The sequence below is a fragment of the Astatotilapia calliptera genome, chromosome 7, assembly GCF_900246225.1.
Source record: "Astatotilapia calliptera chromosome 7, fAstCal1.2, whole genome shotgun sequence".
Classification (NCBI taxonomy): Eukaryota; Metazoa; Chordata; class Actinopteri; order Cichliformes; family Cichlidae; genus Astatotilapia; species Astatotilapia calliptera.
Window position 1 is genome coordinate 49,967,900 of NC_039308.1, and position 60,948 is coordinate 50,028,847.

General features: G+C 40.7%; 2 protein-coding genes across 2 annotated transcripts; one reads left to right on the forward strand and one right to left on the reverse strand.

Moving 5' to 3' along the window:
- Positions 1-20,166: 20,166 nt before the first annotated feature.
- On the reverse strand, positions 20,167-35,194 carry nuak1b (NUAK family, SNF1-like kinase, 1b). The gene is made up of 7 exons (XM_026175364.1): positions 33,846-35,194; positions 28,847-28,967; positions 25,188-25,339; positions 23,818-23,883; positions 23,575-23,694; positions 22,394-22,526; positions 20,167-21,798 (listed from the first exon to the last, which is right to left on the reverse strand). Exons 1-7 carry the CDS (start codon positions 34,128-34,130, stop codon positions 20,705-20,707), a joined length of 1,971 nt encoding a protein of 656 aa, XP_026031149.1. The 5' UTR covers positions 34,131-35,194; the 3' UTR covers positions 20,167-20,704.
- Positions 35,195-49,783: 14,589 nt separating this feature from the next.
- mov10l1 (Mov10 like RNA helicase 1) lies at positions 49,784-59,944 on the forward strand. The gene is made up of 27 exons (XM_026175365.1): positions 49,784-49,874; positions 50,235-50,366; positions 50,497-50,684; positions 50,825-50,984; positions 51,171-51,283; positions 51,432-51,619; positions 51,967-52,107; positions 52,642-52,932; positions 53,155-53,352; positions 53,490-53,604; positions 53,878-54,055; positions 54,145-54,215; positions 54,298-54,389; positions 54,536-54,591; positions 54,991-55,067; positions 55,172-55,244; positions 55,338-55,519; positions 56,138-56,284; positions 56,377-56,498; positions 56,584-56,683; positions 57,024-57,170; positions 57,384-57,557; positions 57,671-57,820; positions 57,993-58,100; positions 59,224-59,364; positions 59,462-59,553; positions 59,716-59,944. The coding sequence occupies exons 2-27, from the start codon at positions 50,273-50,275 to the stop codon at positions 59,741-59,743; spliced, it is 3,426 nt and encodes a 1,141-aa protein (XP_026031150.1). The 5' UTR covers positions 49,784-49,874; positions 50,235-50,272; the 3' UTR covers positions 59,744-59,944.
- The last annotated feature ends 1,004 nt before the right edge of the window (positions 59,945-60,948 follow it).

Here is a 60,948-nt window from a genome sequence, read left to right on the forward strand (position 1 = left end):
TAAATACGGGAGAAGCTGAATGTAGCTGAATAGTAGGTTTACTGATGTGTAATGTGTTTCTTTGTGTTTTGCCATCACTCTCTCGTGGGATTCAATGCTGATTTAATGCTTGAGCAGAGCAAAAAAAATACCCCGGAGGACAGCGCAAGTTTAATAGACCTGTTTTTAAATGTTTGGAAATAACTCTCCCCCCCTCACATCTCACCCATTTTGTTCTTATCACAGACATCCCAGAAGCTTCCCCAAAACAAGCCAACATGCAGACACACCTTGTGCCCTCCACTACCCACAATTCTTATCTGCAATGTAAATAAAGGTCCTCGTCCTGTCTGGATGGATTTTTTTTTCTCGCTTTGTGAACAAGGCTGGCCAGAGATAAGGAAAGGTCAGAAGAAAAGGGCAGTGCATCTTACACAGGGTAAACAAAGAGTAAATGTCCACATCCAGGATCATGACCCCAATTTGGGATGACAGAGGCTATAGCAGATTTTTGTATTTTACTGATTCTGCATTTTAAGGCTTTTTTGTATTATATTTCTAATTTATTCCTCTATGTTTATTGTTTTCTAATATCTCTCGAATTCACGTATTCTTTCTGACCCGTGTGCTGTTGTAACAAATGAATTTCCCCGGTGTGGGATTAATAGTCTAAATCTATCTGTTTTAAGAAAATGCTGTGTCGTGTTGTTTTTTCAAAAAGAAAAAAAAAGCACGAGTCATTATTGCCTGGTTTACATTTAGGTCAAAAGGGAAGAACATGCCTTTTGTAACAGAAACCTACATTGCATATTAAGCTGCTGACCAAGCTGCTGATTCTGAATTACTCTTCATTCTTCTCATGTCAGTGTAAAAAGTTTCAGGGATGTTTTAAAATTAAAAAATTAATAAAATTGTGCAGACCTATTCACAAACGACCCATATTTATCTGTGCAGAAGTCCAACACAAACCCACTGCGTAGCGTAAGGAAATTGTTTTATTTCCCTACACTACACTCCCACTCCCTTATTTTCTTTCTAGGGATCGTGAAGGCAAAGCAAAACATGAACTTTTCGGTTTCAGCTGCCAACTGGAGAAATCAAGTGTAAACACTTGCGCGCCTGTCATTTATTCACATCGTGAGTGGAGAAGCCAGAAAACAATCCAATTAATCTTTGGCAGAGGACAGGGAAGACTGAGTATCATACAGGATAAACACATTAACACACACGCAGGGAGAGAGGAGATATAAACAGTGATTGTGAAGGAAAATGTGCCGTAGAAGCCACCCCTGCACGGTCATGGGACTGGCTGAAATGTTGGCAGGACAGGAATCACTGATCAACTTTGGGAATTCACTTGTAAACACTCGTTATCAGCAGGAGGACAGGAAGGATCAGCTAGAGGTGCCAGACACATGCGAGTGGATGAATGGGCGTGGAGCCTTAGGTCTTTTTAAAGATTACAACCCTGAATGTTTATTTCTACTCTCCATAAAAGTCCCTATAAGAATAATTGGTAACAGTGCAGAAGTTTGTTTTATACACCCTCAGAACCCGCAATCATAAAGTTGTAAGCAGACCTTCAGACAAAGATAAACCATAATTAATTAATGCACAGTGATCCTTGTTTTACTTGTGCTTGTAATATCTTTCTTACTCTATATTTATACTGTCATTACTTTACGTTATGGTACCACATCTTAGTAAGCTGCAGGGGCCACAAACCAAATGAACACCGCTCATAATTGAGATTTCAGTATCCACCACATCTAATGTACACATAACATAGATGCAAAGTGCAAGAGAAGAACCAGCGCCTCCAGAAACTTTACTGGTCCCACTTTTATGTTTCCAAACAAAATGTTATTACTTGGCGCCATGGAAATAAGTGGAGGTAAAAATAGTCACGGTAAAAATAACACATTCCTGCCGAGTGACAGATCGACATTTGCCCATTTAGTCCAAATGTTGCTGGGCTCCCGCGGCTGCGAGGAGAAATATCAGTGGGAGGCACGTTCCCAGAAAAAGGGCCCTTTCTTGTCTGCGTGCTGAAAAGGATAATTGCTCATCTGAGCTCACACAAGATGCCTCTCTCTCGCTCCCTTTCCAATGGCAACATAAACTTCTTCTGCATTCTTGAGGGAAGAGTTATCTTGACCTCGTCTCCCTCTCGCAGGGTGTTTGTGTGTGTAAAGGAAACACTGAGTGTGAGCCTGCATGCAAGTGTGTATAACATATATGCACAAAACGTGCGGTGCATAATACTACGTGTATGAAGTGTGTGTGATATGAATACTGGGGTTGTTTTCAAATAAGAAAACACAATTTGAGCTTTTCTGGAGCGGGTGAGTTGTGTGGGAGAAGAAGAAGAAGAGTTTGGTAGTGGTGATGGAGTTTAAAAGAGTAATGGGTGGGGGGATTGGGGTGGTTGTGGTGGTGGTGGACTTCACTAGTGTTTGGATATTTGTGAGTCAGACTTAAGCAATGAGGGAGTAACAGAGGCCATGAATGAGAGAGCTTATTTATGCGGGTCGGCGGCCTCCCGTTTAACCCCTTCAGCCTTCTCCGCTTTGCACAGGAAGTAGCCGTTCCACCCGTGGCCGAGGCTGACTGAAAGACAAATGACGTGTGCGGGAAAGGAAGTTTAACACGCCGCCAGTGGGATGAAAACCTTTCATAGTTTAGCGATGCAGAAGGCTCAGTGCAAAAAGGCCCTCCAATGATTCTTATGTTTACAATGGGGATGCAAAGCCTTCGTTTTGTCACACTAGCTGCACAACACGTTTATCTTCACCCACACAAGGTAGAGGTTAATTAGAGTAAGATTGTCTTCCTATAACGAAACGCTATGCTTTGCGGGAGGGAAACTAGATCAGGACTGAAACTCTAAACTGTCTTTGACATTTCACCGAGAGCCAACTGTGCCGAAGGAAGCCTTGGCCCTTGCAGCGTTGCATGCACACAAATTGCTTTTTCCTGTTTTTGCAGCTGCTTTATTGAGATAAAATTCCAGATAAAAGAGCCGTTTGAGGATGTGAATTAGATGAAGGAAAATACCATGTCTAAATACCGTATGCACACCTGGTGTACCTTAGTCACAACTTTCTCAGTGTTGAAGCTTTGAGTAAAAATTCAAAAGGTAATTGAATTGTCAGATTTGCAATGATGCGCAGAGATTGTGTTGTAATGAGAAGATGAAAGTTTACAAACAAACCATTACTGTTACTAATTTTAACGCTACTATTTTAAGCCAGAAAACACCCTGTTAAAAGCTTTTGGTATTAAAAACAACAAAAATAACATGGAAAAAATATTCCAAATGGACAATGTTGATAAGTCTTTTATTGAATTTATTTTTGAATATATCTACCTCCAATCGATGGAGGTTAATTTAATTCAGTTTAATTGATGGAGAGACGAAACGAGATCTGTAATGCTTGGATGAGTCTGCATTATTGCCAGAAAAAGGAATCTGTTGGTATGTTAATCTTCAGACCACATTGGCTATCTAATTGAGTGGTTTTTAATGTAGAAATTCAGTATTGGGTACATTTATGTGAGAAATTGTTACTGAGAATGCATTAACACTACTGTCATTTTCATGGATATGGAAAGCTAACACAGCTTTGGCTCTTTGCAAGCATCTGCACAGACAGCACGCTAATGCAAAGCTTGCAAAGAACCCAGGGGGACGTTAAAGCTACATGAATGCTGACCCCGGCCCAGCAGCCACAGCCCGATCTTCAACAGCTAACAAAAGCAGTGATGAGCAGTCAGGCTTGAAGACTGTGTTTCTACCTCATCATATTTTACAGGAAATTCAGTGTGAAGTCTTTGGGCTGGTTTTCAACTTTGTTGTGTGTTGTTCTGTGTTCATACCTAAAAAATAAAGAATCAATAATGAGTCCTCATTAGAATACAGCTTTGTGTCGATGTGTGGGACTGTAGCCTAAGGTTTATTTTGATAAATGGTAATTATGTGACAATGCATAATGCATTACATTTAAGAAAAGTAATGAGCAAACAGCCCCAACACTGAGTCATCTATTTTCAAAAGGTTATATTTAAGTACTGACGCGGTTGCTACTTACCAGCAACCACGTGAAGCTCCAGAATGCCCTCTTTCTAACAGTTCATGTTTCAGTCATTACCGGTGAACGGCTGCAAAATGAAAACACTTTAAATAAGGTGATTCTTTCTGATACACCCAGCAGACATATATCATTTGTAAGAAGACAATTAAAAGATGCGTGGAAATGTATACATAATGTTGCTATTTGTTTTCAGATCAGGTACTACACAGAATATATATAATTTGTAAAAATGATTCCATGATCCTTGAACCCTACGCAGTTTGTATGCCAAGTTCCATCCAGATTGATTGGAATGTCTAGGAGGACTTAACATACGTTATAACCATTATAGTAAGGAAATACAACACCACTGTTCATATAATTATTAATACTGCTTTGCTTGCAAACTACAGACACTAGTTGTAATTTGGTTCTACAGATTCTTGGTCTGATTCTTGTTACCCATGGGCCTTTTTTTTTCCTGACGTGTCAATTTGAGCTCTGTTCTATGTTCAGATGACCTGACCTTGAAACTACAAGCTGCTATGCCTGCAGGGTTTAGGGTTATTCGGAGTCTGAATAAACTTCTGACAGAGTTTAGACGGATGAGCTTTACATTGACTCACAGAGTGATTCAACAGAGTCCAAACCACACAAAGTCTGGAAGTGGGATAAAAACAATGATATCAAAAGATTGTCTGCTCGCTCTCTGACACCCCCTCCTGCCACACAGATTGTAAGGAGGCCATCTGCCCTCTGTAAACACACCAGGACTTCACTGTCTGAGGGCAGAATGTCTGGAATGCGCCTTTGTGGTCAGCAGGCCCGGGAACCAGTCATTTGGCTAGAATTGCTTCCGAAGTCTAGCAACAAAGGCATCCTGGTTCGCCTCTCACCTTTGTAACGTTCTCCTTGAACCAAGCCTGAGGAATTTCCACCTCAGAAGTTTTGATTCTGACCTCTGGGTCAGCCAGTTGGGGACCACCATCGTACAAACATATCAGCTCTCATATTGTCCAAAGGGTTCATATTTTGGTTCTCAACATTGCGAGGAGCATATTTTGCGATAGCGCCTCAACATCACCTCAGAGGAATGTCTGTCAGTTCACTAATCTTTCCCACCCTGCTCGGTGCATAGTTCACCACTATAGCGTGTCATTAGCGTATGAAAGATTTCTGTTTTGAAAAGAGGTGCGGGAAGCATGTGTGCGTTACTTTCTTTGATCTTGTCAGGTACTGAGTTTCTCAGTAAATGGTTTGAGTGGTCAGAGGTACCAGTTATGGCAGCTGCCTGGTAATCACAGAGTAATTGTTTTCTTAGGAATAGTAGAAGTTTGAGTAAAAAAAAAAAAAGTGAAAATCACTTTGAATAAAGCAAAACATACATATTTCCATGAATGTCTAACAATTTTTTAAAGAAACACCCTCTCCTTCTCTAACCACCACACTGCAAACCACAACCGTGTCCTCTAAAGCTCCTCCACCCATTTACCCTTGTTTACCCATTTTAAACCTTTTCATATTCCTCATCTACAAAAAAGCAAGAAACGTAACATTTTTCTTTTGCCACCCTCTTCTCCAGTTTATATATATTGTGTCTCAGTTGATTTTAGCGTACCGATGACAAGCTTTTCTATCTTTTTTCATCAACAGCCTCCACAAATGGATATTCTTTAACATCACTTTCTTATTTTCTCTTGCTTCCATCATTCCTTTCTCCTTCCTCACAACATTTTTTTTTCTTTTTGTAAATTTCACCTCAACCCTCCCACCCTCCGTTGCGTGCGATGAAGAAAAGTATACTCTTTCATCAAGCCTGCACAAGTGGGTGGAGGAGGGGGTCAGAATTAAGGCGGGAGGTGGCGGCGGGCTGCTGGGATAGATCCATTTTCAAAGCACTATCTTTTCATTTGTTTTCATTCTGCATTTCATTGCTGTTTAGGTGGAAGGGAAAAGGAGAGAGGGGGGGGGGGAAGGGAAACCATACACGTGCTCAAGCATACTGAAGAACGGCCCGGATGGCCGTCACTCATAAAGGGGATCTTTCAGGGACGACTCACCAGCCTGTCTACCATGTTAAGACAAGACAGCCCGACTGCCAACTCCCCCCCCCCCCCCCCCCCCTCCCCCCTCCCAACTCTAACAAACTGCAGCTGCCAGAGGGAGATTTTTATCTTTGCCTGGGAGAAAAAAGTTCAAACTCCCATCCCAAATGTCACCATAAATGAGAATCAAGTGGGACTCACCTGTGGTCACAAAGTAGTTGCTTTTATTTGAAATTCAACCCCACCAAAAGAACTCCCCTACCCCTCATCTCAGGAGGAAATATAGCCCCTAATGTCTGAGTATGCTGTTCCTCTTTTCTCATATCAATTCAAGAGGCACGTATTTATCCAGTGGCTACTTTTAATCCCCTTCATCATGTGAAGAACTCACAGTTGTCTTCAACCCCACAAGCATGCCTGAGACATGCTTTTTACTTATCTGGTGGAATCTCTTGTCAGTCACATACTGTTGTAAAAGCATGTGAGGAAAGGAGGGATGAGATAGAAGAGTGGCGGGCGTAAGGATGAGAAGGGAAGGGGAAAGGGTCAGTGCTCCGAGAGCGATTACCTCAGTGGTTAGCACTTCATTACCTCGTGTCTCATGTTGTTTTATGTGCAAGGTTGTGTCTTAGGTGGGCTGTAATGGGATAGTGAATGTCAGGCCACACATACTCCTGGGAAGTTTTTTCCCCTTCCTCCTTTTAAAGGGAGACAACAGTAGATGGACCACCCTGACAAGGATTAATGTAGACAGGCAGATAGGTTTTGCTGCCAAGTTACCTGAATGTGCTGAAGGTTCAGCGAGGTCATATAAACATGGTAATTCTGCTGATATATGGTCATATGTGCTGTAGATGTGCTGAGCCAAATAGCCATAATGCACTGTGTGTGCAGGTCCATGCAGCCAAAACATGACGCTGGGTGAATTTCTTACTGTCTGAAAAGCTAAATGAGAGTAAAAGCTTTTTTTTAGAAAAACAAAAAAACTTAAATAGAGTGCTTTTGGTCATGCATGTCAACTCTGTTTGGCTGCAAATGTTAAGTACTAAGGTACATTTAGTAAGATGTTAAGGCACATATTCTACCTGGTGATTGTCAGTCATGTGATGTCTTTAAACAAAGACCAAATCTTCAAAATGTGGAGTTTTATCAAGCACCACACTCCCCCCACCTCCGTGTGAAAAGGGCACTTCTGGAGAGCAGTGGAGGAAGAGGAAGCAGGACACAGAGTCCACACCCATGCTCCTATCAGTCACTGTAAAGTTAGTTTGAGGATAGACAGTCAGCTGGCACAGGTGATAAAGCTCTGTGAAGAGCTAACAGAGAGGCAATGGTGAGAAAGTGTACATTTGCTATACGGGGCTTTCAAACTGGTGTATTTGTAGAATACAATACTGCTTTTGCTGGTGAAGCAGCAGTAGAACAAAATAGCCTGGGAGTTTCCTTGGTAGATTTTTGGGGGCATTCAAATTCACATGAAAGAAAAAACTGGATAGGTCGAAAACGACAGAGGGGAAACAGCTATGAATGGAAAGAGACGAAAAACTGAAGGAGAGGAAAGAGAAAGTTTAATCACAGAAACACTGACCCATAAAGAAGGAGAAGCAGACACAAGTGGAAACCAGAGGAATGTAAGCCAGCTGGGGGATACATCCATCCGTCCAGCTCTTTCTGCTGTATTTCTACTTAAAGCTATGGGTGAATTTGATTCGGGTGGGGGTTGGTAGAAGAAAGTCTCTGAAACAAAAGCCAAATTGAAGGATGGGCTAAAACCAGCAGCGCTAAAACCCTGCGGCCAGGGTATTCAATCCCCGAGTAGCCAGGCGGGACTTGGCTTCTCAGCCATTGCCTTGGCCTTTCACACCCTAGAGAGACACAGCTCTCATACAGAGTCCTTTAATTACCTGACTGGCCAGTTAGTTGGACGGCTTGGCCACGGCGCCTCACAGGCTTCCCTCTCAGTCTCATTTCTTTCCTCTGCGCAGCCTAGATCCAGCCTGACCGTACTGGAGCTAAACCCACATCCCCTTATTAGGAGCCAGGACCAATTAGCTACATCCATGCTTACATTGCTGACTGTTCACTTTTCATACTTGATTATGTACATCCTAATACTAATAAGAGCAAGATGTTTTGTGATGGGAATTTTTTATCAGCAGCTTCAGGACTGGCACTATGTGGAGTTCACTGATTTACAATCAAAGCATTACATCCCATAGAGGCATTTCCTCATCCGGGCTTCTAAAGAAGCAAAGAGTGCATTAAGATGTTTAAGATTTGGATGCATCCCATTGTGTTATTTTCACACCCATTCATGCCCTAATCTTTTGGCCTGAAAACCATTCACTAAGTGGAAGAAATTGTGCTGCTATTTCAAAGGACAGGGTTTATTTTTATTAAAGATGATGCATGTGAAATGCACCCGTCAGACTGTGGCCTGGGGGACTGCATCTACAGAGCAATGATTTACTGGAATGGAAGTAGCAGCATTGCTCTAAATAACCTCTGTAATTTTTGAATGTTTGGGTGATAAAGCCCCCACCCAAAACTTCTGCAGTACAGTCGAGTGAATCTCTTCCAGAGCTCAGCAGTTCAGGAATGCATATAATGAACATATTATATTATATTTTATCATAGTTTATTGTCTCTGCTTGGGCTATGCTTTCAAGTAAATTGTTTAGCCCAGTTCATTTATGTCACTGAGTGGCATGCTGCAGTATGCCTCTCGGAAAGGCCCAGCTCAAGCGGATCTCTGCAATCATGAGCAACAGGTGGGCTTGGACGGCATTCTTTTGACTGCAAACAATTTTGCCTTGAAACCCCTTAAGCCTGATCCAAGACAGGAAAAACTTCCCATTAGTGCTGCTTATTTTCTTTTCACAGACCACACGCACAAGCAAGCACACACAAACACACAGAAATTGTAAGCAAGGCAGCATTGCATTGATTTTTATTCATTTCCTGGAGACTCAACAAACTTTGAATACAATCGTGACACGCCTACGTTTAACCCTAACCTTTACTTTAAAGAGTTGGTTCAGCATTTTGGAAGATATGCTGAACTCTGAATTTATTAAGAAAACTGATATAACTTTCATGGCCATCCCTGTGGTACTGATATCAGATCTAGTTTGTTTCTATTATCTAAGTTCAGTATGTAGCCTATATAAATTGTGTTAAATAAACTACTTTTTGGAAATGAAAAGCACGCCTCAAATATGCACTATGAAAAATGTCTGAACCTTTTTCTGGTGACTGTGCCATAGCAGACTTAAACAACAGACGGACGCAAAGTCCTACAGAGACAGGCATGTTTACATTCCAGGTCTCCCTTAAAAAGCACTTTCAAAATACACAAAATGCTGAGAGGTGTGCTTTGTTGTATTAACTTATTATTGTCTAAAGTAAAAATCACAGTGACTTTGTGTCAGATTAGTGAGGATTCATCTCATACTTCATGAGACACTACTCTCACACTGCTAAACATTATATTTTTAAAGCATCGGTACTGGTATCGGCAACGCTGGCTCATTACCGAGTAAATAAGTAAAGCACAGCACTAACCACCAGCAGCCATTCAGCTAAGCCCATAAGTAAAAAAGGGGGAAAAGGCCAGGTAGGATCAAATCTGCTCACCAGCACCTTAATATAATGAGTAAATTTAAACAGTTTTCTAAATTAAAACAGGGGGTATATTGTAAGATGAAAGGCTTTCAGGGCCAACAAAACAGTATTTACATGTATATGAATATTAAATTAATTATGAGGTGAAAAAATATTATTGGATGAAAACTGTTGGCTAAGTTAAGTCATGGGTCATCACCCGCTAAAACTAGTGTGAGCAACTTTCTAGGACATTACAAGGGTTAAATCTCACATTTATACTTCAGATTTTATACAAAGTTACAGCTACACTGAGTTAACTGGTCTCCCTCGTGTTTCCAGTCTTTGTGTTAAGCTAAGATTAAACATGAAAGTGGTGTCAAACTTCTCATCCAGCACGAGACCAGATGGGGAAAGTTCTCTATCCTTCAAAGCTTGTTTTATTACATGATTTCAAAGTCAAAGTCAAAGTCAAAGTCAGCTTTATTGTCAATTCTGCCACATGTACAGGACATACAGAGAATAGAAACTACGTTACTCTCAATCCCTAGATAAAATAGCAAATGAACATTTAAATATAAGAGTGATTAAAAATGCAAGTAAAATAATTAAAAAGTAAAATTTAAATAAATAAATACAATACAATTTTTACATATAACAAGAAAGCTATACAATATACAATATAATGAGTAAATGACATTGAGTGCAAACCAGGCAGAGTAGTGCAAATGGGCAAATAGTGCAAATGGAGATTTGGTAATGTACGGTAAGAGATAGTATAACAACAAAGTCTTATGAGGTAGTGGCAGTCCAATGCTCCACAAAGTGACTGGTAACTGGTGCAGGCCAGTGAGTGAGTTAGAGAGTGTGTGTGTGTGTGTGTGTGTGACAGAGTTCAGTAGGACCGTGGAGGATTATGGACCGTGGATTATGCATCATGAGCACTAGGGCACATGTATAGATAAACACAAAAAAACGCCTTTGTGTTAAAAGACTGAGAAAATTGCTCTTCTTGCTGGAGCTTTGAGTTCCTGCTGGAGAAAGAATGAGCTCCAGCTACAGTGGGCTTAAAGTTGTAATCAGAGCCCTGAGCCATCCACCCTGTGCTGGGACTCTGGAGTGGTTTGAGAGTGGGCCAGACATTCCTGAAGAGAACGCCGCCCAGACACCCAGCAGCAGCCAGTCAGCAACAAATTCCAGAATAGAACTGCCGCTAAAAATAGCCATCTGGACAGGAGAGGGATGAAGAACGGGGTTAGCGGAGGGGGCCGCTGGATGGAGGATGAGCGATAGAGGAGTGGAAGCTGAACAGGAAAGGAGGGTGGTTTATTCCATTCCATATCCAGTCACAATGTTATCTCAGCAGAGCAGAGGAAAAGGAGTCCTGCGGAGATTTGAGTTAGAAACCTTTCAGAAAGACTGAGAAAGAATGAACCTTCGCCTATAAAAATGTGCACATGCGAGTGCGCTCAGGCATTTGTGTGTATGAGGTCGCGATAAAGCGTGGAAAGTGGCCTGTCAGACTGTTATTTCTAAAACAATGTGTCAGCTAACCCAGGGAACACATGGTCCACTGTACTCAGGACTTTCTTCAGGCCTGGCCCTCTGTTTATTTTTCCTGCAATGAAAGGGCAGCTCAGTTTACAACAGCCACCTTAGACCTTCACTGGTGAACATCCTGCCTGCAACAGCCGTCAGATGCGCCAATACAATGCTGTTTTGGTTTTTTTTGGCCACCATTCCCCCCCCCAAAAACTTCATATGAAGCCATTTATTCCAGAGACAAAAGGAGTTGTAAAATGATTTGGAGTGCATGTAAATTCTCCAGCTTTCATGTCTCAAATCCCTCTGCGTGTGACGGCTTTTATCAGTTGCAGCTCGAGGGGGCTGCAGAGGGAGAGGAATCTTTTCAAATCAGCGCCTCAAGCTAGGGGTAGAGAAAAGCTTATATCCTTCAACATTATGCAGACGTCCATAATTGCTGGGCAAAAAGTTGGGGTCTTGCTAAAAGACCAAATGGATGGGGGATTGGGGAGGGGTCTGTGGGGTGCTTTGGAAAGTGTAGTTGTAGGTCTCCACCGATAAACCCTCACACCCCGCCCTCCAGGGGCAAACATGCTCACCTTCTAGAGATGAAGGGAGGAGGGTAAAGGAGGGAATAGTTCAGAGGGCCTAGCAGCTGGACTTTATTTAGGGGTCGAAAAGTGAACCAGAAATTGTTCTGAAGACATAAAAAAAAATCCTTTTGAAACTCAGATCATATCAATATCAGAGGCACAGCTGTTGAGGTTTCAAAGGTTTTCTTTCTTTTTTTTCATTCCACCGTCTGTATTGGTTTTTGTATATGACTGACACTTAATTACTGTAAGGATTCAAATTGTTGCATAATTACGCCATCATTGTTTTCCCTATTGTATTGCATAGTCTTTAACTTAGACAACTGGAATTTGCATTCAAACAAAAAAACAAAAAACAGGCCTGTGGTTGTTCCAGAAACAATTAGCTTCCTCCTTCTGAGAAAGCTTCCCAAAAGAAACAATGACCTTAGACAATGATTGATGCAATTTTCTGAAGTTTACTGTCAGCATGAAAAAAATGCGTATTGATGTAGGAGGGATTTATAAATAGAAGGTTTAACTCCTGCTTTTATAGCTCAGACTTGCTTACAAAGAAAATTTCAGACTTAGAACAACAGTTTCAGTGTGTGTGTGTCTGTGTGTGAGGATCCTGCTCTGTACTGTAGAAGTATGTATGTATTTTTTTTTCATCTTCCAGTGCCTGCAGCTTGTGTCTGGCCAGCACGAGCGAGGGGTAAAGTCCTACTCATCAATACCAAAGCCATGAAAGGCTTGCAGAGTTTCCAACTACCCACCCACTCCCGCTTGCAAAATGTGGATCAAATTAACCCAGCAGCAGCAATGTTCTCCCTTGACAATCAACTGAGTCTCCAAGTCCTAAAAACAGACACTCTTGTTTCTTCCCTGAGCCAGACATGAACTGTGTACTCCATGTTGTCTGGTGTTATTGTGACTCTGTCAATTTTCAACTGCCCCCCACCCCCCACCCCTCCAAAAGGCTACTACACAGATAGTGACATTAATGCATCCAGAGCATTTCAGACTTTAGTGTTCTTGTGCAATTTGGGAAACTGGGTTTTGCACCTCTACCTGCTCCCATGCCTGTGTTCATAATGCTGAAACTAACTATAGTAAGTTCATTTCATTGGTGTTGTTTGTTTAGGTTTTCTAGAAATGAGTGAAATCTTGGCATATAAAATGGTGACACCATGCACCTACAGGGAGTGCAGAATTATTAGGCAAGTGAGTATTTTGTCCACTTCATCCTCTTCATGCATGTTGTCTTACTCCAAGCTGTATAGGCTCGAAAGCCTACTACCAATTAAGCATATTAGGTGATGTGCATCTCTGTAATGAGAAGGGGTGTGGTCTAATGACATCAACACCCTATATCAGGTGTGCAAAATTATTAGGCAACTTCCTTTCCTTTGGCAAAATGGGTCAAAAGAAGGACTTGACAGGCTCAGAAAAGTCAAAAATAGTGAGATATCTTGCAGAGGGATGCAGCAGTCTCAAAATTGCAAAGCTTCTGAAGCGTGATCATCGAACAATCAAGCGTTTCATTCAAAATAGTCAACAGGGTCGCAAGAAGCGTGTGGAAAAACCAAGGCGCAAAATAACTGCCCATGAACTGAGAAAAGTCAAGCGTGCAGCTGCCAAGATGCCACTTGCCACCAGTTTGGCCATATTTCAGAGCTGCAACATCACTGGAGTGCCCAAAAGCACAAGGTGTGCAATACTCAGAGACATGGCCAAGGTAAGAAAGGCTGAAAGACGACCACCACTGAACAAGACACACAAGCTGAAACGTCAAGACTGGGCCAAGAAATATCTCAAGACTGGTTTTTCTAAGGTTTTATGGACTGATGAAATGAGAGTGAGTCTTGATGGGCCAGATGGTAAAGGGCAGAGAGCTCCAGTCCAACTCAGACGCCAGCAAGGTGGAGGTGGAGTACTGGTTTGGGCTGGTATCATCAAAGATGAGCTTGTGGGGCCTTTTCGGGTTGAGGATGGAGTCAAGCTCAACTCCCAGTCCTACTGCCAGTTTCTGGAAGACACCTTCTTCAAGCAGTGGTACAGGAAGAAGTCTGCATCCTTCAAGCAAAACATGATTTTCATGCAGGACAATGCTCCATCACACGCGTCCAAGTACTCCACAGCGTGGCTGGCAAGAAAGGGTATAAAAGAAGGAAAAACTAATGACATGGCCACCTTGTTCACCTGATCTGAACCCCATTGAGAACCTGTGGTCCATCATCAAATGTGAGATTTACAAGGAGGGAAAACAGTACACCTCTCTGAACAGTGTCTGGGAGGCTGTGGTTGCTGCTGCACGCAATGTTGATGGTGAACAGATCAAAACACTGACAGAATCCATGGATGGCAGGCTTTTGAGTGTCCTTGCAAAGAAAGGTGGCTATATTGGTCGCTGATTTGTTTTTGTTTTGTTTTTGAATGTCAGAAATGTATATTTGTGAATGTGGAGATGTTATATTGGTTTCACTGGTAAAAATAAATAATTGAAATGGGTTTATATTTGTTTTTTGTTAAGTTGCCTAATAATTATGCACAGTAATAGTCACCTGCACACACAGATATCCCCCTAAAATAGCTAAAACTAAAAACAAACTAAAAACTACTTCCAAAAACATTCAGCTTTGATATTAATGAGTTTTTTGGGTTCATTGAGAACGTGGTTGTTGTTCAATAAAAACATTATTCCTCAAAAATACAACTTGCCTAATAATTCTGCACTGCCTGTAATACTAGTGTAACTGATGCTAAGTCCCTGGTGTGTCTAGTGAGTCACACTTAGGATATGTTTTATACAAATAACATAGATCAGTGGTATTCAGTAGTGCACTGTGCTCCTATAGATGGAGCACAAACATGCAAAAGACGCTCCATTGGACGCTTGCATAACATTACATTATAATCCTGTAAGAAAATAAAGATTTATAGAACATATAGATGTGATTTTGGTCATTTTTAAAAAATTGATATTGGTGTTTATTTTTAATGTGAGTCTAATTACCTCTATATATCGCATGTTTTATAAGTGGCACCACCAGTACTTCTTATGCTATTTTTTCCACTTCCTATGACATATTTACAATTTATATTTCAATGTCTTTTGTTTTCAGTGGATCTACGCTTCACTGCTATTGCTGTTTTCTTTCACAAATAACTCTAAGTGGTACCCAGACAGTTGATTGTGATGTTTCTGTTGATCGACAGTTCATTTGGCTGTATTTTTTTCCAGCAAGAGAAATATTTCTTCACACATTCACGGATTTACTTGGATGAGTGATGAAATGTTTCTCCTGCTGAAAACTAGGATTTCCTTACCTCGGTTATTGAGCAAGCATCAGAAACCCAAAGTGAGCTTGATATTCACCTAAAAACTGTCTGTCTTTCTGTGAATCAGTTTCTCAAGTCCTTTGATGTATGTATTATAGTTGTGACGAGTATGTCTGTGTCTTGTATCTTTATATATATATACAGACTTTTTGGATTTTTTTTCCAAGTCTGCTGGATTAAAAAAAGACAATACTATTCGCTAAGCATGTAATGTCAACACTTTTGTCACACAGTTACCCAGAGGATTTGTTTTATATGCATTTCCTCCACATTTTCAGGTAAGCCAGCCCTGCATTTGGCATGATTTGCCTTATTGGTGTACAAAGATCGTCAACATGTGGCGAGTCCTCGTTCACTGTTAAAGATTCACAGATCTGGGACATCAGGTAACAGATTTTACTGTCATGGTTTTATATTTGTTCTACTGCTTGCTTGTCAAAGGTGAAGCAGATGGTCTCATCTAATACGGGTTTTTGTGGCATAAAGAGACAAAAGAGCAGAGAAAGTCAAGAAAAAAAGGCATGCAAGAAACTCATTTTGGTTGTGACCATGATGGACAGCAAATGATAACCTTCATACCACAAGTATGTCTGTTTCTGTCTGCGCGTCAACCCAAATCAGCTGGAAACAAAAGCTATCAGTGTCTAGTTGGCAAAACAAGAGGCCGCATAGCTTGAGCTCACACTTGCGTTTCCGCAGTTATCACTTGCCTTGTTCTTTCATAAATCAATCAGTCATACAAGACTAGATGTATTATCTCTTTTACAATAGGAAATCATAATGGAAACCAGAGACCTGAGAGACTTGATGACAATAAAGGAGAACTACCTCTAATAGAGTGAAAGACACAAAAAAGTGCCTTGGTTAAAGAAGAAAGATAGTACAAGTGAGAAATATATCAGGGATCACTTATTAGTTATGAGACGATCATCAGTATCTAACCAATAATTTCTGATCCAGGTGGTGTGGATGGTAGATAAAGAATATTTGCTACAGGACCAACTAGGAGATCCTATATTAGTGAACAAATATGTAATGAATTGGTTTATAACTGTCAGTCTAATTAACTCTTCACTACTCAGTCTGCAGCACAAAACAGTAAACACTGTTCACTGAAGCAGAATACTTAATAGTTACTTCAAGATTACTTCACCAGTACTGACTAGAAAGTAAAACAGCATCCCAGTACTTGAATCTGTCTCATTTTAGAGATGCTGTGGAACTTGATTTCTTGAGAAACTAAACAGCATCTAGACAGTGAGCTCTTCTGAACAATGTAAAAGCAGGATGTGGTGCTGTACTGCGGATAAATCAATGTCTACAACCACTAATGGGCCAGACAGCCTTATTTAGTGTGTGATCTTCCTATTGGTCATGTGATTTCCGTTTCCACTGTAAAAAAAAAAAAAAAAAAAAAGGTTAGTATTGGAATTCATTGTAAATTCAGGCTGACTAGAACCACAGTTCTATTTTACAACCACAGCTGAAGCCCACTGGGAGTGTCTTTTAAATGCCTGAAAAACAGATTTTGGGTGGGGTATCACTTTAACAACCATCAAGTTAATTTCACTACAGCAGCCAAGGCTGTGTGGAAACACTGGCTGAATTCAGTGCCCTGAATGGCCCATTTTCATCGGTAGCTCGACTTTTGACAGGCTGGCGACCTACTCTGAAAAGCTCTCGAAGCTTTGGCAAAAACTTTCAAAATGTGTCCAAAAAAAGTATACTTTAGCCATTCTGACCCCAATGATTTGACCCCACAAATTCAGACTGATTAACTTGAAGCTAATGATGAAAACAGGACACCGCCGCTGACATCTTAAATCCACTGGTGAAAGTTTTTGGGTCACACATTCTTAATAAGGAAACAGAAATGAGGCCATCTCACTAGTTTAATTAACATGTGTCCTACTGAAAGAAAGAAAAAAGACTCAGGATATCCAGTTCAACCACTGGATAAACCAGAAATAATTTGCCAAAAAAAGGTATATTTGAAGACATTCATGTGTTAAAGGGAGCTTTTGGAACTCTATAGATGGCGACTATATAGATTACTGTTTAACTTTAAATGCAAAGCCATCTTTTCTATACCTAGATGTATTTAAGGTTCTCCTTGCATGAATCCTGTATAATCTTGATGTTAAATGACTGAAGCCACTTGACTTGACAAAGCTCTAGAATAAAAAGACTATGCATAGCAAAAAGCACACAAAACACATATTACCTTCAAGATCCATTTATTTGAGTTGATACAGTACTACAGGGGCATCGTGTTGACCCGAGTTGACAGATTAAGACATTCTACAGGATTTCAGGAACTTTTATTGATTTGTCTCTCCTCAGATACTTGACCACCTCCTTCACAATGAGATGACACAACTCTATTTTAAAGAAGCAACAATATTTCTGTGTGCAGTGCGTCATGAACACAAAACACTAAAGTCCTAAGCAGGTCAAAGCATGAACATGAAGTACTTTGACATCAACTTTAAATGGCTTGATCAATAAATACAAGTATAAAAAAACCACATTGATAATAATTTTCATTATCAAATTTAAAAAAAGAAGAAAAAAAATCATGAAAGATACCAAAGGCACGCAACTTACAATACCTTGGCAGTCCAGGATCACCCACAGATTAAAAACAAATAAAACCAATAAAAGAAATTTTGGCAATATCCCGCAATAGTAAAAAGCTGTAACCAAAATAATGCTTAAATAACATAAAATACTAATTTATTATTATTGTCATAACAATATCCAGTCAAGTTTTCCTATGATTAGAATTTCTGCTAACTAACAGATATGCACCAGTTATTTCCAGTTTGGCAGAGTTAATGTTTTATCATCAGATTCTTTCCATTGATTTATTTCCTTTTTTTTTTCCTCCTGGTGTTGTTCCAGCATATTTAGCCTCCCCTGCTTTGGTAGATGTGAAAATAAAAATTTCTTGCAGTCAGCTATTAGTAAAAATGTCAGTCTTTTGCTCTTTTTTCCAGCTAACACTTTCACCTGTGGGTATTCCAAAAACAGGGGGAAATGTGTGCGAGTTCACCAATTTCACACCAGATTTGGCTGTTTTTGTTTGTTTTTTGTTGTTGTTTTTTTCCTTTGGAGAGAAATTGTGACACTTCAAGGAAGGAAGTATTTTTTTTCTGCCATAACATAAAGCAATAAAAACATTTCTTATATTTTGGAAAATCAAAAACAGAAGCATAATAAAACAAAATACTAACATAGTATAATTTTTTCACTGTAAATCCAGTTGACAATATAATGCAATACAAAAGGCAATAAAATGCAATATAATACGCAGTGGGTCTTTCATTTGAGTCAGAACCCAGGACCTTTTCTTCGCACATGCCACCGCTGAAAACATTCAACACTTGATCTTTTTCCCTTGGGGTCCCCCCACGACATGCTTTTCCACTCACATCATTTAACGTATCGGATGATGTCAGTCATCGTTCTCCAATTTTTGACATTTCTTTTGCTGCTGTTGAAAAGTGTATCACAATTTCTAAGGCCATACAGAAGACTGGGATCACACAATGACCCTCAAGACAAGCTATATCAACAGCCTCCAGCATCTCTGTTAGGGAATAACAGAAGAAAAATAAAGCAGGTCAAGCCAATGTGGGGATGATTTCATACACCGTGGGGGGGTGACAAGCCCCTGACTCACCCATTCCCCTGAATCATTGTCAGTTTCATTACTTCTTTGGTATAAAACAAAAACTTTTCCTCTGCTCCTTCTATTCACTTTCTTTACTTTCACTAGTCTACGTTACAAAGCCTTCAAAAACTAAAACTATTCTAACACCTCGACCTTTTCTGCGTTTTACAGGAAAGACTGCTCTAATCTCACCACTGCTCCATGCATCACTCTTTCTCACACCTTTCTTCTCCCTCTAGCTATAAGTCTCTACGCGCCGCCTCTCTCTCACGCTCAAATGAAAACAATGGCTGGCTAATTGTGCTTGGTTGACATAATGAACTAGTATACACAGCTGGAGGGGCCGAGCACTGACCGCAGATCCCACCTGTGCTGACTCGGGCTGGGGCCAGTACAGATCTCTAGCACCAGCACGTCTCCTGCCTCCCTCTGAGGAATTTGCTGCGTCATCAGCGAGCTAAAACAAACCACCTTACTTAGCTCCTTTGAAGAGCTTGGGGTAAAATATTAACCAGCCCAGCAATGGAAAGCACCTAATCTTCTTTAGTGAAAAAAACCCCAAAATATAAATAAATAAAAGAAAGAAAGAAACACCTCTTACTTTTTTCAGGTAGGCCCAAAAAATGTGAAAGAACTAGGGCTATAGCCAGACACATTCCAGGACTGTGAGATGTTGTCTGTGCTATCTCCCTTCACTAGATGTCCCACTAGGTGAGCCCCTCCAGACCTCTTGTCCTGCCAACAAAAGTATGTTCAACCAGGCCTTAACTGCCGACAAACCAAACTACAAACTTTAACACTGACAAAGACCACGGAGGAAGGATTTTTGTTTTCTTGGCCTGTAGATGCTGGTGTATCTGTGTGTAATTTCACCTGTGTAGAAGGAATGGGCTTTGATGGGGGGAAGGGAGTAAGTAGTTAGTCAGCTGTGCTATGAAGGCCCTGGGTCTCTCTACATTCACAAACAACATGATACAAAAAAGCACAACTGGTGACAGGTTGGCCTGGCTTTTCCCTCCACATTAAGGAAATGACATACATAATTTGTATTATGAATCAAAAAAAGGCACTTCCTACATATTTCCTAGTATCATAAACATATATAGGACATATGCTTTTATGAAGGTATACTTGCCTGCGTGTTGTACATACACAGACACAGTTATATATTGGGGTATATAGATGTTTCTCGTCACCGAGTAACATAATTATATATGTCAGTTCCACAAACACAGTTGGAGACAAGGAGCTTTGGACTCTTCCAGTAATAGCCAGCGCCCACCAGTTTTGCACTTAAAACTAAAGCTACAAAATATTAATAAATAATCAGCAATGCTATTTTTTTTTTTTGGAACAAGACCCTGGTTTGTTTCATTTCTTTCTTTCTTTTTTTTTTAAAGGAAGTAAAGATCACAAAAGCATATGCTCCGTTTTGAGTTCTAAGGTGCTGTTGTAAACTCATACATGGAAATGGGTGATGTCTAAGCAGAGCCAACCAGTTTCTGATCGCTGCATTTGTGATTCTAACTTGCCTTCTTGCTGAATATGTAAACATGTTGAACACAGCAAAGTCTATGGGCGGGCCAAGAGAGCTGACTGGGTGGCATTCTCTCATGCCAGCTCTGTCTCTCTCCTGCACAGAAAACCTTAACTAAATGTTTTCTAGCCAGAGAAGTGTGCCTGCGTGTGTGTGAGTGCGTGTGTGCGAGTGTAGCGACGCATCTTTTCCATCGAGATTTCAACCCCATTTGAAAAAGCCACAAGCTACGAAAGGCCGATCCCAGTAACGCACTGGTCGTTAGTGTCACGCATACACATCTGTACACATACGCACACACAAACACACACTCGTGTTAAAATCCCTCTTCTTCTCTGTCTTCCACCCATCTATTAGTTGAGGTTGCTGCTGATGTCCAGGGCTTGCTGGTACACCTGAGTCATGTCCTCCAGGTCCCCCAACAAGGAGAAGCTGCCATTGTCCCCTGGGGAGCCTTTTGTTTTGGGGCCGCGGCTGAATTTGTGTCCCTGGATTGGCGGGGCTGCCTGGAAGCCTTTAAAGTTGGCGAGCTGCAGCAGGTTTTCAGCCGAGACACAAGCCCTGATGTTTGGGCGGAGGTGGGGTGTGGAAGGATGCCACTCGGCCCCGCTGAGGGAGCTGGGTGACAGGGACAGGACGGAGCTGTCCTCCCCCACTATGCTGGAGGGACGACTCTGACTGCGGGACAAACCAGAGTCGGTCGATGGAGGAGGCTCACCGAGGACTCCGGCCACCGTCGCTGATGAGGGAGGCCCGCTGTAGGTGGAGTACTTGCCATTTCGCTTCAAGATACCCTTTCTCCCCATGGCTCTCTTGGGTGGGGAGGTGGCTAGCAGAGACATGCTGGCGCCCCCTAAAAGCTCGGAGGACTCACTGCGCTCTGGGGAAGAGTAGTACCCTGATTCCCGTTGTTGGTTGTTCTTCAAGATGCCTTTTTTGGGCAGAGACGGCACGATCTTGGCTGGGGAGACTCCTCCCAGCGTCGGCTCCTCTTCCTCTCGGTCTGGGCTGGACGCCTCCTCTCCACCTTCAGCTTGCTGAGGCAGCGCTACCTGACCCAGCTCCACCTCTTCAGGACTTACAGATTGGTGCTCTTCGGTAACCCTGGTCTTCAGGATGCCTTTGGGTCTCTTTAGACCTGGCTTGTCCTCGCCTCCACTGTGCGTCTGTCCTGCCTCAACATTCTCCTTCTTGGACTTCTTGGGCCTCTGGCGCAGCAGCTGGGGCATGGCCGCAGCTTTGGCTCCAGAACCACGTGGCTCAGTGCGGTTCTGCCAGTCGATGAAACGGGCCAGCATGGGCGAGCCTCCGTGGTCGCGTTGGGTCTCGCAGTCACACACGCTGTTCTTCCAGCCCCAGTTCACCCACCAGTGATTGGCAATGTCCTCCACTGTAGCTCGACGCTCAGGATTCACCATCAGCATCCAGCGGATCAGTCCACGGGCATCTGGGAGTAAACAGAGATCTGTTGAGTGCTTCACGCTGCACATTATTTGACATACAAATACTAAAATCATATGCTATTGCTTTTTCATTTCAAAGACTGTTACACCTATACCAAAAACATGAATCACTGAGTATTTTTCAAGAGTATTTTTTTTCCACAAAAAGTTGCTCTTTTTAGCACAAAAAGTTATATTTTGTTTCCATTGTAGTTTATTCAAAAATCATGTTACCAGCAAATGAATAAGAAGTATAATGTCTTGTTGCTCAGCTAAGATGTGCTTCTTTATGCTGTCTGTATAAAAGCGTCACTGTTTATCATGTGTAATGCAATTTGCATCCACTACATGTGAACATCCAGAGCGCTCTGATCCATGCTTCCCCAAACAGCGTATGAACAAACATCTTAAAGGCTTTCATATTCTTCTGGAATTTATGAGAAAAAGAGTCCTCGTGGTTTCTATCTGCAGCACAGCTGAATTAGATTTGCCAATTACAGTTTATGCTATTGTTTTACACAGCGCACTGAAATCAGGTGTGTTTCCTAACATGACCCAAACCAAAAGGAATGCAAGCTGAGCCAAAAGTTCCAGCAGTACCTGAGGACTGAGTGGGCTCTTTGTACTCGCCGTTGCTAATCTGGCGAATGAGGTTCTTGTGGTCTCCCCCATCAAACGGCATAGTTCCATAGACCAGGGTATACAGCAGCACCCCAAGGGCCCAGCTGTCCACCTGGAGGAAACAGTGATTAGTGATTCATGGCATTAAAAAAATGGATGCTGTGAAATGAGCTGAGTAGACTGGGCTTTGAGTTACTCTACACACCAATAAGCAATATGATATGATGAGGTGCAGAGTGGTGGGAGCGGAAGAGGGTAATGAGACCAGCAGAGATAGCAACTGTGATATGCTGAGCTCCTGACAGTCGCTAAAGACATGCAGTTGACGTGTGTGTGTGTGTTTGTGTGACTGAGAGAGAGAGAGAAACAAAGAGCATGGCACAGAATAAGTGTACAGACTGTAGTTGGGGGCAGATACAGTGGGCTGTGATTTTAATGAGGGCAGCTAAAGTTTTGAGACGTAATCAATGACCAGCATCGTGAATGTTTCACTCTTTGTGTCATCGTCGGTCCATTCCTGAGTATGCGACAGGCCACTCACTATTGTCATGCTCTATTTTTGTTGTCTTTGCTCGCTGTAATTTGTGGCCTCATCCCAGCTGTGGTTCTATAATTTTGTTTTTAGCACTCTCGAGTAAATTACAGTGAATCGCACTAAATTGAACGGTTTGACTACGAAATCTAAAAATTCAACATCCCCCCCCTCCTCCTTGTTGCTTTGTTTTATCCATCTGATGTAATTGTAGTGACAACGCCCTTCGGAGTGACTCTGCACTTGCAGAATGAGTGGTTTTGGGGAGACATTTTCACTGTTTCTTTCACCAAAAGTATTTGTTTAGACAGCGCTTGCGCTTTGAGGCTGGGGAGCTCATTCCAATCCAGTTAATCTGAAGACAGAGTGAGAAAAACGATCCCCTGGTTCCTCACTTCAAAGACCCCTGAATATTGTAGGAAAGGGAGGACAGGGGAGGGATGCTGACCCAAAAGAGAGAGACCTCCCTTGGACTATGGACTAATCCCATCAAAGGGCCTGAGAAGAAAGTCTACCCACCAGTTTGTATATTGACTACATGATGATTGTAATCACTAGCGGTTCATCCCAAAATGAATTTTCAGGGAGGGCAATAAATGATTAAATTTCTATTTCCGCTGAGACTCACCTCCGGGCCACGGTATGGTCTCCCATTGACGATCTCCGGTGAAGCATATAGGGGGCTACCGCAGAAGGTTTGCAGTAGCTTGTCTTTATGGTAGAGGTTGGACAGCCCAAAATCAGCAATCTGTGAACACAAGGCCAAGTTAGAATTTCAGGTCATATTATTTCTTTTCCCTCACGCAAAGATCATTTGAGACAAGGCTTTGGCTGCCAACACATCCCAGACCATCACAAGAGGCAAGGTTACCTTAATATTACAGTTTTCATCCAGTAGCACATTTTCCAGTTTCAGATCCCTGTGCACTACTCCATTCTGCAGTGAGAAAAAAGAAAAAGATTGATGCATGCATCAGCTCATTTTTCATTAAAGAGGGTTCCAAGCAATAAACAGTCCATTGCATTTGTATGTATGTGTGATTTACTTTGACAAAGATAGCTTGAGGAAATCAAGACAGCCTGTTGGCTTAGTACTCTTTAATTGGTCCTGTCCCCTCGAAGATCTTCAAGCTGACATCTGCTGGGACTTTCTTTTAAATCAGCTCAAATGTGTGACATAAACATGAGCCTGTAATTATCTCCCAGTATGAATTATGTTCTCAGAGCATCATGGGATAAAACAGCGACTATGCTGTTAATGCACGGGTTGGGGAAAAAAAATCCAGGAATTAACATATGGTACGCAGACAGACAGAACCCAGCTCAGATGCAGAGGAGTGACTTCATCCGTCACCCCCCGCCTGTTTGCGCAGCTCAGCATTGCATCTCCTGTCGGTGACTGTCTAACACGGTGCTCATTTTCACATGACTCTGATTGGTGAACACAAGGAAGAAGTGGTTGGTTGCTTGTTGTGCCTGTGACTCACACCACCCCACCCAGCAAGGGGTTGCGCTTGGTGGTAATGACTCATCATTCATGGCTGTCTGGGACCAATCTGTGAACCAATCGTCTATCATCTGATAACTTAGCCTCTGGGGGCAAAGGCTGGCGTTTTGGGGAAGATATACAGGTAATGGACAATTGACATTCAGGCCAGGACGTCCTGTTTAGCGCCGCGGCCATGACTTAGAGTCTGATAATGAAAGCAAATTCTTTTTTTAAAAAAAGAAAAGGGGAGCATTTATAGAGATTAGTCTGGGAGTCCCCTAGCTGAAGACTATGACATCATCCCTATCTACAGCTGGGAAAAGTGTGACAAGAGGGGAGCCAATGGGATCTTTGGGTTTTAAGCAGAGTAAGTGAGGTGTGGATGTGGGTGTGAACCAAACTTAATCTCTGGAGAATGACTCTGGGGGTAGCTCAGGACATCAGTCCGTGTGTGTGCGGCAAGATTTGAGCACAGATTTAAAGACAGGGCCTGTTTGTTGCCCTGCTCTGTAATGGGAGGGTAAGCCTGAATTAAACTGGCCTGCATTCTATCTTCACTCAGAAACAGATGACTCTCTACAACCAGTGCGCCAAGAACAGCACACCGTGCAGGGCTGGCAGATTATACTAGCTATGCGTCTGAATGTGTGAGGGGAATGGTGAAGGATAAATTAAGGACTTAAAGTCTTTATGTGTGTAAGAGACACAGAGCACAGCGTGCACAAGCTGAAGGCACGGATGAGTTTTCTCACCTTGTGACAGTGGTGCACGGCGGAGACTATCTGTCTGAAGAAGCGCCGCGTCTCCCGCTCGCTCAGGCGCCGACGCTCGCTAATGTAGTCATACAGCTCGCCCTTGCTGGCATACTCCATCACAATCACGATCTTGTCCTTGTTCTCAAACACTGAGAAATGATAAGAAAATAGCAACACATTATTACCGACTTTCCAAAAACATAGAGGTATGGGAGGACAGCTTCTTAAGTCTGCCCAGGTTCATTTTGCCTTCTTAATAAAAATATTAATGAGCATTATTAAGTAAAAAAGCAGGAAAAAAAAAACGTTTACTCCGCCCTTTGTTTTTTTTGGAGGGAATTGGGAATCCAAATTCCAAAGCAACACATTACATCTCTACATTTCTCCCAGGGTTACATCACCCAGACCCCACCTCATGTGCCTGGCTCCTTCACAACACTACAGCAGGGAGGGGCTGTTAACTCAATCAGGCCTTGCTCAGAGAGCAGAGCAAGTGGAGAGCAGTGAAAACAGACCACAAAAAAAAAAAAGAAAAGGAGAAAGAGTTACCTTCACAGGCTCAAGTGGAGGTTCTGCTACAGCTTGAGCTTTGCATCATGTTGCCACTTTTCACAACACAGTCCGATATTTCTAACAACCAACCTATATTCTTCTATCTTCTGTACCTACTCTTACAAAGCAGGCTTTTTCTCTTTTGGACCTTGAACTTTTATTACGACCGAAGCAAAATGAATAAACCTGGTGACACGTGTGCTGATTTTTAGAGGAATGCTGTTTCATTTTTATCGCCATTGAAATACAGCTCACCAGACATATCATTGTGTGTCAGTTTTTAGCCATCCGCTATATAATTTCAGTTTGGCAACATGCTTCTTGGCATGAAGAGTATGACAGCGGTTAGGGAGAGAGAGGAGAAGAAGAGAGAGGGGAAAAAAGGCTAGAAAAACACAGTCAGCCATGTTGCTACATATTGTCCGTGTTGATTTTCCCACACAGCAGGGTCACTGAGGTGGGGGCCTCCGCTTTCTGTACTCTTGAGTGAGCACCTTCACAGTCTGTCACACTACTTTCCTCAGCACCCCACCCCTCCTCTCCTGGGGTTCTTTTAAAGATATAATCCTCTACAAAAACACACAGTTGCTGAGTGATGGTAATGCTCCCTGATTGTGACTGTCTGGCAGCTCGGGAAATAACAGACGGGATGTAAGCCAAGCACTTGGGAGGGCAAAAGCAGACTCAGCTCTCTGATTGGTGGACAGAGGAGTGACCTGGGGTGACATTCACGGCGAACCTTGATGGGGTTAGGCTGGGGGAGCCAATTCTCAGCTTGCACTCCCATTTACCTTTGAGCACTTGCGGTGAGGTAATTACCTGGCTTACATAACTCGGGTTTGTTACAGCCCACTGGGCACGCCAGCCACCACTAAAGCCTCGCTGTCACTCACTGGGCTTTGTTCACAGGTCATGCCCTCACATCTGACTAATTAGCGCCTATTGTCCTAGTGTCTGCACTGATGATAGACTGTTGTTGAAAACTTGCACAAGGGCCAAAGAGTCACACAGAGGAGTGGAGGGATAATTCTAAAGTAGGCCATAAACAAGCACATTTTAATTAATCTGTAGGGTATTTTTCCCTTTGTTTATCATGTTTACTTAAGATATTTGGAGATATAGGCTGATTTTTGCCTAGATTTAGCTGACAAATTTAACACCATTGCAAATATAGTCAGCGACTTAGCTTAGCTTAGCACAAAATCTGGAAGCAGCACTGAGAAAGTGAACTCCTGCCAAGGTAACAGAATTGGCAAGATCTTAGCTTTAGCTTTGTATTTTCTGTGGGGACACAAGAAGAGTGATCATTTTTTATTTTGTTGTAAGAAGGTAAATTTCTAAAGATTCCCCTCACGCTGAAGGGTTTGGGTTTTTTTCCCCCCTGGCTGAATCAGTTCATGCTGCTTGAGCATTTTGTAGGGTTGACTATTTCTCTTAAAAGGAGGGCACTGCATAGCTTCGCCTGAGGAGCAAAGAGCAAAAAAAAAAAAAAAAAAAACAAACTTTAAATGTCCCCACGCAGCATGCTGATGGATGCAGAATGTGAGGGAGTGGTAAAAATCAATCTTCACGCACACATCTGGTTCAGCTTTGCTTCACACAAGGCAGTTAGCAGGGGCTGTTGAAGAGGGTGTTGCCGGATACACAAATCTTTAGGCCTCCTATACATCTCTAAAGCAAGGCTGGGCGGAGGCCAGGCCACAACAGTAAACGCTGGGTTTGAGGAGAAACACCAAAGAGCGAGAGCAATGAGTCTGGTTAGGTTTGTTGGTAGAATTGACTGCTTTTAAAGGAAGGCAGCACACATAGAAACACCATGCAGGCTCGCCTGAGTTTATAAAGCTGGCTGTTCTTTAATCATTCTCTTGCAAAACACATAAAATTCATCGGTAATTCAGCCCTCTGACCGACTACTGGCACGTTCCCATGACAAATAGTTATGTTTGTTACATATACACATTGCTGATAATGACCTAAGGACTTTGAAACTGAACAAAGGACAGTGGCTAAGCCAGTTAGGGAAGTACCACACAGCCTGCAGCCGCTATGCCAGGGCAGCTAACCTGAAAATGGCATTGAAACTGTTGCTATGTTGACACAATAGTCACGAGTCACAAATCACATGACAAAAAAACAAACAAACAAAAAAACACACTGCAGTGCGTTGTGAATGTAGGAGACGGAAAACAGACCCATACTACATATTATCAGATGATTAATTGCAAGCACTATGTTGAAAAAAATCAATGGGAACTGTTCAACCTTTAGAGTCGCCATCAATTCTAATCTAATGTTTTCTTCCGGTGATGTAAAGGTCATTCATGAGGACTCATCAAAAAAAGGAGGCCCAAAACAATAATATGTTGTCAATGTCTGACTTGAAGTCTTTGATATTTAGTGAACTGCTTCCTGGGGTAGACATATGTTGATATTGCTCCAAGGGAAGGCTTATGGTCTTTCCTCCTGCTGCATAGCACTGGATTGGAGTCAGACGGGGAGCAAGCCCGGGTGACTGAGGCCAATCCAGAGTCTCCTGAGCTACACACACAAAGGTTCATACACTGAGATAAATATACTGGGATTTATACAGACACATATGTGCAGACACACACACATGCACGAGTATAGTCTGGTTCCCAGCTGCTGTTGTCTCTAAGTATCAGCAGATGTCTGGCCCTGAGATCAAGACCAGAGAAGACAAGGGGATGTGACCTCTTAGATGTGGGAGAGGCAATCCCTTAGAATATCACCCCTCTTATAAACACAAACTTTCACAAATGTGAATGCAATACACACACACACACACACACACACACACACGCACACACACACAAAGAGAAGAATCCAGATGCAAATTGTCAAAGTCATCCAGACTTTTACTAGACCAGGCAGCCAGACGGGAAGAAGATTAATAACATCCCAGAGCTGTAGTCCAGGACTTATTATGACATCTGCATGTCATAACATGACAGTCCTACAGCTCGGCCACGAGTGCTAAATGAGCTGATGGAGGGAAGAATTCTGGACATGTGTGATTTTGTTTGCATGTTCAAATTAAATAAGTGTCCATGATTTGTCACAGGTAGACATTCAAAGACCCTCACCTTCATATATAGAGATGATGTGGGGGTGGCGGAGGGACGACATGATCTCAATCTCTCGGCGAATGTGTACCATGTCCTGCTCATCCTTAATCTTCTCCTTCCGAATGGACTTGATAGCCACCTGGAAAGAGAGGACAAACACTTTTCACTCATGTGACTTCAGCAGCAAAGGAAAAAAAGCAAAAAACAAACAAGCAAACAAAAATCCCCCGCCTAGATATACAGTATCTTGAATGTGTCACATTTAACAGTTTAAAGTAAAAGCAGATTTGTCTTTTTTTCCAAGAAAATTGATTTGAAAAATAGGCTGATTTAATCTGGGAAGAGACGTGACTGCAGAAAGTCACTGAAATGAGATTAAGCTGCAACAGATTTATCTGTCACATGCGATTTGTTATCAGTGAACTTTAAATTGTACACTTCATCCACAGTACACGTCATGAGATGTCAGTCTGCACACAATGCTTGATTTCATTATCAAAGAAAAACAAACCTCCCCTGTCCACCTACAGAGACTTTTAATAACCTTTGACCTTACGAAGCCTTGCTGAGGTCAAACTATTGCAAACTGAAACACAAGTACCAACATTGTGGCCTGTTTTGATATTCAATCATCATGATTACAGAAGCATCAGAGGACAGATTCACACAGTGCAACATGGCAGTTTCCATAGTAAAGACTTCTCTGGGAGCAGCTGTTGTTAACTAATCGCCTGTGTCCAAAATCACTCCCCTGACTCAGTCATTCCCTCATCAGTATATAATGGTCACTCAATAGTTCACTCAATACGGCGCGCTATCTTGGAAACAGGGAGCGTTTTCGGAGCCAGTCTGGGACTCTGCAGCCATACTAGCACATAGTAGCGCTTTGTGTGAAATGCTAAAGTCTTCATGCTAATAAAACTATGCTGATATAATTATAAGGTTTAATTTAAGCAGTCATGGTCACTATTCTGCTTTGCTGTGTTAGCAAGCTAACATCTGTGCATTAGCACAACACACAGTGCAGCTTAGGCTGATGGAAATGCCATTAGGTTTGCAGGAATTTGGCAATAAGGTAATGGTTAGGCAAATAGCCTCTAAAGTACTGCCGTTCATCCAAATTGGTGCATGGATGTCTGCACTAACTGCCACTCCAACAACTGTGGAGAAATTTCTTTCGAAATCCCAACCACGTACAGCAGGCGCGGGGTAGAAAAGCCTATAAAGTCTGCACCATGTATCCCTAAAAAGCAGTGAGAAAGGTGTTAAGTGTTCACCGATTTTAAGAAGAGGAAAGAGAGAGCTGAAGGTTAGAGTGATCCTCCATCAATCGGTCAGTATTAACTTACAAAGCAAATTTCCTCCCTTGTCAAAAGTCCCCGAGAAGACCCTAACCACTACCCCCGCCTTGTATGTTTAGTTATTCTGATTAAACACAGCTAATGGCCCGTATTCGAAAAAGCCTGAAAAGATGGCCTGCTGAGAGTTTTATGGAGGTATCAGGAGAACGGGCAGGGGATGAGGAAGTGATTCACTCCTTGCCGTGCCAAATGGGCCTGTTAAAAGGAGCTTAACAGTCAACAATGACACTTGATTTGATGATTCTTCAGTGTCATGGCAAAGCCAATTCAGTTAAGAGTCAGCCGCAACAGGATGCATTCAAACCACTAACCTATGTACTCCATAAATGAGAGGTTAGCATCCTTCTTCAAATAAACCAGTGGAGAGCCCACGGTCTAGCACATCATTCTTGTAGCCTAAACAATCTGGATTGAGCCCCGAGTTGTTCTTTGATCAGGTCTGTAAAGCATCTTTTCACTCTGAATTATGTTAGTTTAAACTTTTGTCCTCCTGACTAAACTGCAGTATTCTGTGGAGCCCAGCTTTATTCCATTCAGCGAAAAACCACAGGCAGTAGCGAGTGCCAAGCTAATTACCGTGTACATCAATAAAAATAACCCCAAACCGGAATAGCTGCCTTCCAGAGCATGCCTTGATTACATAGAATTTAAAGAAATGATACCATAATAAACAAGCCAGGGTCCAGGGGGTTCACATGCTGTGTTCATAATTGGGAAAAGTTGTTTGTGTCTTAACACTGATGTTTTCCTTTACCTCATCAAAATCATCAGGATTTTATCACTGATCCCCAAAACGTGACTGACACTTGACTTTGCAAAGCTGAATGCAGCTTGCCTTTTTCAGTTGTTGTGGGATGGATGGATGCATGCATGCAAAAAATACCTGATTTTTTTTAAATTAGGGAATGAACTAAGAAATTGCCTACAAAAGTTACACACAAAGACAAGTAAAATGTGTAGAGAAGTTAATTCTACACTGCATGATAAATCAGTGAATGAGACAGTTCCCCAATATTGGGCTAGAAAGCCAGATATCTTTTGTGTATCTCCTCATGTTGCTTTGCCCTGACCTTGATGCGGATCATTACACAGGACCGCAGATCAGCTACTTGCCAGCTGGCGGAGCTGGCTGACGCAGCTACGCTTGTTCTTAAGTGGACCCCCCTATTACTGTCACTCACAGTAAACGGGCGCTGCACTGCTGCCCACGTCGGTCCCTGCCAGGTATGGGGCGGCCTCGTCTGCCCCTCCCGTCGTCCAGACTTTGTTCTCAAAAGAGCTCGTTTGAAGTGAAAGTCCATGTTTCGCTTCAGCGGAGCCTGACATCGTTCTGGGCTTTCTCAGGCCATTAAAATAGATGAAGTATTCATCACAAACTCACTCGTCCCTGCATTGTCTAAAGATCATGATCATCTGTCGTATTGACTGTGTGTCTGAGTCAGACTTAGGAGGAGGCAGAGAGAGGGAGAGTGAGTGGGAGAAAGAGGCCCGTCACTTTTCCAGAGAAGTGTATTCTCAAACATAATGCCTCATCAGCTGTACAACATAGAAAATAACAGAGGAATGCCAATGTTTTTCCCTCTTGCGTACCTCCCTATTGAGTCCATTGTTGGGGAATGATGTAATCTGGTGCTTTAAGCACATATTAATATGACTCTTTACCCCTTTTAACTGAGCCGGTTTCTCTCTTGTTATGGTGGTGAGCTTCCCTGTATCTCTGTGCTAACTCCCCAGCCCCTGTCTGTGATGGATCCTCCATACAGGATATTAACATTACCTTCTAAATCTAATTTCCTGCTGTGGATGGCCTTTCATGTGTCAGTGTCCATTATAGGCCTGACTGTCACCATAACCTTTTCACTATAGTCCTCTCTAGATGGCATGTAATACTTAATGCAGCTATTTGAAACATAGCCACAGGTCTCCTTTTACCTTTCACACACATGCACAGAAACACGGGTTGTGCACATCCCACAAAGCCACACCAAGTTCTCTGTGATCTGCTGCACTTCACTTAATGTTAGGTGTTTGTGTTTTTTACTGAGCGTGCAAATTGTACAACAAACGGGCTTCCAGGTGAAACCAGCTCTACTTTCACTGACATGCTGAATATGCTTGCATCTAATCTGTCGTTCGTTATTCCCATGTGTGTGCATGCACACACAGAGAGCTTCATCAGTTTATCTCTCCACTTTGTTCTTCTCACTGGGTCTGTGGAACAAGCCAGGAAAAGGTTCAGGGCAGCTGAGATGATTAAATAACGTTCTCACCACACTGGTTTACATGCCAAATGGACACAAGGGACTCCCTCTGGATCAGAGGTCAAGTAAACTCTAGCAGCGTAGTGCCATATGCATAAGCTGCGAGATGGTGAGTACTCTATGTGCACAGACTTGGGTCCCATATTAATAGTTCTCTATTTTAAGTTTTAATGCTAAGCTCAGCTCAGTGCTGTAGATAATAGGAGAACTGGAGCCACTGGGCTATAGTTTTTTGACTTACACATAAGTATGTTGGGTTTATTTATATATTTAGTGACTGGCAAGTAGTGCTTTATGGCTTAGTAACAAAAATATAATAAACTTGCCAACTATTTGACAAACATTGTCAATTATTTAACAAAAGATTTCCAAGATATCCAAAGCCAACAATCATGCAATACACTTTGACCTGTCCAGTTAGTACAATTGCACAGTTTTATGATGCTAGTGAAATTACATTAATTCATATTACACTTGCTACCATGGCAATAATGCCGAAAAACAAACGGAAGAAAGGAGAAGCTGGCAAGTGGGACAGGTCAAACAGGAATGTCGTACCAGGGGGTTTGCTGCCCCCCTTCCCCTATTAAACATGCATTTGCCAGGAGCTATGAATCCGCTGGGGGACATTGTTGGCCTGTACTAAGTTTCAGTGGAAATTTCCTCATGCCCTGCCAGAATGGGCACTGGGGTCATATTTTGCCACATGTGGAAATAGTTGGTAGAGATCTGCCGGTCTGCAAGGACATCACAGCGGATGGTGGGTTTACTGCCACAAATATACAGTTCATCACTTTCAAATAAAAGAAACGCAAAGTGCCAGACTGAGCCATGCAGGGAAAAAAAAACTTGGCACTTTAAAAATAGAAACAAAACGGGAAGGGAAAAACTGTACGGCACTGTGCAGAGTGATGAAACAGTACAAGTAACCTACTACTTTAAAGACTGAGACTATGTCAAATGCTGGTCATTCGCATAAGAGTGAATTTGGGGTTGATCTGAACTTTGCAATGCATGTCTTAAAAACTTTACAAATTATGAATGAGCGTGGACGCAGGACACTTCTGGGGAACTTTTGTGAAGCTTGTGAGGGTCCGACAAGTCCCCATAAGTCTGTCAGTAGCCGGAATTGCACTCCGGCATCCGGTCGTGAGGCCCTGCATGTGTGCAGCGTAACTCCCTGGCCCCACTGGCCTTTTTGGAGCATGGTGGGGGAATTCCCAGCGGGGGTAGGCCGTGCACACGCGTCTGGGAGCAACAAACCACTTAATTTGGGACCAGTGCTGTTTGTAGTGGCTGCTAAAGGGCGTTACAGAAGTATTGTGAATTACAAGCGTCTGGGTTTACTAAAAGCATCGTGACAGATGTTTGCAGCTGCTTGTGTAAATGGCTCACCTCTCTGCCAGAGTGCCGCTCAATGGCCTTCTTGACTTTGCCATAGGTGCCTCTTCCCAGCGTCTCCAGCAGCTCGTAGCGATGCTTCAGGTTGTGCTTGTGATGGTGTTTCTTCACGCCCGAGTTTCTCCGTCCATCACCACTCGTCGGGGTCTCCTCAGGTGAGCTGCCGGCAGGTGGAGTTGAAGGTGGTGGTGCAGCGGAGGGCTCACCCGCCGAGCTTTGGCCCTTCTGGGCCTCGGGACGGGTGCCCCCCCGGTGCGACGATAAATAAGCGGTTTCCATCTCACTATAAGGAAGGGTTTAAAACAGCCTTCCCACTGTTAAATATATCACTACCTACCTAAAAAATAAATCGATAATATAATACTTATAGGCCTAATAATAGTAATAATAAATAAATAAATTACAAGGAACGACGCCAGTCATGTTATCACACGTGGAAACTGACATTTCCAGATTGTCTCAGTTGATCAATAGGCTTTGATCATAGTGGCCAGAGATCTCTCCTTCTACCTATTCATATTAATAATTGCTATATACTAAAGGATTACTACATGAGCGCGGAAGTCTAAAAGGATCGGACCTTAATAACCTGGTACATACTCTATCATTGGTTAAAAATACATTCTAGTGCCAATATAGTTAAAAAATATAGTGTATTATTCAGATTTCGACAGCAGGCTGCATGCCGGAAGCTCAGCACACTTTCGATTCAGAGATGCTATACTGGCTATAAATATGTGCAAGCTCTCTATCCCATTAAAATAAAATAAAATAAAATAAAATAAGACAGCCTAAATAAATTGCTACGATCCCCTTACTCCTCAATTTACTCGCATGATCTGGCTGTGGTTAGCTCTGGCTCGTTCACATCATCTGTCGTCCCAAACACTGCCAACATCACGAGAAAGGCGAGAAAGCTGCGACGAAACCGGCGTTTTGGATGAAGATGACCCTCATTTTGTCCACGGCCCAGGTAAAGCTCCTCATTCATCAGGACTCTGTCTATTGTGCGACTGCATGCTCCGAGCCGGGGTCGACGGTGGTGAAAGTGCGCTGGGATCGGACTCTATCTCAAGCTGAGACGTTTTGGATATTGCCATGGTCGTTTCACTGCTCCCCCTCTTTTTCTTCGTGGCCTTCTTGTTTCTCCTTCCCTTTCTTTCTCTATCTCCAGCGTGAGGGGCTGTGAAGAAGGAATGCGAGAGGATCCGAGACCGGAGGCGGAGTTTAGGCAGATCTCCTCCTTCCCTGTCCTTTCGCTTCCCTTCTGTCTTTGTGCTCCCCTCATCATTCCCTCTCACATCTTTTATGATATGCCGAGTCTCACGGGCGTAGCCAGCGATCATGTGCACGGGAGGTGACACCTCCCTCCCCCCACCCTCAATGCCCTTTGTGTCTTATTGCCACTGTCACCCCTTCTACCAGACAGATCTGCAGTTCACCTCCACATATTTTATGTAGTACCACTAATAGCACTTATATATATATATATATATATATATATATATATATATATATATATATATATATAGATAGATAGATAGATAGATAGATAGATAGATAGATAGATAGATAGATAGATAGATAGAAGCTGTGGCCTTTGGCCAGTGTGCTTTAGCTAGCATTTAGACTAAAAACACAAAGCCAGAAGGCAACAAATGTATATGTACGACAAAAAAACAAAAACAAATGATGTGCTTTAATGGGAGTTATTTACAGAATTATTTCTTGGCTAACAGGTTGTCATACACTGTGATGAGCGAAAGAAAGAAAGAAAGAAAGAAAGAAAGAAAGAAAGAAAGAAAGAAAGAAAGAAAGAAAGAAAGAAAGAAAGAAAGAAAGAAAGAAAGAAAGAAAGAAAGAAAGAAAGAAAGAAAGAAAGAAAGAAAGAAAGAAAGACAATGGTGCATTCCTTAGTTTTATAAATTGAATGCATATGCTGCCTGGAGGGAGCCTAGTCTGCTGAAAAAAATCAAGTTTAAACATAAACAATCTGTCAGATTTGTTAAGTATTACATTATTGTCAATTTAGATAGGTGTGGTTTTGCTCAGTTTTGGTCACAAAAAAAGGAGGAAGTTACATTTGTCAGGGCTCGTGTGCGGAGGCGAGGAAGGGATGACCCACATGCAGGACTCGTGGTGCAGAACGAGGTTTATTGAATATGTAGACAACAGATGATAGGATGGATGGCTGGCTGGCTGGCTGGACTTAGCGGACTGGTAGACTGGCTGGCTAACTGACTGACTGGACGGAACACACGACAGAAACAACATCATCAATGACCCGACACTGAATGGGTAGAACAGAGGGCTTAAATACACAGACTGGTGATAATGATGATAATGAGGGACCGGTGAGTACACAGCTGAACATAATGAACTAATGATAATGGGAAGAGGATTGAACATAATACACACAGACCAAGGCTAACACAATAAAACAGGAAGTGGAACAGGCAGTAGATAAACAGTGAGTGTGAACTGAAAACACTGGGTCACCGACCCAGGAACCCTGACAACATTTTAAAGTGTGCATTGTTTCTGGAGTCGTAATAATCGTCACAACAACATATAATGCATGGGACATGGTGTTTTACACATTTACCCACTTTTCCACGGGAATTGTGTGATTATTCTTAAATGTTTTAAAAAGCCATTTCAGTCTGTTTTAAATATATGCAAAAAGTTGAGTGAATTTTACTGTTGGTAACACTAAACAAAGACTGATGGACAGGTAGGGACTAAAACTGCAATTAATGGTGTTTAATAATCTTTATGAACAACTTCACTTGCTAGAATGAAGAAAACAATCTCATACAAATATTATTATTAATCATTGTTGATGTGTGTTTTTGGAGTCACGAACACAATGTATTTCCATCCAACAACCACACCAGGCTTGACTATGCTGGTATTTGCTAAGATGCACATGTATTTTAGCTTCTCATGACAGAAAGAAAAGGAAAAAGTTGTTTGGGCTCATGTAATCTGTTTTTTTCCTTTGGTTCTCACGTAGTTGGCATAATTTCGCATGGCATTTTGTTGTCACTAAACAAAGTTTAGTAGTGTCCACTTATAACAACACATACTCTGAGATTATCTGATGTGATACTTCCCTTGGCCTCATTTGCACTCTGTTGTGCAGCCTGTGGGACGTCTTGTGTACAAAAAACACCACCGCTGCCCTCTTGTGGTAAAAGCTGGGACCAAGAATTTCAAATTCAAATTAAATCAAATTCAAATTTTATTTGTCACGTACACAGTCATACACAGTACGATATGCAGTGAAATGCTTAGACAACTGCTCGTGACCTAAAGAAAAAAAGAAAAGGCTATGAATAAGATAGGAAATAAATATGAAAATTAAAAAGGGTAAATTTAACTAGGAAGGAATAAAATAAAATATAAAAATTAAAGTTAAAAATGAAATAACTGTACAACACAAATTAGAATGAAAGGTAAATTTAACTGGGAAAGAATAAGATAAAATATATAAATTAAAGTTAAAAAAATAAAATAACTACAACAAAATACACAATACACAGTATAGAACTATATAAGAATATATGAAGAAATATAAATATATATATACACAATAACAGCAGCTGTACAAGTATTAACTGGAAATGAAGAATATAATGTCCAGTGTTGTGCAATCCACATTATGTCTTGTGCAGTGCAAATATGCTTAAAGTGATTTAAGTGATGAAGTGAAAACAATGTCCAGAATGTCCCCTGTGTGTGTAAGAACTGTATGTGTGGGTCAGTACTGTGTGGTGGTGTGATTGAGAGACCGTATCGCCTGCGGGAAGAAGCTCCTCCTCAGTCTCTCTGTGTTGGTCTTCAGGGAGCGGAATCGCTTTCCAGACCTCAACAGACAGAACAGTCCGTTGTTGGGATGGCTGAGGTCCTTCACGATCTTCCTGGCCTTGGTCCAGCACCGCCTGCTGTAGATTGAGTGCAGGTCAGGGAGCTCGGAGCGGATGGTGTGCTCGAAACTTCGAGAAAATAACTCGGAATTTCGAGAAAATAACTCGGAATTTTGAGAAAATAACTCGAAATTTTGAGTTATGGATCCTTTTTTTTTAGTGGCTTCCATACCCTTCAACCATGTTATGAGAGTCGATTTTTGATACTTTGACCGCCAGAGGGCACTATGCAATTTCCCTTTTGACAGCAGGTGTTTCTGAACCAAGGAGTTAGGCAGAGTAAGCAGTAACTAAATAACTACTCATTACAAATCTTAGAGGCATCTGTTCATGGTTCACGAGTCTGAAAGAAACAAGTATTGGATTTCGAAATCAGTAAATATCGGCTGTGTCCCAATTCAGGGTCTGCACGCTTGAAGTACGCATTTTGAGTGCGATTACGTCACCGCCACGCGACGACGGCTGTCCCAATTCGAAGTGTACTTCAAACGCGTATGGCTGTGTCCCAATTCAGGGTCTGCACGCTTGAAGTACGCGCACTACGCATACTACGTAGTGCGGAAGTGAGAGGCTTGTGAAATGGGACGGTCTAGCCTTCGTAGCGCTGTTCAGGTTGCCTAGGAACCATGATACTAACCGCGAGAAACGTCTCATACAGCTTTGTGTGACAGAAATGAAGGAGAAAAAATGTTTTGTTGGTCATTCATTTTTGTCATGACATCACTTTGATTAGTTGAGTATCTGAGGCTGAGACCACTGGACTGGAAAACATGATAGTTGGGCTTCATTTCTGTACTGAACAGTCATTTCAAGAGTAGTTAGTAAATAACAATTAGCTCTTGTTGTTCATGTTCACTAAAGCCATCTCACTGTGGTAATGTAAATATAATATGGCCAATATCATAGTATTGTCAGATTATTATGATATGATATGATATCTATCTATCTATCTATCTATCTATCTATCTATCTATCTATCTATCTATCTATATATATATATATATATATATGTGTGTGTGTGTGTGTGTGTGTGTGTGTGTGTGTGTGTGTGTGTGTAGAGGCTTTAAACCCAAGTTAAACAAGTTACAAACATCACTAATGTCACATAACTTTGCTGATATGTGGCCAACAGCAATGTTTTAATGTTCTTCGTTATTAAACATTCGCACATAAATAGGTGACATCATATTCAATACTTACTTTTGACAGTTCACTCTTCGGGGGCTCCCTTCTGCCGTATTTTGCGGCAAAATTATCCACACCCACCGCCGTGCTATCAATTGTGGGATATATGGGAAGCGTGCACCGGACCACGCTTGATATTTGGGGAAATCGACGGCGCATTTGGAGTATGCATTTGAAGTACACTTCGAATTGGGACAGCCGTCGTCGCGTGGCGGTGACGTAATCGCACTTAAAATGCGTAGTTCATGCGTGCAGACCCTGAATTGGGACACAGCCCCTGAATTGGGACACAGCCATTGACTGTAGAAAACATGGACGACGCGACCCCGCCTCCTACCATTGTGCAAAAATGAAGCCAAAATACCCCGCTTGTGGAGGCTGCCATCTTGCAAATTTGGAGACAGAGGCTGTATCCCAATTCAGGGTCTGCAGCCTTAAAGTACGCAGCCTCAACGGTCCTCAAGGGCCGCGTACTCAAAGACCGCTAAGGCCGGAAGTGTGAGGCTTGTGAAATGGGACGGTCTAGCCTCAGTCGCGCTGCCCAGGTTGCCTAGCAACCATGATAGCTGGAAACCTGTGGTTGACAGAAATGAAGGAGAACATATTTTGTTCATTTGTTTGTTTCTACACGAGCTTTGTGTGATTTAATAAGTATCTGAGGCTGAGACCACAGGACTGTAAAACATGATTGTTGGGCTTCATATCTTTACTGAACAGTCATTTAAGATTAGCTAGTAAATAACAAATAGTTAATGTTGTTCATGAGACTAAAGTCAGTGTAAATATGAGATGGCCAATATTATAGTTATTATATTAATCATTATTAGTTATTACAGCAGTGAGTTTGAACTCACAAATCAAATCACTTCTATTGTTACATCACATGTGCAGGTACACTGGTACAGCACATGTGAGTGAAATTCATGTGAGTGAACTCTGTGTCAAATACTGAGCTTCAGTAAAGATCCAAGTTGCAGCTATTCATATGTCCTATCACCTTAAATCTTCACTCAAAGATACTCAAGTATCTTTGACAGTGTATATATAGATGTATTATATATAAGAGACAAATGTTGTTTCTTCAGTATGTTGACATTACTAAATTTGGCTCAATACTTACATATATGTGTAAAAAGCAAATGTACGAGCTGTGATAACTGTGTCTGATAGAATGAAGAGTAGACTGATATATTAAATATTCCTTTATTGGGTGAGAAAATCATACCATGTCATAACTGCTTTAAGTCATACAGAATAGATATCAGAGCTTTAAATAGGCTGTCTTCTGCTAAATGGGTCAAACTGGGCAGAAAGTAAACAAACACAACATCCTTATAGAATATGATGTAACACTATAGATCAACTTACCTCAGAATATATAAAGCATATAAACAATTACAGCAATATGATGCAACAAACACAGCAGTGCTACTAATCCAAAATACTCAAAGCTTCATAGAACTGAAACAAACATTTATTTTTAGCTCCATTCTGCTGCTGATACATACTTTATGTTTCTGAACATTAAACTTGTTGCTGCATTTCATAGTGTTTAACGTTAAGGCCCTGAGTACTTTCTCCCACACTGAAAACACTGGAATGATAAACTTATTTGAACATTACCTAATAAGACTGATTCAGGACAGACAGTTAGTTATTTTAAACCTTTCTAGCAGTCCTTCACAAACAGGGAACAGTCTGTCTATTCTCTCCATCTGTCAGCTGCTGCTGGCTCTTCCTCCTCCTCTTCCTCACACACTGCTGAGTTTGTCCTGGTGGATCATCAGGGGTGCAAAACCTCACAGATGATGTGCAGCAGTGGGTCCCTCAGTCTGTCCTCACTCTGGACACTTGCAGTTTTGATTTTGATTTTTTTTTTTTATTGATTAGCATTCAAATATCTCAGTGAAAACAGAACAAAAATCTACCACAAAGCAAGAAAGCATGAGACAAGGCTAATCAAAAGGTATTGGCTGAAGCATTTGCTTATTACGCCAACCCTTTTAACAAAATATCTTTTTGCATGCAGCTCCTGTACACAGGGCTCGAAGCAAATAATAAAACAAAGCAAAAACAAAAACAAACAAACAAACAAACAAACATGAAAAAAAAAAAACTTTCCACCTTAGATAAGTAACTACATCAAAGCAAAAGAATCAAGAGGGTTTTTTTTTTTTGCTCTTTTCATTCTTGATTTATATATTTTTCTAATACTCTATTTTAAAACATATTTTTAAACAAGGAAAATGAACTACACCTTTTTAAAATCACTGTCATAACTATTCCACAGGTTAACTCCTCTAACAGAAACACATCTCTGCTTTATATTTGTCCTTATCTTGTTTTTTTTAAAGAAATCTGTTCCCCTTAAGTCATATTGACTCTCTCTGACTTTGAACAGCTTCTGAGTACTGGGGCAAAGCAAGTTATTTTGTGCTTTATACATTATCTGTGCCATTTTATATTCAACTAAATCATAAAATTTCAGGGTATTCAGATTAATAAACAAAATGTTAGTTGGTTCTATATAGTTTGATTGGTTTATAATTCTTATAGCTCTTTTTTGTAACTTGAAAATAGGAAGAGTGTTCGTTTTATATGCATTACCCCATATCTCCAGACAGTAAGTCATATATGGAAGAAACAGAGTACAATAAAGTGTGTATAATGATTTTTTGTTCAGGACATGCTTTGTTTTATAGAGAATAGCAGAGGTGGGACCAAGTCATTGTTTTGCAAGTCTCAAGTAAGTCTCAAGTCTTTATCCTCAAGTCTCAAGTCAAGTCTCAAGTAATGTCAGGCAAGTCAGAGTCGAGTCTCAAGTCATTGGTGTAAAAGTCCGAGTCAAGTCACAAGTCTGAAACTTTGAATTTCAAGTCCTTTCGAGTCTTTAAAAAAAAAAAAAACAACGAAAAAAGAATGTTGCAGTTATGCTAAATGTAAATATTAGACCATGTAATTTTAAAATCTGTGTTTTTCTCAACACATGACAAAATAGTGAACTTAGAAAATATACACAAATTGTGAAATTGCACCTCTTTAAAATGCAGCTCAATTAAACCTAGCTCCAAGAATAATTTTCACCAACAATTCTGAGATAAGCTGCATGTTATTCTTGGATGCGGTTGTAGGACCAGCTTTAAAATCGCATGACAAAAATATCATACACATTAAAAAAAACTGCATCACCAACGTAGCCTGGACAACATTTGCTAGTTAGATGAAGTCAGCTATCTCATCGTAGCATATTTATATGCATATTTATAATCATACGGTTCTTGGAGTGAGTGCATACACTCATGAAGTTTAGTAACTTCAGGTCACTGCAACAAGCCCAGGTACAGTTTACCGACGGATGGGTGCAGGACCTTGAAATGTAGAACGAAAGACCATCGTACGTATCATAAGTTTACCAGTCTCACAAATTGTTGTCATAAATACACATTCGTTAACCGTTTATTAATAGGACCTTTGAGCTCAACGGTAATTAATTAGTAGTGGAAATAATTTCTGGTACGCGTTACAGAAATGTAGCAGTGACAATAATACTGTATGCTGTAATCGTACTGGACAATTAGTGATACAAAAAACCTGTTTTATCCTGTGAATAAAAGTATATGTTTTTGTCAATGTACCATAATAACAGAAGCGAAACGCAATATTGTGTCAGGACAATTCACTATTTATGCACAATAAACAAAGGAGCATAGCGCGACAATTTCTGTTCAGCGCCAGACTTGCTTGTAACCTATATCACCAATTATGTTATGAAAATGACGTATTAACTACTAAAAAACACTGACCTTCGTGTAAATGCTTGGAGCAGACTAACCTGTGAGCTGGAGGGTTCTGGGACGTTATATTTGACCTTTGAATGGCTGCAATCCAGACCATCCGTCGCGTCTTTGTTACTTCGGAAACATGGCTCGAACAATTTCTCTTCAACGAGGTAATCCGATAACAACCGATCTCTTTACCCGTCGGCTTCCCGTGGCTGTCATGCGACCGGCTATTGCAGTTAATAATACAACGGCTTCTTGTGTTTCTTTTTATCGCTGTATAACTGATTTTAATTGAAAGCCTGCGTGCGTTAGTACCGCTTGCCACGAGTTCCCAGAATCCTTTGCGGTTCTACCCGTGAATGACGTCACATTTTCAATCTCTATATAATATGCATGTTAAATTTTGTATTTGGGGTAAAATATCAAGTCTTTTCAAGTAAACCGGTTCAAGTCCAATTCAAGTCCCAAGTCATTGGTGTAAAAGTCCAAGTCAAGTCACAAGTCTTAGAACATTTTTTCAAGTCAAGTCTAAAGTCATAAAATTAATGACTCGAGTCTGACTCGAGTCCAAGTCATGTGACTCGAGTCCACACCTCTGGAGAATAGCAATGGTTTTTGACATTTTTGTTTTCACATGGTTTATATGAGACTTCCAACTCAGCTTATCATCAATTATCACTCCAAGAAATTTATTTTCGTACACTCTTTCAATTTCAATTCCATTAACCCTTATTTTAGATACAGTTTTCATTTGTCTAGTGCCAAAAATAATCAATTTTGTTTTCTTTATATTTAATGATAACTTATTTACATCAAACCAGTTTTTTAATATATTTAACTCCTTTTCCGCTGTAGTCAGAAGCTGTTCTAGGTTTTTAACCTGAGCAGTACAGATTGGTATCATCAGCAAACAATACACATTTTAACAGTTTGGAAATGCTACATATGTCATTTATATATAATATAAATAATTTAGGGCCCAGCACAGAGCCCTGAGGAACACCACAAGTTACCTTCAACTGCTTAGATTTTACATTATTGAATTCGACATATTGATATCTTTCATCCAGGTAACTTTTCATCCACTTGTATGCTATCCCTCTTATGCCATATCTCTCTAGTTTATTCATTAATATAGAATGATCAATTGTATCAAACGCCTTTTTTAAGTCTATAAAAACACCAACAGTATATTCCTTATTATCTATAGCATTCGATATCCCTTCAACAAGTTCCATCACTACCATCGAAGTGGACCTTTTCACTCTAAAGCCATATTGGTTATCACTTAGGAGATTATGCTTCTCAATATATTTATCAAGTCTATTAACAAATAACTTTTCTATAAAATTTTTGAGAACTGTGGGAGTAGTGATATTGGCCTATAATTGGTAAACTGACATCTCTCTCCGTTTTTATGGATTGGAATAACTTTTGCTATTTTCATTTGTGAGGGAAACACACCAGTTTGAAAGGACAGATTACAAATGTATGCGAAAGGTTGCACTATATATTCTATAATACTTTTAACTAATATCATGTCAATACCAAAACAGTCAGTGGACTTTTTATTTTTAAATGTCTTCACAATGTTAATTATTTCTCTATGAGTTATAGCACCAATAAACATGGAGGACACATTCTGAGTAATATGTTTATTCAGGTCGTTATTATTTCTTGACTCTGGAATTTCTTTTGCTAAATTAAAGCCAACATTTACAAAGAAATCATTAAATTCATTTGCAATGTCTTTAGTTTTATCAAGCACAATATCTTTATCTTTTTTAAAATAATCTGGATAATTCTTATTTTTTGAGCCCTTTTTGATTATACTGTTTAATATCCTCCACGTTTCTTGTGTGTTACTTCTACTTTGCTCCAATAATTTGTGGTAATATTCTTTCTTACTTGTTCTTATAATATTTACTAATCTATTTTTATATAACTTGTACTTTATTTCAGCATCTTTTGTCCTCTGTTTTATGAATCCCTTATATAGATTATTTTTCTTTTTACATGCATCTTCTATCCCCTTTGTGATCCATGGCTTATTTGATCTGTGATGCTTTCTAGTGATCTTCATTAAAGGACAATGCTTTTTCATATAGTGAAATTACTGTTGATAAGAGTGCATCATATGCACTATTTGAATCTTCATTTGCAAAAACCTCATTCCAATTGTGTTCCTTTAAGTCCACCTGGAGGGCAGCAATGGCTCTTGTTGTTCTATGTCGTATCATATCAAATATTTGATTCTTTTGTTTCGTTTTAATCCCAAAATAATTTTGAAAAATTGCAAAAACAGGAAGATGATCGCTTATATCAGTTATAAGAAGTCCACCTACTATTTCATGGTCAATTTTATTTGTGAATATATTATCTATCGATGTAGCTGTATCAGTTGTTATTCTACTTGGTTTTATAATGACAGGGAAAAGGGAGTTACTATACATTGTATTGATGAAATCTGTTGTTTTCTGATGTCCATTTGGGTTTAGCAAATCTATATTAAAATCACCACAAATTATTTGCACTTTTTTATCATTTAAGTTGCTAAACATAGCAGCAAGTTTTTCATTGAATATCTCAAGGCATGAACCTGGTGTCCTATAGATGCAACTTATAATTATATTGTTAGCTTTTTCAACATAGATTTCAATAGTGACACATTCCAATGCGTTATCTATGGTGCTTGACATACATTCAATCAGACTACATTTCAAAACTTTATCTACATATAAAGCAACACCGCCTCCTTTTTTATTCACCCTGTTCATTGTAAATCATTCGTATCCTTCCAGTCCCATTTCACTAACTTTCTCATTATCGAGCCATGTTTCTGATATTGCAATTATATTAAACTTTTTTAACTTACTTAAACATTCTGTAATTTTAGAACATTTTTTATACAGGCTTCTACTATTGAAATGTATGACCGACAATGCATTTGCCATTTTAATATTCATATTGAATTGGTCATCTGTATAGTACTCACAAGTATTATTGGTGTTATTGTAGAAGTGGGTATCTGGGTCAATGTTACTTTCAGGGTCATGCATGTTGTGCTCTGCATAGTTAAACGTTTTGAAGTTCGTTTTCTCAGTGTGTGTGGCAAAATAACCACCTTGACAGTCCTTCTCATAATCAAATTCCTCCTCTTCAATATCTCTGAATGGAAACCTATAATCTGTGTCCAAACTTGTCATTTATGTGTTTTTGTTGTTGTTGTTTCCATTGTTTTTGAGCCGTAAGGCCAGAAACACTTTCCATACCCATTGTTCATTATCCAATCGTCACTTTTCCAATAGATTCCATAGCAGATTCCTGATTATTTATATTGCTCTAAGTCTTTGAGTTCTCTTATCATCACAACTTCTTCGGGATTGCCATTTAGTCTTATCATTACTTTGCAGTTCCTCGTCCATGTCGCTTGTATCTTATTTTGTTTTCTCAGGCTGCGTGCCTGTCTTGCAATTTCAGCAGTCTTTTTTGTTAAATGTTCATTTAAATACACACCAGTCCCTTTTAGCTTCTTACCCTGTTTCAGTAACTCAATCTTTGTTTTGCGACTCACAAACCGAAGAATGATTGATGGCTTTGTTTTACTGTCTTTTCTGGGGAGCGTGTGGCATGCTGCAATATGATGGCTCTGAATACTTACATTCTTCGTTTGAAGGAATTTTATCACTTGCTGTTCAAGCGTTTGCAGCTCCTCTACCGGGGCATCTTCACCGTCTTTACCTCCACCAGCTGGCGTAGGTTCGGTGTTGCATCTCCAGTCCACTTATGACTAAATCATCCATTCTTGTGTATTGTTCAAGGTCCTCGATTCGCCGTTCCAAGTCGTCTATTTTCTTGTCCTTGTCCTTTATGAGGTTTTTTAGTTGTTTTATTTCATCCATTAGGTCATGTAGCATACCTTGTTGTTTAGCCACTTTGCTCAGTTCATCAGACATGAAAGTAAGCGATTTCCTAATCTCCTCCAACTCCTCTTCAACTCCTGGGTTTGCTTTTTTAGGCGGCATTTTGAAAATGATGAGATTGGTATTTCCTTGTGATGGCCCGTTGAAGTCACTGTCGATTTACTTGTTGGTGCCTTGCTAGAGGAGCCTGGGCCCAGTGGCTGCTGGAGGATCCTGGGCCTGGTGGAGCAGGAGGATCCTGGGCCTAGTGGCTGCTGGAAGAGCCTGGGCCCGGTGGCTGCTGGAAGAGCCTGGGCCCGGTGGCTGCTGGAGGATCCTGGGCCTAGTGGCTGCTGGAGGATCCTGGGCCCAGTGGCTGCTGGAGGATCCTGGGCCTGGTGGAGCAGGAGGGTCCTTCTGGTCACTCTTGGCTCCCAAAAAACCCCCAAAATAGCAGCAGCCAAATGCCAACCTGAGAGATACAAGACACCCAGCAGGATCTTCACAATCATCATGCTGCTCAGTTGTCACACATGGAAATCAAATGTGTGATAAGCTGCAGGATTCAAACACAAGTGTAACTTATAAATACATGTTCATACTTTTATTCCACAATCAGAGAGAAAGAAACAGAGAGAGAGTGCAGGACAGACAGACAGGTGACAGTCTCAGGTGTATACACTGCTACAAAACAGGAGGATTTAGTGTTTGTGTTATTACGAGTGCTAAACAAGAAGAGTTCCCAGATGGTACAGTGGACACATGTGTGACTCCTGTGATTAAAGCATCTTTCTTTCAGCTTAACGAGTGAACCGTCAGCTCATTCAAACACACGTTAAAGTCCGTTTGGCTCGACACCACCGAACAGAGGCAGCAATATAACATAGCTAACATTAACAGTGCAGTGGATCCTGCTTGTGCCGTGATATTCAGGACTGCAAACCGAGCAGCATCACTGACTTTCAGCTTGTTGTGTTTGTGGATATATGACTGACTTTAATTATCCACAAAATCATTACATTCTCTGTAAGATTAAGGTCGACTATTGTATTATTATATTTTAAAGGCTTTGAAAGCAAGTAAAAGCTGAACGTACAAACATCGCTAATGGCAAATAAGTTTGCCGACATGTGGCCAACAGTAATGTTTTAATGTTCCTCATTATTAAACATTTGCACATAAATAAGTGACATAATATTTAGTACTTACTTTTCACAGTTTACTCTTCGGCCGCTCCGCTTCTGCCATCTGCGGCAAAATTATCCACACCGACTGCCGCGCTATGAATTGTGGGATATGTTGGGCGACGAAGTCTACACTGCCACAGCCTTAAATTCAGGGAAATGAAGGACACATTTGAGGGCCGCATTTCGAGCAGCCTTTGAATTGGGACAGCCTTCGGCGCGCCACTGTGACGTAATCGGCCTTAAAATGCGGCCTTTAAGGCTGTAGACCCTTTTTAATCATTGGCTACAGCGAGACCTGTCATTGAAGGGTAGAGTTCTGCTATCGAAGGCTGAAGGTATCTCCCGTCTAACCTATGCTGCCCAGTCACTACATGTTGATAATACAACCTGTAAGTCAATTAACAAATTATTATACAATTTTTTATGGAAAAATAAAACTCACTACTTACGTAAATCAGTAGCTTTAAATTCATATGATAAAGGAGGCATAAATTTTATTGATTTCGGTGCTCTTAACAACACCTTTAAAATAAACTGAATTAAAAAGTATTTAAGAAATCCCACTTCTATCTGGAACTTTATCTCACATCATGTGTTCTCTAATTTAGGCGGCCTTAACTTCCTACTGCTCTGCAATTACAGTATTCCAAAAATACCACTGAAACTTTCTCACTTTCATCAACAAATTCTTTTGGCATGGGCGCTGATTTACAAACACAATTTCTCTCCACAAAACTGTTTTATTTGGAATAACTGCAATATTAATTATAAAAATAAAACCCTTTTTTTAAATAACTGGTTTAATAATGGAATAATCTTGGTTAGTCAGTTATTTAGAGAAGATGGACTCTTTTATAATTACTCTGAGTTCCTCAGGAGATACAATGTACCGATAACGCCTAAAGAATTCTCAATAGTGTTCGATGCCATCCCATCTGGTCTGTCCATGTTACACAGATGCTCCCACAGTGCTCAACTACAGGTCACTCCCCCGGATGTGTTACATTCTTCTCTTGGCAATGTTTGCTTTTCCTCTCATAAGTCTATAAATACCAAAATAAGATCTCTCTTTCAGGATGCAATGGTCTCTGTTCCATCAGCCATATTTTATTGGGCCAATTTTGTAACAGATATTGAATGGAAAAAAGTTTGGACTTTACCACAAAGGTTTTTCTTGACAAACAAAATTAAAGAGATTTCTTTTAAGTTGATTCATAAGTTTTACCCTACCAAACAATATTTGTCCAAATGTATGGCTGAAATAAATGTAAATTGTACCTTCTGTCAAGAGCAACCTGAAACAGTTTCTCATCTGTTTTGGTCATGTAAATTTACGTGTAAATTCTGGAAGGATTTCCACAAGTTTATTACTGACTTTGTTCTCCCTAATCTTCAACTGTACTATAAGGATGTTATCTTTGGCTATTATAATTTTAAAGACAAGGACAATGATGCTTTCTTTTTTATAAATTTGGTTTTATTTTTGGCAAAATTTCATATACACAAAAGCAAAGTCCTCGGCAGAAAGCCTGAACTTCTTGTATTAAAAATGGAACTTGCACAATATATAAGGACAATCTCCTCATCAAAAAACACTAAGGCTCTCAAGACTGTTAACATCTATAACCGATTGAAACTGCTAACTTGATTTTGGCTCTTGCAAACTTTTGTTTATTTATGTTCCCCTTGATTTATTTTATTTTTTGTACTCACTTTTGTCTTACTGTCTTTGTCACTCTTTCTGTTCCTCATTGTACTACCACAATGTTATCTTTTATGTGATCCCTGTTTTACTTGACTGTATGTCTATAATGTGATAAATAAAGTTAAAAAAAAAAAAAAAAAGCGTGCAGACCCGGCAGTCTTTCCTTCTCTTCTCACTCCTCCTATCACCTGCTTACTGTGTACTTTACAGCGCCCCCGTTTGGTTAAATCTACCCTCTCTCTCCTAGCGCCGCCCTTCTTAAAACTAGCCGTGACCGAGCGTCCCTGCGTACCTCCAAAGTGTCACGGATCTTCAGGGTGGAAGAGCCAACAGGTCTCGAATCAGACATTTGAAAATTAGTTTAATGTCACTAACTAATTTATTATTAACATATTCTCACTACCTTTATTTGTTTAATAATGTTTTCAATTATTTTCTATTTGCGGGCTTTTAAAGTGAGGTAGCTTTTAGCTAACGTTTTCCTGCGACGTGTGAACTTGTTAACTTTCCTGCCCCAGCTAATTAGCAGACATTGATAACTTATTCAACTTTATGACTTCACTCAGTTGTGTGTTCGATTAATAGTCTGTTAGCGAGTTAAGTGTAACAACGGCAAACGCACAGCCTGCTCTTAGGTGGATTAAGCTGCCACTGGGCGATTAAGAGCAGATCTCCTGTGTCCTGTTTTCTTAGTGCGGGTAGCTAGCTGCGTGAGCTAGCATTTTGCAGATATGCTTACTGCGGTGCGTTGTGTGCTGTCCAAGCTGGTTTCTCCACTGTGGAGGACAGTCGAAGTGGAAGGAGACATTTTCTCCCATGAATCAGGTAAATGCAATATTACTTCAAACCACGTCAAGGTAAAAATTTGGTCAGCTTAATTGTGTGTATTGCTGATAGCAGAATACTAACACATTAGATTAGTCAAGTTTGGTTTGCATTTTTTTTTCTTGACCAGGTAGGGAAGACATTCGCCACCTGAGGGGCCAGGTGATAACCCAGCTGTGTCTTGACTATGGCATGATCGACGATGCCATCTACTTCACTAGTGGTGAGGTCTTGGGTGGCGTGCCACTGAAAGAAGGAGACCTGGTCAACTGTATAGCAGTAAGAGATGGTTCCGAAGGGGGATGGAAAGCTTTAAGGGTGAGGAGCCTGTGCTTCATGTGATCAACAGCTTAAATTTCTGTTTATTTCGTAGTGTGAAGTTGTTTCTATTGAGAACTTGTTTGTTGTTCCCTCCAATAAGGCATTCACAGTGAGCTTTGTTGAACCATGTCCTTTAGGTGGAGAAGAGTGCAGACGCTTGGGAGGATGGAGGAAAAACCTCCTTAGAAGCTGACATTATGCAGCTGCGGCCTCTTGTTGGCATGGTCACATCATTTGATGGAGATGGTGGCTACATAAATCAAACCACATACTTCCCATGCCACAGTCTTTGGGAAGGTACCTCCCACTTCACGTTACATGCTAAAAGCTTCTTCCACCCGTGATGCTTTGCTACACCCATTCTTGGTCATTCAGCCCCAGCCAGTATTTTGGACTGATTTAACCAAGCATGATCATTAAAGCATGATCTTTAAAGATCATGCTTTCAATCTGCTGAAGGTTTACGTTTCTGTCTTCTCGCAGGTTACGAGCCAATGAAAGGAGACTGGGTCCAAGCAAAATATTTTATCAATCCTAACCAGTGGACTACAAAGGCTCATTCTGTGGTCCCTTTACGCTATTGCCGCCTAGACCAAGTAATCGTATCATTGTTTTTTAAAATGCAATACATGCTTATTTTATTGGAGTCCATTTAGTTGTACTTTACTTTTCTGCTCAATTATTTGCAATGGTAAAACTTTGTAAAACCCCCCCCCATTTGTCATTTTCACCTCCTTTCTGTAGGTGCGTGTGACCAGTATCTATGGTCGTAGTGGAGTGGTGGATGACAGTGTTTTCTTCAACTTGGACTCTCTCCTGCTCCCTGCCCATTACGAGCCTTTAGTAGGAGATTTGGTTAAGCTGATAATGGTGGAGAGCAGTCAGTCACTCTATAGCTGGAGGGCTCTTTGCATGGCACCCTTCTCTCAGAGGTATCAGCTACAGTTTTTAAGCTTGAAGTGATGACTGTATATTTTGTGGGTTTGCTTTTTACAGTTTCTGCTTGAAAAATAACTTCATTGAGCAATCATCAGCTAGCGATCCGGCGGTGTTATTCCCATTACCCGCCGGGCAGCGTCCGGGAAACCAAAGTCTTTGGGTTCCGGGGGGAGTATGGTTGCAAAGCTGAAACTTAAAGAAATTGACGGAAGGGTACCACCAGGAGTGGCGCCTGCGGCTTAATTTGACTGAACACGGGAAAGCTCGCCCGGAGACGGAAAGGATTGACAGATTGATAGATAGTTAATCATAATGAGTGTATTTTTTATTCTTATTGCAGTGCAAATCTTTCTGCTACACCTCTCAGAGAGGCTGAGCTGAAGAGCATCTTAGAAGATAAAGGAGGGCTGAATGTAACAGACTACGGACAGTTTGGGGAACTGATGACTGGGGAGACGCGAGAGCTGGTGCTCTGGATACAGTAAGTTAATCAGGGAAGAAATAAAATCTTAAGAGCACTCAAAATGAAATCTCTTTAAAATTTATGTACATCTTATTAAAAGCACTGATTTAATTCTGCTTTTGTACCTGTCAAAAGTGAAAGTGCAGCTACTTTGCTCTTTTGTTTGATAAATGTCATTGAGAGTAAAAACATTGTAATACTTTTTCCACGTGTTCATATGAGCATAAATTAAATGAAACTAATTTTCCAGAGGCAACCTAAATGGGAACCACAGCAGACAGAGCAAGCATGTTGGCACTATTTATAAGGGCACATAACTTGAAAACAAAACAAATGATGTAGTCTCTTGGAGATAGAGGTCAGCATTGATCAGCACAAAATGCTCCCTGTGCACATCCTTTTAGAAGGGGAAATGAGTGCTTAATCACAGCAAATTGTGCTACTGCATCACAAACTTTCAGAGAACTGTGGACTATATATTATTGAGAAAATGCGATTTTAATTAGTATTCAGTAGGATTGCGTTTTAGTGTCTTCATCTTTCTCTTAACAGAAATAAAGGTTCAGAGACCCACAAGTTTACACACTGCGACTTTGCTGGCTGGGACTCAGAAGAACAGTTCACTCTGGTTAGTGTTAAAGGATTGACGTCACTGAGGCAAAAAGGGCAGCAGCTGCAAGAAAACCCTGTCAAGTCTTCAGAAATCCAAGTAAAAGATGGAGACAAAGATAATGGCGATGCGCAGAAGGAGGCGGTCCATTCCCCTGGTCTAAGAAGACAGGAAAGCGAGTTGGATATTTTACCTGGAGAGAGACTGCCAGTTGTTGTAGCCTGCGAGGCAAAGTAAGTTTTGTTTTTATTCCTCATATCAAAACAATGATAAAAATAATACAATCACTAATATGGGTAATGTATGAGAAAGAAGAACTTTGCTTAATCTCACTTTGGATTTACTGGTTAACAATTTATTAGAGTTTCACCGTTGGAGGTCTCGTGTGTCTCTATTGGGCCTTTGTTGTTATGATTTTTATGTACAGTTGAATTTTGTTTGGGAAATTTCTCAAGGAGCCTGGGAACTTGTGCTGAGCTGCTACTGCTGCACTTCTCTTCTTTCACCATCGGGAGGCGCCTGGAGGTCACCGTGCGCAGTGAATGTGAAGATGTGCTTCAGCCCTCTGTGCCCTACGCTCCTACTGATAGTCGCCCAGTGGCAGCGAAATCTTCTCACGTGATCACAGTAGCTGCTCCGAAAATAACACCAAGGTATCGAAAGAGCTGATTCCAATGATTCTGATCATGTGGGGGATTATTGGTGGGCATAATTATTTTTCCCCCCCTAAATTAAGTTTCACAACAAACCCTTGCTACTTGCTGTGTAAGGCTGACTGTCACTCTTCTAGGCTTGCTAATCGACGGTTGCCACAATTTCTACCCAACTACCCTGTTCCTCAAGCTCTAAGAGACTGTGTGGAAGCCCAGAGTGATGTCCTGGTTGTTGAGCCTTGCCTTGGAGAGGTGAGCTTGCCTGTGGTCAAGTTAATCTGGTCCTGAAAAATAATGACAAAAAACATTAGATTTTTACATGATTCCGAGGTGTTGTTTATGGTTGGCTGACAATAATTTCACTTTCTGAATCAGTAAAATAACAAACTGTGGATCTTGAGTAAGTATGTAATGTGATGTAAAATGTTAGGAACTGCCTCAGGTGGCTGGTGTCTTGTGCCCTATTGAAAATAGAAAATCAGAATTTGCATGAAGTGAAACAGTAAGTTTTTGCATTTTGCTCAGGTGCTGTCCCCGTCAAACATGCAGTCGCGTTTCTCAGTCCTTCTGTGGCTGGAAGAGTTGAATGCAGAAAGGGAACTGAGAGAATTCTCTATCAGCGGAGCGCTTCTCAGGAAAGGGGCTGTCTACCTGCACCTCGAGGTCCCGGGTTTGGCCGAAGGCAGACCTAATCTCTATATAGGTAAGGTGGCCTTAAGCGCCTTTCATCATTATTGTTGCTTTATTGTTACTGTTCAACAAAAGAAGAAGGTTGACAAGCTTCCTTTTCAGGGGACAGAATAATACTAAAGAAGCCACAAAGTGATGGCGTGGTAATGGAGTACATTAGCTACGTCACAGAGGTATGGAGATATTTCTTATTGTAAAGCATATTTTCAAAAAATACTTAATTTTATGTTAGTCTAATGCTCAGTTGTTACACAGATCAATGATGAGGATGTGAGTTTGCGAGTGAACTCAGACTTTCAGCGCAGCTACCTCGGAGAGCCACTAGATGTTGAGTTCTCTTACAACAGGTGAGAAAATGAGTAGAATCCTAATATCATAATTAATTTATTACTTCACATTTCAAATTTGTCTTTCACCTGAAAACAGTTTCATAGTTGCTGTGCCTCAGGGTTTTTTGTTTACCTTTTAATGTTTTTGATGTTTGTTTATTCAGATTGACGATGAGGCGGTGTCACAGTGCACTTGAACAGACAAAACACTTCGGGGAAAGTAAGTTCAATCTAAATTACTGTGAGTCTACATTCCAGACTCATTTTCTTTTAAATAATTTTATATAAAAATATATTTTTGATGTAATGCAATTATATTTTGTGTAATATGTATCGAAAAACAGAAAAAGGCTAAACAGAGGGAAAACAAGAGTAACTGCTTGAAAACTCATCTTTAGTATGACACACATTGTCAGGGCCACAAAAGTGGCACTAGAGGGTGCTGTTTGACTTGTCTTGACACAGGATGTACTGCAGCGACAGCTTGTTCAGATGCCTTCAAACATTTTGTAAAAAGAAACACAAAGCTTGTTTTATTTCTCCATAGCTACATATTGATTACAGAATACCCAAGCATTTATGACTAACTTTAAAAGCAGTTTTTAAAATTGTCGGGCAGTTCTCTTCCCCTCCAGAGTGACACCCCGGACCCCTCGGTGGACTGGAAAATGGATGGATAAACTAGATGACAAAACGGTAGGGCACAATATGGGGGGTGACAGTAAGACATTACTTGATTAAATTTAAAGCTTTTAATCAAATGTAAATATGTTTAAAAAACAAAAACAAAAAAAAAACAGGCACCAGCCACTGAAAATGGAAAAGTGTCAGGCATTACCATTGACATGAAGTCAAAAGGCACACAGACTAAAGGTACAGATATTTTCAGTATCATATTGATTTTGTCTGTGTTTTGACTGATAACGTCACCAGCATCATCATTAACAAATGTGTAATTGTATCTAGATTGTGCACCAACATCTAAACCCATCCCCACCGAAGGGAACTTCTTTAACCCAGACCTGAACCCCCCTCAGAAGGAGGCAGTGAAGAGGATCCTAGCAGGGGAGTGCCGGCCCCTTCCGTATGTGCTCTTTGGACCTCCAGGCACTGGAAAGACGATCACCATTATAGAGGCCATACTCCAGGTGCACATACTCAATGCAATATAGTCACATGAATACATAGAAAAATATAATTTTGTAAGTGCCACTCTTATTCACACTGTGGCTGTACTCATTTTTACGTTTTGTCCATTGGTATTTAGGTTTAAGTCTGGATTGTCAATAGATAGAATTGTTGTTACCCTGCCTGGTGGGTGAGCAGGCAGCGTTGACACCCAAGTTTGTGAGTTCGATAACTCAATAAATTGACATAGCAGTTTCAAATTGATACCATAGGTGTATCTACTAAAAATCTTGATGAATTTGAATGTCAGTGACCATGGCCTCAAGGTTGGAGGTCAGAGGTCACGTTTTCTAAAAAAATCTTGTGAATGCAGTAACATGTGAGAACAAGGCAACGTAGGTTTTTTTTTCTTTTTTTTCTTATTTAAATTTGTACCCTAGGTGCATCTACTAGGAGGCTGAGGGGTACCACTGGCCGCTGCTGCCGCCAGTATTTTTTATTTTTTTAATTAATTAATTAATTTTTATGACAAAGTGAATAAAAATCCTTAGCACTCAGTCTTTTTTAGACTCTCATTTGCAAATGATGGCTGTTTGATTCCCATTGCTTGTATGAGGTTTAATCTTTTCCACATCCAGGTTTACTACTTTATGCCCAGTAGTCGGGTACTTGTATGTACCCCCTCCAACAGTGCTGCTGACCTCATCTGCATCCGCCTGCATAACAGTGGCTTCCTGCATGCTGCGAGTATGGCCCGTGTTAATGCGTCCTGTAGACAGAATGAGGTATTTAATATAGTATTTAGGCTAATGTGTTTGACTATTTCAGATTTAGATTTTTATTTCTTTATTTTTTTTCTCTCCACTCCTCCCCGTAGTCTATCCCAGAAGTGCTGAGAGTGTACTCCAGGGCAGGAGAGGACATTCGTCAAGCTGCTTTCCACAGGATTGTGGTCAGCACCTGCTCCAGTGCTGGCATGTTCCATAATATAGGCCTACCGTAAGACATGGGTTATAGTAGAGAGAAGTTAATCAGTTTTTCTCCCACTTTAGTCCTTGTTTACTAACCCTTTAATAATCTTCAGAGTTGGACACTTTACTCATCTGTTTCTGGATGAAGCCGGTCAAGCCACTGAGCCAGAGTCCCTGATCCCGATGAGCGTTGTGTCAGAGAGAGATGGACAGGTTAGCACAAATACACATGTACTGATTTCATTAAGACCTTAGTGGGTTTTTACATATGAGCTCTGGGAGAATCGGGTTCAGATGTTGTATGTTTCACATATGTAGCCCTGCGAGCGTCTTCTTACTACTGGAAATACTGTGTGGATTAAACAATGGACCTGCCTGACTTGAGTGTTGTCAGACACTAGAAAATCTCAGGGTTGGGGTGAATTTGATGACTGGTTAAACTAATTTTCCACATATTTTTGTGTACTTACTTTACTTTTTGGCCATGACTGAACTGAGCTTTATTAACAATTACTCTTTTTGTTGTTGTTTTTAAAAAAAATACCTTATTTAGATTGTTTTAGCTGGAGACCCCTGTCAGTTGGGTCCGCTTGTGAAGTCTAAGATAGCCAGTGCCTTTGGCTTTGGGGTGTCTTTGTTGGAGAGGCTGATGGCCAACCCTCTGTACTCCAGACAGGACTGGGGCTACAATCCTAAGCTGGTTAGTGTTCTACATAAAGGTGTTTATGCTGTTGAGCATTTTTAAGTTGTTTTTTTTTTTTTTTTTTGCAGAAATGCATCATATTACAATGTGTAAAGATAAAAGTTTTAAGATACAGTGCAGATCTAATGATAAATGAACTTGACTGGAATCTGTCAGTATATTTTCAGTCTACATGATAATCACAGGAGTGCTGTTTCATTACAACAACAGGTAACTAAGCTGGTCTACAACTATCGTTCTCATGAGGCCTTGCTCACACTGCCTTCAAAGCTCTTCTATCAGGGAGAACTGTGCTGTAAAGGACCCAGGCCTATTGTGGACTCCCTGTGCCAGTGGAAAAATCTGCCCAAAAAAAGCTTCCCACTTCTTTTTCATGGAGTCAGGGTAATGAAAGTGATAGGTTCCTTTACTGAGGAACGTTATATGACACTTTGTTGGGATTGCTAGCTTGCATTTTTATTTTGTTGCATGTTCTCTCCCCCCCTTTCTTTCTCTAGGGCACAGAAATGAGAGAAGGTAACAACCCATCATGGTTTAACCCAGTAGAAGCTGTACAGGTCATGCTATACTGCTGTCAACTGGCAAAGAAGCTCTACAATCCTGTCCATGCCTCTGACATTGGCGTTATTGCCCCCTACAAAAAACAAGTATGAGTTTACGATTCATCACTGTAATGTTTTTTTTCTTTTACTATTTTATTAGACAGAAAAAAAACCAACAATTTGCACAATTCAAACTGTTAGTCCTAATGGCTTTTCAACTTAAAACTGGCCAACTGCACTCCTGTAGACCCTAAACTCTTCTGGCTTTCCTCACCAGTGTGAGAAGATTCGTGTCCTGCTGGGGAAGGTGGGCCTGTCGGACATCAAAGTGGGCTCTGTGGAGGAGTTCCAAGGACAAGAGTTTCTGGTCATCATTTTGTCTACGGTAGGCAAAAACATGCTTTTAATTACAGGTAGAAATATTGGACTGTATTTTCCTCTAAGTAAAAGGCTAGCTGTTTGATTTTTATTTTATTTTTTAACATGCATCTGTGTTATCAAATATCAAAATATGTGCAGTATTTTGATATTAATTTTGCTATCATTTTATATAAATGATAGCAAAATTATATAAACTTTGATATAATTATATATCAAATTATATCAAAGTTGAGTTTGACTTTGATATAACTATTATTATTATTATTATTATTATTATTATTTCTTCTTTGGGTTAATCCAAGTGGCAGACATGGGTGGGGGTTTTTTGTTTTTTTTAATTGTCATTTGGATGGTTGGGTTTAGATTTTGGTGTAAACAACAAAAGCATAGATCATCCTACCTTGTATTAATTGTTCAGACTGGTGGTGATGCAACAGGTTACTAGCAAGGTGCAACTAATGAAGTGGCCACTGAATGTGTATATCCTTTAACCTCAAATTACACAGGATTTAAATAGTGAATACACAAATTAAACCTGTACCATGTAAAATTTCCACTATACTGAAGCCCCTGTTTATTTATTGAGTTTTTTAAATTTATTTTTTAATGAATAAGCAGACATGCTGATTTACCATACCATACCACCTTTATTTATAAAGCACTTTAACATAAAACCAGAGTTCACGAAGTGCTGTACATGCTAAAAGCATAAGTAAAGAAAATTAAAATGAGATAAGATAAAATAAATAACTAAAAAAAAAACTAAAATAAATTGAAACATGTTAAAACAAATTGAGTCAACCCCTCTAATCAATGCCAAAGGCTTCAGCGAATAAATATGTTTTAAGAAGACTTTTAAATTCAGAGGGAGAAGAGGCCTGCCTAACATGCAAGGGTAGATCATTCCACAACTTTGGAGCAACTACAGCAAAAGCACGATCACCTTTAGATTTATACTTAGTTTTCGGTACCTTAAGGAGCTGCTGATTGGCGGACCTAAGGGAACGGGCAGGTGTATATGGTTGTAGATTTAGTTCAACCTTGTGCCCAAACGTAAACCCGTAACATTTACATATTTTATGTTCACTGTCATGGCATTTAATCCATATAATTCTTCTATAATATAGGTGCGCTCTAGTGAGTCACTACAGAGTGATGATCTAAAGAGTACGCTTGGCTTCCTGGCCAACCCAAAACGCTTCAATGTGGCCATCACTCGACCCAAAGCTCTGCTTTTAATTGTTGGAAACCCCCACATTCTCATTAGGGTGAGTGACCTCTTAACTTTTTTTTTTCTCTCTCATCAGACTGGTTGTAATAAAATGCATTCACCCTATATGTTCTAAAATCATAATTCCTTTCCAGGACCTATGCTTCAGGGCTCTGCTTGAGTACTGCTTTATTAATGAGGCTTATCTGGGCTGCGATCCTCCTTCCTCTCTTCAAGATGTTCACACGTAAGTAAACAGGTTCATAATGGATATTCTGGACTATTGCAAGGCTACTAATCAAATATTATTTATTGTTAGTGCAGATGGTATTCTGATTTTTTTATTATTATTATTATTATTATTATTATTATTGTGCAAAAATGTGAACCCCATCTCATTTTCCCACAGTGTTGCAGAGGAGCAAAGGAGCACATAAAAGGGACAAAAACAGGGGGTGTACTGCAGCACAGTCAACCTGGCAATCAAATTGTGTTTATATTTGTTTTTCCTCCTTCACGTTTTCTCGGCTTGTCTCTGTGTACCTCTTAACGTAATTGCTTTAAAAAGAAAAATATCTTGTTTGCCTAAGAGCCAAATGCAGTCCCACTGGGATGAGAAATAAAGGTGATACTCATGATCAGGGCCCAAGCATTCTTGTGTCCTACCATTAAGTTGATGTGCTTGACAGTGCATAAGATGGTTCTGATTTTTGGGTGAATTACCAAGAATTGCACCTTAATGGTCCCAGTGTGTTTATCTACCCAGTCTGCACAGTAATGGTTCCACAGTTATTTGAATGGAATCGACCTTGCTTTTAAAGCAAAAAGAAAGTAATGTGGTGCCAGCTCTTTGATAATCAAGAGAAAATGGATACAACAAAACAAGGTTTTGGTATATTGAGGGCATTAACCTAAGCAGATGTCTGCGGATTTTATGGGCAAGTTGTCTGCATAAGTTGATATAACAGTGTCTACCCATAAGACCTAGAGACTGGATGTGACAATTGAGTGCTATTGAGTCTAAGTCTGCACACTCACCGTCAGCCCTACTGGAGCCCAGTGGGTGGAGTAATGGGAAAAGAAAAGACAAAAATGGGGGTTCAGTGTCTTTAAGTTAATGGGTCTATTAGGAGCAGGGAGGGGATAACGCTTATCTGAACTGTGAGAGAGCTCAGCTCAGACACAAAGTCCCTTTTCTTTTCTTCCAAAAGACACCCCCGTCTTTGATGTATGCCTCAGGTGTTTGGGTTTGTTTTTTTTTTTTTTCCTCTGGTGTCCCACTTCTCCAATAATAGCTGTACCATAGAGTGAAGAATACCCATACACATTTATATTGTTTAAAATAATGTTGCTTTGTAGGTTCTTAAGTTATAGTCCGCCAGGTTTCTCACTTAGATTTTGAAGCATGATGTGTTGTGACGTTGTTTTGCTGGCACAGTTACTATTAATGAATTATTTAAGACTTTCAAATGCACAGATTAAAACCCAAGGTCTGGAAAACAAATTTTTATTATCACATAGAAAAAAGGTTACTATTTTCCCCACAAGATGCTAAAGTCAGTGTCTGAAATAAGCAGACAGTATAAACCCACACGGGGTGTTTGTGGGTTTGTTTATTTTGGTCCCAGGACAGTGTGTATAC

Bases quoted from the DNA above. Each gene is read 5' to 3' on its own strand.
- nuak1b (XM_026175364.1), bottom strand. From the start codon at position 34,130: ATGGAAACCGCTTATTTATCGTCGCACCGGGGGGGCACCCGTCCCGAG. The intron at 25,340-28,846 runs GTGAGGGTCTTT...ATCATTTCTCAG, and splicing joins CATCATCTCTATATATGAAG to TGTTTGAGAACAAGGACAAG. The intron at 22,527-23,574 runs GTGAGTCTCAGC...TGTTTCCTCCAG, and splicing joins GACCATACCGTGGCCCGGAG to GTGGACAGCTGGGCCCTTGG.
- mov10l1 (XM_026175365.1), top strand. From the start codon at position 50,273: ATGCTTACTGCGGTGCGTTGTGTGCTGTCCAAGCTGGTTTCTCCACTG. The intron at 54,216-54,297 runs GTATGGAGATAT...GTTGTTACACAG, and splicing joins ACATTAGCTACGTCACAGAG to ATCAATGATGAGGATGTGAG. The intron at 55,068-55,171 runs GTAGGGCACAAT...AAAAAAAAACAG, and splicing joins ATAAACTAGATGACAAAACG to GCACCAGCCACTGAAAATGG.